This window comes from Eublepharis macularius, chromosome 12 (assembly GCF_028583425.1).
Source record: "Eublepharis macularius isolate TG4126 chromosome 12, MPM_Emac_v1.0, whole genome shotgun sequence".
Taxonomy (NCBI): domain Eukaryota; kingdom Metazoa; phylum Chordata; class Lepidosauria; order Squamata; family Eublepharidae; genus Eublepharis; species Eublepharis macularius.
In genome coordinates this window covers 66,616,163-66,686,645 of record NC_072801.1, presented here as the reverse complement: position 1 = coordinate 66,686,645, position 70,483 = coordinate 66,616,163, and the positions used below count along the sequence as shown (strand labels likewise).

General features: G+C 43.5%; 6 protein-coding genes across 6 annotated transcripts; 2 read left to right on the top strand and 4 right to left on the bottom strand.

Moving 5' to 3' along the window:
• Window positions 1–15,277: 15,277 nt before the first annotated feature.
• Window positions 15,278–18,584, bottom strand: LOC129339020 (angiogenin-like). The gene is made up of 3 exons (XM_054993615.1): window positions 18,529–18,584; window positions 17,800–17,861; window positions 15,278–16,641 (listed from the first exon to the last, which is right to left on the bottom strand). Exon 3 carries the CDS (start codon window positions 16,631–16,633, stop codon window positions 16,187–16,189), a length of 447 nt encoding a protein of 148 aa, XP_054849590.1. The 5' UTR covers window positions 16,634–16,641; window positions 17,800–17,861; window positions 18,529–18,584; the 3' UTR covers window positions 15,278–16,186.
• Window positions 18,585–23,488: 4,904 nt separating this feature from the next.
• On the top strand, window positions 23,489–26,948 carry LOC129340626 (ribonuclease-like). Its single transcript, XM_054995522.1, has 2 exons — window positions 23,489–23,576; window positions 26,204–26,948. The coding sequence occupies exon 2, from the start codon at window positions 26,234–26,236 to the stop codon at window positions 26,660–26,662; it is 429 nt and encodes a 142-aa protein (XP_054851497.1). The 5' UTR covers window positions 23,489–23,576; window positions 26,204–26,233; the 3' UTR covers window positions 26,663–26,948.
• Window positions 26,949–30,417: 3,469 nt separating this feature from the next.
• LOC129339572 (ribonuclease-like) lies at window positions 30,418–30,924 on the top strand. Its single transcript, XM_054994153.1, has one exon. The coding sequence runs from the start codon at window positions 30,418–30,420 to the stop codon at window positions 30,922–30,924; it is 507 nt and encodes a 168-aa protein (XP_054850128.1).
• A 3,047-nt stretch (window positions 30,925–33,971) lies between these two features.
• LOC129339571 (vomeronasal type-2 receptor 26-like) lies at window positions 33,972–36,762 on the bottom strand. The gene is made up of 3 exons (XM_054994152.1): window positions 36,673–36,762; window positions 35,832–35,958; window positions 33,972–34,894 (listed from the first exon to the last, which is right to left on the bottom strand). Exons 1-3 carry the CDS (start codon window positions 36,760–36,762, stop codon window positions 33,972–33,974), a joined length of 1,140 nt encoding a protein of 379 aa, XP_054850127.1.
• Window positions 36,763–48,880: 12,118 nt separating this feature from the next.
• Window positions 48,881–56,069, bottom strand: LOC129339570 (vomeronasal type-2 receptor 26-like). The gene is made up of 4 exons (XM_054994151.1): window positions 55,779–56,069; window positions 52,897–53,124; window positions 50,989–51,115; window positions 48,881–49,803 (listed from the first exon to the last, which is right to left on the bottom strand). The coding sequence occupies exons 1-4, from the start codon at window positions 56,067–56,069 to the stop codon at window positions 48,881–48,883; spliced, it is 1,569 nt and encodes a 522-aa protein (XP_054850126.1).
• A 10,062-nt stretch (window positions 56,070–66,131) lies between these two features.
• Window positions 66,132–67,076, bottom strand: LOC129339569 (olfactory receptor 2G3-like). The gene has a single exon (XM_054994150.1). It carries the CDS (start codon window positions 67,074–67,076, stop codon window positions 66,132–66,134), a length of 945 nt encoding a protein of 314 aa, XP_054850125.1.
• Between the last annotated feature and the right edge of the window lie 3,407 nt (window positions 67,077–70,483).

Genomic DNA, 70,483 nt, shown 5'->3' with positions numbered 1-70,483 from the left:
CCATACTGCAATCTTGACCAAACTTGGGTGGTGGCTGGAGAGGAGCCCGCTGCACATTCTTTGTGAATATGGGCTCTCTAAGTGTTAAGGGGGCCACTCTGGCACCAAAGAACACCGAACACCGAACACTTTCATTAACGGGTAGGGATGTGCGTTTCGGCATTCAGAATGCCGAAAGAATGCCGAAACAAAAGTGTTTCGGCTTCTTTCAGGGAATGCCGAAACGTTTCGGGGAATCCCGAAACGTTTCGGGTAGCCGAAAGAAAAAAGCCGAAACGTTTCGGGATTCTTTCGTCTTTCATTCGGCTTTTCAATGGGAAAATGCCTCCGTCTTCCCGGACGTCTGGGGGAGGCATCTTCCCACCGAATAAGCCCAAAATTGGTGGGGACCTTCCTCTAACCCTTCTCTAACAACCACCCAAGTTTCAGACAGATTGGACTTTGGGGGGCCATGTTATGGCCCCCCAAAGCAGGTCCCCCCATCCTCCCATAAAGGAGCATCTTCTTCATTATTTCCTATGGGGAAAAAATGAAGAAGCAGGCTTCCTTTGCCAGGGGTGGCATTTTGCATGCAAAATGCCCCCTTACCCTCAGGGGCCCTTCTCCCACCCCTCCTCCCACCCCCCACCAAGGCTCAGCCTGCTCCCACTTGGGGGGGCCATTTCATGGCCTCCCCAAGTAGGTGCTCTAATCTCTACCACTGACAGCTGGGGGAGGCTTGTGTTGCCAGGGGTGGCATTTTGCATGCAAAATGCCCCCCAACCCTCTGGGGCCCTTCTCCCACCCCTCCTCCCACCCCCCACCAAGGCTCAGCCTGCTCCCACTTGGGGGGGCCATTTCATGGCCTCCCCAAGTAGGTCCTCTCAGCCCCTAAATTCCACCCCTTACAGCTCCACACAAACCCAATTCCCCCCAGCTGCCACACACAGACCCAAATCCCCACATTAGCCCCTCACAGACCCAAATCCACCCCCACCTGCCCCACACCCATAACCCCAGGAACAGGCTGGCAAAGGCCAGCCCTCTCCCTTTGTTCCCTATGCTGGGAACTTCTAAACTCTCTTTCCCTGGGCAATTCTGCACAGCCCAGGGGTGCCACAATGGTGGGCACACTTCTGAGTGCCAGCTGGTCCCTGTGAAAGAGCACCTGAACCACAGACACCCTCCCTCAAATTCCCCCACCACCTACAGAGATGGCTGGCCAGCCAGCCCCATTGTTCCCTATGATGGGAACCAACTGCACAACAAAGAATAAAACAAGAACAACACAAAATAAAGTTTTTTAAAAATTATTTTCTCCCTTCCAAAGTACAAGTAGGCAAAGCATTATGACACATAACACCAGCAGTCCCCCACACAGAAAAATAACACAACTCACTTAACATCAGAGAATCACAAAGCACGATTCCTGTCAAAAACACTTTATTTCTTGAACAGCTTTAGGCTACACAGCAGGGGGGGAACACCAAAGGGCATGGCAGCAGTATCTTACACAAAAATAACACAACTCACTTAACATCAGAGAATCACAAAAGCACAATTCCTGTCAAAAACACTTTATTTCTTGAACAGCTTTAGGCTACACAGCAGGGGGGGAACACCAAAGGGCATGGAAGCAGTATCTTACACAAAAATAACACAACTCACTTAACATCAGAGAATCACAAAAACACAATTCCTGGCAAAAACACTTTATTTCTTGAACAGCTTTAGGTTACACAGTAGGAGGGCACAAAAGGGCATGATAGCAATGTACTACAAAAAATAATACAACCCACTTCACCGTTTTTGACAGCAATTGTGTTTGTGTGATTCTCTGATGTGAAGTGAGTTGTGTTATTTTTGTGTAGTACACTGCTTTCCTGCTCTGTGGTGCCTTCCTACTGTGTAACCTAAAGCAGTTACAGAAATAAAGTGCTTTTGACAGCAATTTTTTGGGGTGATTCTTTAATGTGAAGTGAGTTGTGTTATTTTTGTGTAAGATACTGCTTCCATGCCCTTTGGTGTCCCCCCCCCTGCTGTGTAGCCTAAAGCTGTTCAAGAAATAAAGTGTTTTTGTCAGGAATTGTGCTTTTGTGATTCTCTGATGTTAAGTGAGTTGTGTTGTTTTTGTGTAAGATACTGCTGCCAAGCCCTTTGGTGTTCCCCCCTGCTGTGTAACCTAAAGCTGTTCAAGAAATAAAGTGTTTTTGACAGGAATCGTGCTTTGTGATTCTCTGATGTTAAGTGAGTTGTGTTATTTTTCTGTGTGGGGGACTGCTGGTGTAATGTGTCATAATGCTTTGCCTACTTGTACTTTGGAAGGGAGAAAATAATTTTTTAAAAACTTTATTTTGTGTTGTTCTTGTTTTATTCTTTGTTGTGCAGTTGGTTCCCATCATAGGGAACAATGGGGCTGGCTGGCCAGCTATCTCTGTAGGTGGTGGGGGAATTTGAGGGAGGGTGTCTGTGGTTCAGGTGTTCTTTCACAGGGACCAGCTGGCACTCAGAAGTGTGCCCACCATTGTGGCACCCCTGGGCTGTGCAGAATTGCCCAGGGAAAGAGAGTTTAGAAGTTCCCAGCATAGGGAACAAAGGGAGAGGGCTGGCCTTTGCCAGCCTGTTCCTGGGGTTATGGGTGTGGGGCAGGTGGGGGTGGATTTGGGTCTGTGAGGGGCTAATGTGGGGATTTGGGTCTGTGTGCGGCAGCTGGGGGGGAATTGGGTTTGTGTGGGGCTGTAAGGGGTGGACTTTAGGGGCTGAGAGGACCTACTTGGGGAGGCCATGAAATGCCCCCCCCAAGTGGGAGCAGTCTGAGCCTTGGTGTGGGGTGGGAGGAAGGGTGGGAGAAGGGCCCCAGAGGGCTGGGGGGCATTTTGCATGCAAAATGCCACCCCTGGCAACACAAGCCTCCCCCAGCTGTCAGTGGTAGAGATTAGAGCACCTACTTGGGGAGGCCATGAAATGGCCCCCCCAAGTGGGAGCAGGCTGAGCCTTGGTGGGGGGTGGGAGGAGGGGTGGGAGAAGGGCCCCAGAGGGTTGGGGGGCATTTTGCATGCAAAATGCCACCCCTGGCAACACAAGCCTCCCCCAGCTGTCAGTGGTAGAGATTAGAGCACCTACTTGGGGAGGCCATGAAATGGCCCCCCCAAGTGGGAGCAGGCTGAGCCTTGGTGGGGGGTGGGAGGAGGGGTGGGAGAAGGGCCCCTGAGGGTAAGGGGGCATTTTGCATGCAAAATGCCACCCCTGGCAAAGGAAGCCTGCTTCTTCATTTTTTCCCCATAGGAAATAATGAAGAAGATGCTCCTTTATGGGAGGATGGGGGGACCTGCTTTGAGGGGCCATAACATGGCCCCCCAAAGTCCAATCTGTCTGAAACTTGGGTGGTTGTTAGAGAAGGGTTAGAGGAAGGTCCCCACCAATTTTGGGCTTATTCGGTGGGAAAATGCCTCCTCCAGGCGTCCTGGAAGACGGAGGCATTTTCCCATAGAAAAAAGCCGAAAGAATGCCGAAATAATGCCGAAAGAATCCCGAATCCCGAATCCCGAAAGAGATTCTTGTTTCGGCTTTCAGCTTTAACGATAGAGAATTTTCTTTCGGCTTTCTACTTTCGGCTATAGCCGAAAATTTTTGGCTTGCACACCCCTATTAACGGGACATGTTCGTTTCTGTTCGTTTGTTCATGTTCGTTGGCAGCAACGAACAACAAACAGTATGTTCATGTTTTTTTTTTCTGTTCGTGCCCATGTCTAGTCACAGCTCACTCCTTCAGATACCCTACCACAAATTTTGTTAGTCTTATAGGTGCTACTGGACTCTTGCTCTTTTTTACTGCTACAGACAGTTTAACACGGTTTCCCATCTTGAGCTATCTCCATGGAAGTGTTTTCCAGGTCTCCAGGTTTCTTCCTATATATTACTGCATCTATACCTTTTTAGCATTATTTAGTTAAAAAGTCTAGTTCTACATTCAGAAACCTTCACATGTTTATAGTGAGCAGCCAACCATCTGAAGTTACCATCCTAAAGCAAGCTGCCACATTTAGTCACCGTGGCCAAAAAAAGATATTCTTTTTCTGGATGGCTTAAGGGTGAACTGGATAGTGAATCTGAACAATGCACCCTGAGAAAGAGAGAATTGAAACGGGGCAGAGGTGGGAGTGGTCAGGGGACCCGAGTTTGGTGCACCACCAGTTTGGGAGGCCCTAGGAGCCACTATTTTTTCTTTATTAAAGCAGAAACGTCTATATTCAGGCAACCGCTTCATACCCATCAAATGGAAACTGCCATATTGCAAATCTTCAAGGGTCTCTTTAAGACATGCATGCATTCAAGAGAACCACAGTAGCATAGTGGTAAGAGAGTCAGTCTAGGATCTGGGAAGCCCAGGTTCGAATCCCTGCTCTTCCATGGAAGTTTGCTGGGTTCCCGTAGACCTCTCAGTCTAACCTACTCACAGGATTGTAGTGAGGATAAAATAGAGGAGAGGAGAATGATGTGAGCAGCTTTGAATCGTCATTGTGGAGAAAGGTGGGCTATAAATAAATACATACATAAATAGATAGATAAATAAATAAATGTTCTGGGCAAGGTGGAGTGCTCATTGGCCCCTTTTCTCCTTGGGTGTCTCTAGATGTGCAAGTTTTTAAGGAGTTGAGTCTGGGTTTCAGCAGTCATACAGCAGTTAATAAGTAAATGGCTGTTCAAAAATAAAGGCGAGTCCAAACAGCCTCAGGAATGCCTCCGTGGGGGAAGGAGGGGCTCCTCCCTCCCCCACAAGCCTGATAGGCTAGCTTTCTTGGAGCCTGAAAGTTTTTTGACTGATAGAACTGTTTTTTTTTTTTTTGAAAAATTTTTTTATTGGGTTAGAACATTTTTATTTTTACATTACAATCAATTTTCCCCTAATTTTTCATTTCTAACCCCCTCCCTTTCCCCCCCTTTTGTTGACTTCCAACAGCTTTCCCACCCTCTGTCCCTTTTCCCTTACTTCTATTAAATTCCTCTGTCTAAAACAGATATACATTCTCCATTATATTAAGCAGTACATCTTTAACTCCCTTACTTATTATACACCCAAACTATACGTCTTTAGATAAACAATTTATCCCATTTTCCAGTTTTGAATATTTCTATATAAACCTATATATCATAAACCATAAAAATTTCCCACATTTAAATCAAACAATTTGATTTGTTCTCTATGTATTACTCATTTCATCTTTTTATGGTAATTCTATATAACTCCTCAGATAGTCAATCAATTTAACTCTTCTATACATTCAGTTTGGTGCATATAAATCTTGTCAAAGAAAGAAAATATTGTTAGTTAGTCAATCCTCATGTTTAAACCTTATCATTAATTATTCTCTATCAGTTAACCTATACATATCTATATATATCTCAATCAATTAATCTAACTGCTTATAAATTCACATTTCTCTTCCTCCCCCGGTAAAGTCACCCCTCTCTTTTATACTTTTATTATACTTCAGTAGTTCTCAAACTGCCACAGTTTTCCTCCCACCTCCCATTTCTTCTCCAGATATTGTTTCAGCTTCTCCCAGTCTGTGTTAAACTGCCCTGAGTCCAGATCTCTCAGTTTTCTTGTCATCTTATCCATTTCAGCCATATACAGCAATTTGTAGATCCAATCTTCAATAGTTGGCACTTCTTGTACTTTCCATTTCTGCGCATACAAAAGTCTAGCTGCTGCAGTCATATAAAAAATCAACGTCCTATGATGGGCTGGAATTCCCTCCATTCCCAAGTTTAGCAGCAGGAGTTCTGGGTTCTTATTTATTTGAAACTGTAAAATTTCACTCATTTCTCTTATTATTTCCCCCCAGAACTGCCTAGCTACCTCACACGACCACCACATATGATAGAGGGAGCCCTCATGTTTCTTACATTTCCAGCATTTATTAGAAGTATTCAAATTCCCTAGCGCAATCTTCTTTGGTGTCATGTACCAACGATAGATCATTTTGAAAATGTTCTCTTTAATATTGATACACGTCGTTGTCTTCATTGTAGTTTTCCACAAGTATTCCCATGCCTCCATTGTTATTTCTTTATTGAAATTTATAGCCCATTTCACCATCTGTGTTTTAACTATCTCATCCTCAGTATACCATTTCAGCAATACTTGGTATACCTTGGATATTCTTTTCTTGTCTTCTTTAAGAAGGGTCTGCTCTAGTTCCGAGTTCTCTGTTCGTATGCCCCCTTTTGCAAAGTCTGAGTTGTATAAGTCTCTAATCTGTCTATACTGAAACCAATCATAGTTAGGTGATAGTTCCTCTTGCGTCTTTATTCTAAGTTTAGATACTTCAATCTTAGTTATTTCTTTGTACGTTAAACATTGTTGTTCATTATCCACAGCTCTCGGATCTATCACCTCATATGGAACCACCCACAAGGGGGTTCCTTCTTGTAGGTAAGTTCTATACTTCTTCCAGATTGTAAATAGACTTCTCCTTACAAAATGATGCAGGAACATCGAGTTGACCTTTACTTTGTCATGCCATAGGTATGCGTGCCATCCAAAAATTTTTTTATATCCCTCTAGGGCTAATAGTTTCTTATTCTTTAATGTCATCCACTCTTTTAACCAAACTAGGCAGATTGCATCATGGTAAAGTCTCAGATTGGGCAGTTGCATTCCGCCTCTCTCCTTTGCATCTTGTAAAACTTTTACTTTCACTCGAGGCTTCTTGCCTGCCCAAACAAAATCTGATATTTTCTCTGCCATTTTTCAAATTGTTTAGAGTCTCTGATGATTGGTATTGTCTGTAACAAAAACATTACTCTTGGTAACACATTCATCTTAACTGCTGCAATCCTGCCCAACCATGACAGGTTCAATCTATTCCATTTGATCAAGTCTCTCTCTATCTGAGTCCATAATTTTTCATAATTATTCTTGAACAAATCTATATTTTTTGCAGTCAGCTCAATTCCCAAGTATTTCACCTTACTAGTTACTTCACAATCCGTTGTTTCCATTAACAATTGTTGTTTCTGCTTAGTCATGTTTTTGCATAATATCTTTGACTTCTTTTTGTTAATGAAGAAACCTGCCAAATCTCCAAACTCCTTGATCTTGTCTATCACTTTTGACATGTTCTCCAGTGGGTCTTCTACAATTAACATTATGTCGTCTGCAAATGCTCTGACCTTATATGAATAGTCCTTTATTTTTATTCCTCGTATTTCCTCATCTTGTCGAATTTGTATCATCAGAATCTCCAATACTAAAATGAACAACAATGGAGATAACGGGCAACCTTGTCTTGTTCCTTTACTAATCGTCAATTTTTTGGTCAATTCATCATTCACTACAATTGCTGCAGTCTGGTCTCTATAGATTTCCTTGATTGCTCTGACGAATCTTTCTCCCAATTGTAGCTTTTCCATAGTGGCAAACATAAAGTCCCAGTTTAAATTGTCAAACGCTTTTTCAGCGTCTACAAAGAAGAAACCAACCTCTTTGTCACAACGCTTGTCGTAGTATTCAATAGCATTGATCACTGTCCTTAAGTTGTCTCTTATTTGTCTGTCTGGCAAAAAGCCTGCTTGTTCCTCCTCTATGACTTCCGAGAGCCACCCCTTCAATCTCTCCGCCAATATCTTCGCAAAAATTTTATAGTCATTATTGAGTAGTGATATAGGCCTATAATTTTTCACGCTAGTCAGATCTTGGCCCTCTTTTGGGATCAATGATATATTCGCTTCGCTCCAAGTGTCTGGAATTCTTTGATCCCTAAAAACTCCGTTCATCACCTCTTTTAGGAATGGTGCCAGTTCATTGGCCATTGTCTTATAAAATTTAGCCGTAAGTCCATCTGGCCCTGGCGCCTTTCCTAAATTTGCGGATTGTATTGCCATATTTATTTCCTCATCAGTTACTTCACTGTTCAGCTTATTTCTCCAAGCTTCCGAAATCTCTGGAAGTTTGGTTTTCTCCAAATATGATGCTATTGATTCTTTGTTTACTTCTTTTTTATTATACAGCTTAGCGTAAAATTTATAAAAAGCTCTACTAATGGTAGTCTGCTCCAAATACGTTTTGTTTTCTTCACAAATTTTATTTATTATTTTCTTTTCCCTTTTCTTCTTTAATTGCCATGCCAAATATTTCCCAGGTTTATTAGCACCCTCAAAAGCTTTTTGATTCAGTCTTTTAAGGTTCCACTCCAATTCTTTGTTACTCATTGCTGTTAATTGTTCTTGAAGAATTTTGATTTCCTGATATATTTTCTTTTTCCCTGGTCTCTTTTTTAACTGTACTTCTTTGGCCTTTATTTTCTCCTCAATCTCTTGTCTTTTCTCCTCTTTCTTTTTCCTTGCTCTACCATTTAAGTCCATTAGTATGCCCCTTACAACCGCCTTGTACGCGTCCCAAACTTTACTGGTTGGTACTTCTTTATTCACGTTGTATTGTATAAAAAACTTAGTCTCTCTTCTCAGTGTTTCCATATTCTCACTTTCCTGTAACAGGTCCTCATTTATTCTCCAGGCTTTCCTTTTTCTCCTTTTTCCAAATTTCCACATAATTGGGTTGTGATCTGAGCCTACCATCGGCATTATTTCTACCTCCTTAGTCCATAGCGCTAAGTCCTTTGAGGCCCAGATCATATCAATTCTTGATAATGTAAGATGCCTTGCAGAATAAAAAGTAAACTGTTTGGTTTTAGGATATTCTCTCCTCCATACGTCTTCGAGAGTCTCTTGTTGAATCAACTCAAAAAAAAGCTTTGGCAATAGTCCTCTTTTCTTTTGTGCTTTTGTAGTCTTTTTGTCTAATTCCAAATCTGTCACTCCATTGAAATCTCCAGCAAGAATTATCTGGTCATATACAAGATCGTCTAGGTGCTTCCTTAAGTCCTCAAAGAAGCTTTCCTTTGCACCGTTAGGTGCATAAAGTCCGACTACCAACACTCTCTTTAAGTTCCAATTACATTCCACTGCTACAAATCTAGCTTCCACATCTCTCATAACAAATTTTGGCTGCAGCTCCTCTTTTATATACAACACCACTCCTCTTTTTTTCTTGTTGGAAGCCGCTACAAATTCTTTGCCCAATTTTCCAGATCTTAAATATTTTACATCCTGTTTTCTAATGTGGGTCTCCTGCAAACAAACAATATCACATTTTTGTTTTAATAGCCAATGAAAAATATTTTTTCTCTTATTCGGTGAGTTTAGTCCATTTACATTCCAAGATAATACTTTACACTCCATATTCATGGTTTTGTTGGTAAGTCTTTTTCATTGTCCTTGATAAATCTCTCCATCTCCCGCTCAGATCTGATGCGTTTTTTTGCCCCTCCAAACTCAAAGGACACTCCTTCCGGTAACTCCCATCTGTATCTGATATTCATGTCCTTCAAAGTCTGAATTAGCACTCTATATTTTTTCCTGTCCAATAACACTGATCTGGGCAGTTCCTTCATTATAATAATCGTCTTGCCATCAATCTCCAATGGATCTTGAAATTGTTTGGTCACAATCCTCTCTTTCATATTTCTAGTTGTAAACTGCACAATCACATCCCTTGGTAGTTTCCTCTGGGTTGCAATTCTCGAGTTCACACGATACGCCACATCTAGGATAGCCACAATTTCCTCCTCCTCCTTCCCCAGGTAATCAGCCAACACCTCAGTCATCTGTTCTTGCGCTGACTTCCCTTCCACTTCTGGCAGACCGCGAAAACGAAGCTGCTTCTCCATGTGTTTAGTTTCTGCAACTGACATCCTCCCCTTCACCAGCCTCATCTCTGTTTGTTGCGTGTCTATTAAATTCTCCATCGCGTCTTCTACTGTTTTAACTCTCTGCTGCGTTCCTTGTAATTCACTGCTAATCGTTTCCACACCTTTTTTCACTTCTGACAGCTCCGACTTTACTGTCTGTGTAACTTCCTTGACCTCTTTAATAAGCTCCAATTTCGTGTCCTTAAGTTCTTTCATCATGTCTATAAGTTTTTTATCCAAGTTTTCTATTGCTGATTGCCACTCTTTTTTCGACATCGTGGGGCTTGCTTTAGCTCGCTCCCACGAATCTGCTCTCTTCCTCAGCTCCGTGGCGTATAATTAAACGTTTTCCTTTTTTTTAAATGTCCCAATCTTTACCAACATTAATTTTTTATATCCAAAATGTCGGGCGTCTTTTCTCTATGGTTTCTCTATGTTATTATAATCCAAGATGGCCTACTTCCTCTTCCGCTGAAGCCACGACCCTTCCACTTTCAAAGACTGATAGAACTGTTTTTGATGGATAGAATTTCCCCATCTCAAAATAGTACGGAAGGGAGGCTTTCTCACTCTGTTTTTTTCTGCTCCACAAGGAGATTTCTGTGCATCACGGAGGCATTCCTGAGGCTGTTTGGGCTCTCCTTTATTTTTTAACAGCCATTTACTTTTTAACTGCTGTATGACTGCAGAAACTTGCACATTTAGAAGGACCCCTAGTCAACTGAAAGGGACCAAAATTCAAGCTCCGTTTGCAGCCGAGTCCCATCGACCTTCACATCGAGCAGGTATCTCTAGCCCCCAAAGGCAATAGAACACCACAGCGGCTCTTCTTGGGAGAGGTGTGTGATTTCTTCCACAGGGTTAGGCTTTGTGTGAATTTGCACGCATTGGTACATGGTATGTAATTAGGGCATTAACGGCTCCTTCTTTTTCCAAACCACAACTTTATCCTAGTGATAAAAACCTCCAATTCCAGCCTCTGCTGTCTACTTTTTGATGGTTTACTCAAAAATTATGAGATGTCCTAATCCCTTCGCCATTGGTGCTTGAGGCAGAATCTGGTTTCCGGTCATTTATCCTTTTTCATTCTAGGGCACTGTGGAGAAATATCTTAGAAACTCACTTTTGCAAAACCAAAAGACTTGGCCCCTTGAAGGTGGAGCAACAGTGCAGGAATTTACTTTCACCATTGGGTTTTTGCAACCTGGACAAGAAAGGAGAGGAAACTCTATCGGTCAAAAAAAAAATTCAGGCTCCAAGAAATCTAGCATATCAGGGAGAAGTCTAAACGAAAAGCCTTGATATGTTGAATTTTCAACTCATCAGGGCACAAACTTCTTCTGGTAACAGTAGGAAAGCACCTCTGAGACGGTGACAGGAATATTTAGGGTTGCCAGGTCCACCGGTGGGAGTGGGGGATCCCCTGCTCCCGACCTCTGCCCCCTGCTGCCACTCCCCTGACCAGTGGGCGGGGGGGGGGGGGGAGGTCCAGGGAATGAGCCCAGGAGGGAAAATTTTCCTGGCCCAGCATGCAGTGGGCACGCTTCTACCAGCCACGATGATATCACTTCCTTAAGTGATGTCATCGTGTCCGGTGGGTGGGACCATGCCTGCTGCCAGGCATGATGACGTCACATCTGGAAGCGCCTGCTGGGAGCATGTGTGCTTTGTGCGCATGAGGAAGTTGCCTCCAGGTAAGTGCCAGTCCCTTCAGTCCCTGCCAGGAGAGTAAGGGGACTTGGCAATCCTTGGCATATTCATATGCGTGAGCAAATTCCTTGAAGGCAGTAGTACCTTGGACTGACTGCTTCATAAGTGCAATGAAGATGCTCTGGTTCAAATTTCACCTTTGATATAAACAAAATATGTGGTTTTAAAGAAGCCAGCCACTAGTTCCTCATTTGCAACATGTGTTGTATTTATTTAGATCATTAAATGCCATACAAACTTGGGCAGCCAATTATCAAATGAGACCTTCCAGGAAGAAGTTAGGGACCTCTACATATTCAGGGAGCTCTCTGGCTACACAGAAAAAGAAGTTTTTCAAAATTTCTCAAAGAGGGGAAAGAACCCTAAATGGCTCTCACGAGGACCGATTGAGCTTCTGGAGATGTAGAATGTTGAGTGCAAGTTCAAAGCGGAGGGGGAGAGGAAAGCAAACTGCTCAAGGCCGAAAGATGTACAGAATACTGGAAGAAAAGATCAGGGTGATAAGAGGTTGGGTTTCCAAATACCTCCCCCCTGCCCCAAGTCCTTGCTCCTTCCAAGAGTAAAGTGCTTGGCCCTTGTGCAAATCATGAGAGCAGCACAATGGGGCCTTCCAAAAAGGATTGAGAGGTTTCTGCCTTCCTGGAAAACTAAGATGTGCAGGGAAAAGTTAGTTTGCGTTGGAGGGTTGGAACTCAGGGTGGTAGAACATTTGGAGAAACTGCCTAATGAGAAGAACAGTCCAGCTCTGGAACCCTTCCTCGTTAGAGGTGTTCAAGTAGAGGCTGGACAGCCATCTCTTAGGAATGTTTTGACTTTGGATTTCCTGCCTTGGACAATGGGATAGGCTAGGTGGCCTATAATACTTTGTCCAGCTCTGTGACTCTTTGTTACACTGACCTACAGGGCTATCCAGAGACTCTGGCAGAGACACGTCTTTCCCAACACCAGCTACCGAAGATACCATCAATGGGAGATGTCAGGAATTAAACCAGGGACCTTCCATATTCTCCCAATCAGCCCTTCCTAAATGCCGCCCCGGGAGGTTGAAATCTACCACAGAGGACATGGCTCGGGTGGCAGGTGTGTGTGTGTTTGATTCTCTGTATCTTTTTCTTCTGTGGGGAAGGGGGAAAAAGCAGCCTGGAAAGTTAATTGTTAAAGGAACTGGTAAGAAAAAAAAACGGAATTAAGAGGCCCCTGGCCCAAGCTTCAGGGCACAGTGTTGTCTCTCAGTCTTTGGCTGTATTTTGTAAAAGATTAAATAACAACAGAGGATAAAATTACCCATAACTGAATGTGCAAATGTGTTGGTCAGGGTCAGTGTGATATCCCACCCTAAATAATCTAAGCCCTGTTCTTTAACCTCGGTCACGATTGGCTCACTGCAGCCACATGAGCTGTCAATCATCTCCCCCCCAGCACTGTTTATATCTTCAACAGCATCATATTACATTTGCTTCAGTGTTCCGCTGGCCTCTGGCCTCTCCGATGGTGTTAGATTCCTCTCTCTTCTGGCAATAAGCTCCGCGCCTGTTCTTCCAGCTAGGCAGAGCATAGAGACATAGGAGAAAACAGCTGAGGAGGAAACTGATGTCAAAAGGAAATTGATGCTTCATAGTTTCCCAGCAGCTGTTGGAATGTGTCAATAACATATTCAAAGTAGAGTATTGATGGAAACCCATTCATTTAAGGTTGAAAGGAATAAAAACATTTATTGCTTTATTCTGTGTTGACGGAATCAGGATGTCTGGCCCATTCTTTCACTTCCTCAGGCAGAACCAAAGCAACTACCACAACAAAAGCCATCCATAACTTTCATGCTCTGAGAAATCTTGCACATTAGAGAGAAGCCTAAACTAAAAGCCTTCTCTTTGACATAGATCAAGATGGGTAGCTGTGTTTGTCTGTAGCAGCAGAAAAGAGCAAGAGTCCACTCGCACCTGTAAGATTAACAAAATTTGTGGTAAGGTATGAGCTTTTGTGAGTCACAGCTCACTCCTTCAGATACCCTACCACAAATTTTGTTAGTCTTATAGGTGTTACTGGATTCTTGCTCTTTTTTACTGCTACAGACAGACTAACATGGCTACCCATCTTGAGCTATCTCCATGGAAGGCATTGCATTTAGCATGTACAGAATAGAAATTAACCTTGTGAAAGGTATCTGAAGAAGTGAGCTGTGACTCAAGAAAGCTCATACCCTACCACAATTTTTTTTAGTCTTATATGTGCTACTGGACTCTTGCTGTTTTCTTCTCTTGGACATGTTAGATTGTCAACTATAAAGCCCTAAACGGACTGGGACCAGCATACCTAAGGGACCGTCTTTCCATGTATGTGCCCCAGTGAGCACTTTGTTCAACTGGAAAACATCTACTGGTGGTCCCTGGCCCCAGGGAGGCTTGGCTGGTCTCCACCAGGGCCAGGGCCTTTTTGGTCCTGGCCCCAACCTGGTGGAACTCTCTGTCTGAGGACACCCGGGCCCGTCAGGATCTTCTATCGTTTCGGCGGGCCTGTAAGACGGAGATGTTCCACCAGACATATGGTGGAGGCTAATTTTAGTCTCCTAAAAGGGATACGGAGAGTCCACTCATGCTGGCTGCCCTGAAAGGAGTACAGTATTTCATCTATTGCTGTTTTTATGATTGATTTTAAGTTGTATTTTAATCAATGTTGTACCTCGCCCTGAGCCTGCTTGCGGGGAGGGCAGGTTAAAAATAAAATAAAATAAAATAAAATAAACTCCAGGAGGGTCTCTGTTAGCATCACATGTTTTTCTTTCTGCACCCAGTTCTATCAGTCCATCTTATCTTCTGGTAGCAGTAGGACAGCCTCCCCAAGATGGTGACAGGCATATTCATACGCCTGAGCAAATTCCTTGAAGATAGTAGTGACCTCTTCATGTGTGATGAACATACTCAGTGCTATCGTGGAAGCAATCTCCACTTGTGCCACAAGAGGGAGCAACCTACAACAAAAAGGACCACGGTGTTGAATGTAAGACTAACAAGAACTACAACCCTGTAGTAAGAAAAATTACAAACAATGAACAGAGCAGGGGTGGCCAAGAGCAGGGGTGGCCAAACTGCGGCTCTTCTAGGTCTATTGTGCGGCTCCCACAGGTCTCTGAGTATCGCCATGGCCATACATTTTATTTTAATTCAGCTTATTTCCCTCCCTTCTTTCTTCCCATGTCTTTCCCTCCCTTTCCTCTTTTTCCTTCCTTCTTTCTTTCCATGACTTTCATATTTCCAATAAAAATGTTGCAAGTGATGTCACTTCCAAGTCAAAGGTCAGGTGATGGCTCTTCCCAAGCTCCACCCCTTCTGATGATGTCACTTTCAGGGCACTCCCCCAAACCCGCCTCTTCATCTGAAGTCACTTCAATGCATCATGTCTTGCGGCTCTCCAACATCTGACGTTTATTCTATGTTGCTCTTACATTAAGCAAGTTTGGCTACCCCTGGCATAGCGTAAGTGTATGTATGTGTCATGCCCTCAAGTCATAGCTGACTTACTAATCATATAAATGCCTAGAAACAATCCTGTGAGTATCTCACAGAAGCATATGTAATCCACTGTTCACACAATCAATGCAGCTGGTTATATGCTTATTGATTATGTGTTGATTATGCGTTATTGTGGATTGGATATAAGAATTTATATTTGATGTGAATTTTGCCAGGAAATTGTATTTATTTTGGATTGCATATGACCAGCTGCATTGATTGTGTGAACAATGAATTATATATACTTCTATGAGACCCTCACAGGATTGTTACTAGGCATTTATATGATGAGTAAGTCAGCTATGACTTGAGGGCATGACACACACACTTACCCTGTGCATTGTTTGTAAATTTTCTTACTACATAGCTGTAGTTCTTATTAGTCTTACAAGAGGGAGCAGAGCTGATTATATTAGTGCTCTGGGGCAGATAATCGGAGGCCAATTGTGTTGCGATTGCATTTCCCACCCCCAGAAATCCGCACCCTGGGAGAGACCTTCAAGTCACCCCTTGCTCATGGCAGCCTGGCAGTTATTGCACCCTGGAACTAGGGGTTGCCAGTTCCTGGTTGGGAAATTCCTGGAGATTTGGGGGGAGGGTGGAACCTGGAGAGAGCGGGATTTGGGGAAGGGAGGGACCTCAGCAGGGTATAATGCCATACAGTCTACCTTCTAAGGCTGCCATTTTCTCCAGGGGAACTTGTCTCTGTCACCTAGAGATCAGTTGTAATTCCAGGAGATCTCCAGCCAACACCTGGAGGCTGGCAACCCTACCTGGAATCCATCACGGCAATCTGTTTATTTATTTAAGTCCTTTCCATATAACACCATTTTATGATGCTCTTGCGCCAGAGTATGATCAAATTTATCAACAATCTTTTTTTTAAAAAGTCAGCAAAACCCCAATTAAAACCAGATTTTTAACAGTCTGCTTTTTAAAGAAGAAAATACTGTTTTTTCCTTTCTATCTGAGGCAACCTAAACACTGTCAAACTGGCATGTAGGATAACACATAAAACTTTGTAAATTTTATGACGTCCAAGATTTATACAGGTTATAAAGCACTTTGCTCATAAGCGAGAAAGACAGCGTGTTCACGATCCAAATTTTGACAGCAAAACAAGACAAGGGTGAAGACTCACAAGGAATACCTGTGAGCAAAACCCTGGGTGAAGCAGAATTACACAGGGAAGCAGGGCCATTGGCTTGAGCCACATGGTTCTTCTCCTTGGTTTCAGATCGTGGTCACGATCTGGCTCTCATCATAGTGTACAGGCCAGCCGCCTTCACAGCCGATGACAATGTACCTGGGCGAGGTGTTCTCTTTGTACTCGCAGGGCGGGCGGGTTGAGCCACCCCTGAGGGTGCAGGTGGTGACCCTGAAGTGCTGCAGGCTGCGTTGCAGCTGCCCATCAGGAACCCCCCCTCGGTCGCACACGGCACGTATCTGCCTCTTGGAACCATGGATAAAGGTGTTGATTTCCTTGCACTGGGGCCTGGTGAGGCCACGGCTGCGCATCAGGGTGTCACAGTACCGGCCGTGGAAGCTGCTCTTGGGGTCATCCCGGTGCTGGTTCAGGAAGTTCTCATAGCGCGGGTTGTTGCCGTCGGAGAATCCGGGCAGCAATTCGGCCACCAGTAACAGGAGCAGAAAATAAGCGGCTCCTTCCAAAGGCCTCATTCTATCCTCTATGAACAAGAAAACACCAAAGAGCATGGAGTTAATTACGTCACCACAAGAGGGGGGACTGCTGATCTGGCACAGAAACAGGTGCTCCACGAAGCTCCCTTAGGGTTAAAACTGATAGGATCCCACGTAAAGGATTAGGTGTCCCCCTGATATATTCACTGTTTCAGAATAGTTGCCATATATAAGAGGTTGCCAACCTTCAGGTGTGGCTTTGAGAGATCTCTCAGAATTACAACTAATTTCTAGATCAGTTTCCCTGGAGAAAATGACTTCTTTGGAGGGTGAACTCTCTGGCATTGTACTCAGCTGAGGCCCCTCCCCTCCCCTTATCTCACTGTTCTCAGGCTCCATCCCCAAATCTCCAGGAACTTCCCAACCCAGAGTTGGCAGCCATAAGGGTATGTGTCAGTGTGATTGTGGAAGCAGCACTAGGGAAAGGGCTGTTTATCCCTTCCCTGATCTAATCCTCCTCCCTCCCCAAATCTGCTATCAGCTCCAATGTACCTTCTTATTCCCCTCTCTGGTTCCAATTAGTGCTGCGAATTTACCCATAAACATTACATGCTGTCTTCTGCTATGCCCCTTTTTCCTACTACATGGCAGATACTAACTCTGTGGCTGGGCATTGCAGTTAATGTAAGGGAAATGCCCACTGCTCAATTCACACCCCCAGTCCAAGCGCAAATGCGCAATCAAGGCCCTGTTTGTCTTTTGGTGTATCAAATTTTGGCACTTGTATTATAGGATGCATTTTATGAATCAGATAAGTTCATGGAAGATCTGTGAACTGAGTGGGTTTCCCCCCCTATTATAGCAGTTGTGTGTGTGTCTGTGTATGGTTTCCCATAGCAGATCAAGGCCACAGCCATTGTTGAGGGCGTGGTGTAATGGTTAGAGCATTAACTGTTAGCTTAACTTTCAGCTAGCAGGTTACTATGCGAAAGGGGGTACCTTTAACATATCTTGAACTGAGCAGATTTTCCCCAAATGAAGAGAGAGCAAGGATACGACACAGGCCTGGACATGAATTTCAGTGAGTTTTATTTTGCATACATTACAGGAACTTAAGAATCATGGTACAGCATGGTCTTAGCAGTACAATAGCTTAATTAGCAATACAATAAGGCACAATAATAAGGCATAATGAATTATCTTACCAATCCTGGAGATGTCCCAGAGATTCACGTTGATGGAGAGAGTGGGAGAGCGCTTCACCAATCTGAAAGGGAAAGGAGAGAGATAGCAAGGAGATATTCCTTCCTTTCTCTCCTCCTAGCTTCTTAGACTTCATGGTTTTTAGTGCTCATTTATATATGATTTCGGTCTGAAATCATGCCCCTGAAAAAAAGCCCTGGTAACAATAATAAAAATGCTGGGCATCTGTTTCCAATGCCTCATCCTTTTTGCCTTCAGGTTCAACGTCGTTCTTGGTGCTGAGAGAAATCGGGGACCTGAAGTGTAGGGGGCTGCAAACCATAGACCAGTCCCGGTTCCTTTATAGCGGTTCCCACGTAACAACAAGGAAATAGTCAATTTCGGCAGGATGCCACAAAAAGTCTCCACCAACTTTCTGCAAACCTTTCTCCAGCTCTACGCTATTGATAATCGGACAAGAGGAGGCATCTGGGTTTTATTTGCGCTCCCTCTTTCTTTTCTGTCTGAAAACTTCCCTGAAAATCTAACGTTTACATAATCTGGCTGTTGATCTAGTAAATCTGGGAAGAAAGTCAACTGGGTGTGTCAGGAGAGAAAGAGAACGGTTTTCTTAGTTTTTGACAAATAACCATGGACAAGAATGGAAGGAAGAAGAACAGCGCTCAAATATAGTCAGGAAAAGCAACAATAACAGAAAGGAAAATGTAGCAAGGTCAAGAAGAGAAACCCACCTTTTCTACAGCTTGGTTGCAATCAGACTCCCAGCTACTAATGTCCAGCTTCCTTTCCTTTTGAGCCAATTAAAAGTTTGCAAAAATATTCCTCACTAGTTGCTGGGCAGAAATCTGTACGGATTGTCCTAGAAAGTATATCTAAAGTATATCTCAAGTATATTCGTGTTTTCCAGTTACCAAGCTGCTTTTTCAAAACACACACATTCTCTCTACACGAGACATCTGATTTGTGAAGAATACGTGTTGGGAGATGCAGTGTTTGCCTGGAAGGGTAGTTTAAAAAGACAGAAACGGCAGCAGGCGCACTGGAGATGTGTGAAGAGGCTGTCAAGCTACAAGTGACGCTTTACATAGGTTGGACATTTGTCAGTTTATCTCAAATTTTGATGGGAAATGTAGGCGTCCTGGTTTTACAGCTTGGCTCTCCATTGCAGCTGCAAGACCAGGATGCCTACATTTCCCATCAAAACCTAAGGGAAGCTGACAAGTGTCCAACCTGTGTAAGGCGTCACTTGTAGCTTGGCTCTGTGAAATGCCTTTGCTATGCTTGAAGCTGTCAACCCTAAGACTCGCTAGACCTTAAAGTGCCACAAGAATCCTCTTTATTTTTGTTTTTTAGATGATGTCTGTGTCCCATACCCTGCTAAAGGGACCGTTCTTTGGATAAATTTCCAGTTGCCAGAAAATTCTGTCATTGAGAACTATGCTCATCTCAGTCTTTCGCTGACTTGTCAGATGAAAGGGGGAGAAATGGCCTTGTTTGTTTATTTTTAATCAAGAAAAGATTGTTATTTCAAAGTTCCCCGTGCCAGTTTCAAACATATTTTCCGAAGAGAGAGGAGGGTCATATTTTTCAGACAGTTGTTTCTAATCTGTGAGTCTCTCTACATGAGATGCCTCGGCACATGTTTGTCAAGTGTAGGGAGACACAATGTTAGCTGGGAAGCGTATTTTAAAAAGACAGAGCTTGCAGAGATCGCTCTGCAAAGGGTTTGTCAATTTCATCTTTACCTCCGGCTCTGTCAATTTCACCTCTCCAATCTAAAATGTGTGGGATCACAAGCACAGGGCAGCAGGAATGAAATGGGCTGGAGATGGAGAAGTTATAATGGGCTGAAGTTTCCCTTCTGCCATTTCACAGCCCCTTTACACAGCTCTGCCACCGGCTCTGTCTTTTTAAACTACCCTTCCTGGCTACCATTGCATCTCCCAATACATGCTCTTCATGTGTCAGATGTCTAGTGTAGAAACATTCTCTTCCACTGTCCATTACTTCTATTCATTTATTTCCTGCCTTTCTTCCCTTGAGGATCTTAAGGCAGATTTCCTTGAGCTCCCAGGAGATTCCCCACCCAGGCACTTACTGGTCCTTCTTAGCTTCAGCTTCATATACATGCCAACCATGCCCTGGGATTGGCTTTATATGCTATCTTTCAGGCCAAAGAGCTTCCAAAGCTGTTCAAACTAGAACAAATTAAAGACATGACTGCATGCCTTTTAAGGGTAAGTTTTTTTTTTAAGTAGGCAAAAAGTCTAATCAAAGTGGAGACACACCTGTTGTAACACCTTTTTTGGGGAACTCTGTGTGTCCCAACCTGAGTCGGTTGGTGGTTTGGATACTCAATAGGAGAAGGTATGCAATAACAGAACAGAGGAAGCCTTGACATTTGCTTAAGAGGAAGATCAGGAAACTGGAAGAATTTGCCCAGAGGGGTTGTGACATGTCCTTTGTGGGAAGCTTCAGGAGAAACCCTCAACCTGCTGAGGTCACGAAGGCCGGCTCACTTGCAAAGAACAGCCTCCTGCATTTAGCAGCCTCAGATTAGTTTAGACTCATTTGCTTCTACTACTATTTTGCCAAACCAAAGACAATCAATTTACCTGTAATCCACCAAAGGAAAGACGGCTCTGATTGTAGGATAACATTCTCCCTCCTGCAAGGTTAAACACAAACATTTTTTTAAAAAAATACTGTACATGTATGCAAATACTTGTATGCAAATTTAAGACGACCTTTTCTTTTTTCTTGACAGCACAAAAAGAACTTCTCATCTTCCTTTCAGGTAAATAGTTACATATTCAGTCAACGTGAGTGTACAAGTACTATCCATGATAGCCATTTAAACATTTTAAATTTAAATGTTCAGTTTAAAAATTCTCGGCATGCAGAAATTCAGCAGGTGCCAGTTTTCCTAGCATGGTTAAGGCAGGGCTCATTTCGAGGGGGAACGCGCAGGAACGCAGTTCCAACAGTTCCCTAAAGAGGTCACATGTCAGGTAGCCCCACCCACCTGACTCTAGGCTATTTTGAGCCTGTTTCAGCCTGGATTGGGGCTGAAACAGCCCGGATCAGGCCTCTGTCAGGTGGTGGATCACTCTCCTGTTCAGCAACGGCCCAATCCTAACTATTTTGGGCCCCTTTTCGGCCATTTTCAGCCCCTTTTTGCTGTTTTGGGCCCAATTTCAGCCCCGAATGGCCAGAATTGGGTCCATAGCAGCCAGGATAAGTGACGTCAGGGGGTGTGGCATATGCAAATCAGTTATGCTAACGACACATTTCTGGTGATGTCAAGGGGCATGGCATATGCTAATGTTATGCTAATATGTTATGCTAATGAGTTCCTCCAGCTCTTTTTCTACAAAATGACCCCTGAGAATATGCACAGACATTTCCTGCAAACATAGGTGCAGAATGAGCTATCTGTTTTAAAAGGGAGCATAGCAAGAACAGAGCCATGGGGCATGTGGGGCAGCTGCCCTGGGCCCCACCCCGAGGGGGGACATTCTGGGACCCCCCATTTCCTGCAGTCAGCTGCCACAGCTGCTGATCCTCTAGGCTGCCTGAGAGTCCGGAGGGGTGTGTGTGTGTGTTTGTGTGTGTGGGATCAACTACGGGGCGGTTGGGGGCTGATTGCCCCCTCCCTGCTCATTGAATGATTCTGTGGCCCTGCCTCGAATTTTGCCCGCTAAGCTAAACTAAGCTTTTTTGCTAAGCAGCTGTGAAATTTTATATAATGCTTATAGAATCATAGAATGATGGAGTTGGAAGGGGCCATCTAGTCCAACCCCCTTCCCAGTGCAGGATCAGCCTAAAGCATCTCTGATAAGTATTCATCCAAACATATTTCAAACATGTTTAATATTTAAAAAGAACTGAATTTAAAAAAAATATTTTTAAAAGGATGTCCACAAACTATGCAGAGATCACAGCAGGTAGTTCCCTCACAAAAACCAGGGAAGGCCAGCTTCGGTATTGGTGGGGGCCCTAGGACAGGAGTCAGGGCACAGGGAGATTTACTGAGATGTATGAATGGATCCTGTGGCAATTGGTTGGGCTCAGGGCTTTTTTTCAGGGGGAATGCAGGGGAACGGAGTTCTGGAACCTCTTGAAAATGGTCACGTGGCTGGTGGCCCCGCCCCCTGATCTCCAGACAGAGGGGAGTTTAGATTGCCCTCCGAGGGCAATCTAAACTCTCCTCTGTCTGGAGATCAGGGGGCGGGGCCACCAGCCATGTAACCATTTTCTCTGAGGGCAACCCACTGAGTTCCACCACCTCTTTTCACAGAAAAAAAGCCCTGGTTGGGCTCCATAACAAACGGAGGGCTCTCTAACAGCTAAGGATTGCTAACTCTGGGTAGGAAAATTCCTGATGATTTGGGGGTGGAGTCTGGGGAGGATGGAGTTTGGGGTTATAGTCCACCTTATATAACAGGAACAGTGGGCTAAAGGAGCCTTTTTCTCCAGCAGAATTGGTCTCTGTTGTCTGGAAATCAGTTGTAATCCCCAGAGATCATTAGGCCTCACCTGGAGGATGGTAATCCTAAACTAAACGTATGTACTAAGGCCCAACAAATTAATATACATCAATGAAAAAAAGAGGAACAAATGAAAATATGGAATCTTTCTATATCTTACCACGAGAAGTCACGGCATTTGTCTTTTTCATTTAATGGAACAGTGGGCAAACGTTCTGCCACACCTTAATTAATAGTAGGGCCACCAAATTATTTCAGGGGTGCAATCCGGCCCCCAAAACCTAGTGGAACGCTCCTAACATAAGTATTTGTGTCTTCCTTCTGCTGAAACATTGGTCTACTTAACCAAATAGTCTACTCCTTATGGTTGCAGTTTTCCAGTGTGCTGGAGTTAGTTGCCAGCTTCCAGGTGGTAGCTGGAGATCTCCCAGAATTACAACTGTTCTCTAGATGACAGAGATCAGTTCCCCTGGAGAAAATGGCTGCTCTGAAGGGTGGACTTTATGGCAAGGTGCCTTGATGATGTCCCTCCCCTCCCCAAACCCCACCCTCCCCACCCCAAATCTCCAATAATTTCCCATCCTGGAGTTGGCAACCCTTCCAGTGCCTGAGCTACAGACCTTCTCAGCTCTGCCTTCTCAGATTCTTATAACTGGGGATAGACAGATTCTAACGGGTAGAATTTTTTGACTGACAATCCATCCAAAAATAGACTGTGTGCTTTTGCTACCTTTGACTAGGAAAACAAGGTTAAAAGTTTCATAAATACCCAGTTTGGCTTAAATATATAACATCTTCTCATCAGATGTTATCCCAGGAAGAAAGAAGATTGTGGTCCTGACAGAGAGCAATTTCAGACAGTCTTTCTGTTTAAAATGTCACCTGATTTTGGTATTTTCAGGTAACAGAAACAGATCCCAGTAGCAGAGAGTGATTGAAGGTTACAGCCCTCTTAAAAACTGGTTCTGGGGGGGTCTCTGCCCAAGTGGATTTTGGCTCAAATTCAATTCAGGCCCTCCTCTTTAGAAACAGGGGGTGCTGCTGAACATTTTTCTTACTTTAGATTTTATTCACCCATCTAGTTGCACATTTTTGCTTGCCAACGCTCTTTCATAAAGTTGCTACATTCAGGGTTACTAAACAGGGCTTCAAAGTTCTTCCTACAACCACAAGTTCACTATCACCACTGAGCGCAGCCCGCCTTATATAACAGGAACCCTGAAAGAGAGCCTGTGCTGACGGAGCGCCTCGGCAGTTCTCTAGAAGGAAGCCAGGAGCACACAAGTTGGGTAAGATTAAAGACATAGTTCACCTTGTCCCATTTCCAAACAGGCTGTGCCAGCAGAGAACTGAGAGGACGATAATGGCTGCGTAGGTACAGCATACATGGAGATTTACTCAGCTTGTGTGTGTTATGTGCCGTCAAGTCGCCTCCGACCTATGGCGACCCTATGAAGGAAAAAACTCCAAAACGTCCTATTACCAGACTTTCTCAGATCTTCTTTTATTGACTCAAGCCATCTCGTTTTAGGTCTTCCTCTTTTCCTACTGCCTTCCACTTTTCCTAGCATTATTGACTTTTCCAGAGAATCTTGTCTTCTCATAATGTGCCCAGAGTACGATAGCTTCAGTTTTGTCATTTTAGCTTCTAGAGATAATTCAGGCTTGATTTGATCTATATCCACTGATTTGTCTTTTTGGCTGTCCATGGTATCTACAGTTCAAATGAATCAACTTTCTTTCTTCCTGTCAGCTTTCTTCACTGTCCAACTTTCACATCCATACATGGAAATGGGGAATACCTTAGTTGGAATTATCTCATATTGGGACTTTGCAAAGAGTCATATGGGATTTTTTGGGAGGGGGGGGGAGTTTAAACATCTAGGAAATTCCTTCCTTCCTTACCTCCATTCATCATAGCCAGCGATCTTAGTAGTCTAGCAGTATTATTTACTCATTTAGTACATTTCCAACCAGTGTAGACAATGCTGCGGTAGTTGGACCAAATGTCTGACTCCGTATGGGGCAGCTGCATAAGTTCATTACTGGGGGAAGCAGCGTTGGTGGGGTAAACTGATGCAAGAGTGGGGCAGAGAAGTAGGGTTGCCAACTCTGGGTAGGGAAATTCCTCGAAATTTGGGGTGGGGAGGGTGGAAATTTGGAGGGTGGGGAGGGTAGAGGATGGGGGGGGGCTTCACAGAGTAATAATGTCAGGGTAATAATGTCATAGAATTCTCCCAGGGAACTGATCTCTGTAGCCTGGAGATCAGTAATTCCAGGAAATCTGCCTCAACTTTTCCTAACAGAAGCCCTGTGCCCAGGGCCATATTAAAACCTGTTGAGGCTCTATACTTTGTCAAGTTTAAGATGTCTCCTGGAATTACCATGAATTGACAATTTAATAATTTTTAGGGGAGATAGTGAAATCGAGGTCCTCCATAATATGAGGTCCCTAAACTGTTGCTTACCTGGCTTGTATATAAATCTGGGTCTGCTTGTGTTTAGGATTGGAAACTCTAGCTTGGGCAATTTGTAGGGATTTGGGGACAGAATTTGCGGAGGGGCGGGAAGAGAGCGTGGCATGAGTATAATGCCGTAGATCTCACTGGGTGAAACTGCCATTTTTTCCAGGGGGACAGATCTCTATAGCCTCTGGAACTTTAATACCTGGAGATCAGTTGTAAATCCAGGCTCCATCTCGAGGTTGGCAACACTGTGCCATGAATAATTGCACAACTGGCAGAAATTTGGCCAATGAAAGCAGGTCTGCTAATAGGGTTGCCAGCTCCAGGCTGAGACATCTCCAGGTGTAGATTTTGGAGGTGCAGCCTGAAGTAGGGTTCCCAGGTGCCCAGGTGGTGGGCAAACTCCTGGGGAGGGGGGTTGATCTATTGTCTACTGATCTGTCAGTGATCGATGGCAAACTCCCTGGAGGTTGCCCTGCACTGGCAGGAACCCTGGGAACACATGCGGTGCATACGCTTCCATGGGGCATGACGACATCACTTCCGAAAGTGACATCACTGCGCCAGCTGTGGGCATGCTCCTGTACTTCACTGGGGCCAATTTTGGCCCCAAATGGGCAGAATTAGCCCTTTGCAAAGTGCTGACACTTGCCCATGGACAGCGCAATGGCATCACCCCCAGAAAATGACACCCTCGTGCCTGCACTGGGAGTGCGTGCACGCCGACACTCACGCTGGAGGCACAAAGTAACTGCCAGGTCTCTCCCTCCCACTGGGAGGGTATAGGGACCTGGAAACCCTATGAGGAGGGCGGGGTTTGTGGAGGGGAGGGACCTCAGCAGGATATAATGCCCTAGAGCCCACCCTCCAAAGCAGCCGTTTTCTCCAGAGGAACTGATCTCTGTGGCCTGGAGAGCAGTTGCAACTCCGGGAGACCTCCAGGCTCTACCTGGTAAGGTGGTTGTGTGATCAGGAAAGCTTCAGCTGCTGAATTCTTCCAAGTGGAGCAATCCTGCCAAAAAACCTCAGAACAGCAACGCTGGAGGTCCACAATCTGGTTCCACACTGTTTCTAACCGGTACTAAACAGCTGCTTCCAGGGAGCCCACAAGCAAGGTGCGAAGGAGTACCCCCCCCCCTTTTATTCAGTTTATCCTCACATCTGCTATCCAGAGGTATACTGCTTCTGGATATGGAGGGTCCATTCAGCTATTGCATCTAATGTCCAATGAAAGGCGCCATGAATTTCCTGATCCTCTTTGCACTGAAGCAATGCTGTCTGCTCTACTTCTGAGTAATTAACTGGTTTAGACCCTTCCTGATCTTGCGTTACGTGATAAATATGTACACATGTAAAGGAAATAGGTTCCAGCTTCTCAAACCATGTGGTACTTCTGGCAGCTGCTCATGGTGTGTCTCTGTCCCTCTGTCTCCCTTATCTTGTCTTTTCAGATATAGACCACAAATCAAAAGGGCATCGTGATGTCTCTGAAGGGTCCCCATCCCGGGATACTTTACCTCCTACTCCTGGGAATGGCTGCCTGTCTGATGGTGCACGGCCAAAGCGCAGGGTTTGAAGGATTCCTGAAGAGGCATGTGGAAAACCCGAAATCTGACTTTGGCAATGACAACAACTACTGCTACCAGATGATGCGCCGCAGAGGCTTAAACTGTCAGCGGAGCAACACGTTCATCCACGCCAACCAGGAGCAGCTGAAATCCATTTGCAGCTCGCGAGGACAGATCCTGCACGGCAACCAGATCAGCAAAACCCTTTTCCCGATCACCATCTGCAAGCTGAAAAGAAGGCTGCGCAGGCTGGTGTGCAGGTATAAGGGGAAGAGCAAAATCAGAAGGATCCGAGTCACCTGCGAGAAAGGCCTTCCCGTCCACTACATCTCATCTGTGTAGTCCAGTGGGAAATGTGGCAGCTTTCCTGGGGTGGTTTTACCTGCTTTGGCTTGGTGCTCAGCGCCCCTGCATCTTTCACCTCCAGAGCCGGTTGTAATGCTGTGCGAAATATTATCCCCTCCTTCTTCAAATGCCAGGCACAACTTAAGTTGCCGGTGATGTCCCCTGGCATCCTTGGTAAAGCGCTTAGCACAATTGTGGTGCCAGGTCAGTGTGAAAGCCACAGTGCTTCTGCAAACCCCAGAATGTGTCCCTCCTATCCCAGCTTCCCTGCTGCTCCCCAGAATAAAATAAAGCCATTTATTATAGTGGATTCTGTGTTTTATTTCTGTGCACTGGAATGCCCTTGGGTGTTCTGAGTGCAATAGGACAAGTCTGTCTCTGCAGTCAGAATAGATTTACAGTTGCATTTTCAGGTGACAGTGGGAGTCCCCAGATTTTATAGCAGTAACAGCAGTTGGAGAGGTCCCAGTATGCCCTCTCCAGGCTATTTCAAGGGGTTAAGAAGTCCAATTCTCCCTTCCCTGTTTTCTCTTTGTCCACCTTAAATTGACTTTGAACTATCTCCAGCATTTTGTGGCTCAGAAGAATGTAAAACATAAAAAGATTCACTTAGGTCCATTTAGTCCAGAGGCCTCCTGAAGCCTACATGGGCATGGCGACCACGGCCTCCAACTACTGCCCCTATGCATCTGGTATTCAAAGGTACACTATCTCTGGACATGGAGGTTCCATTGAGCTGATAGATAAGGGAAGCCCCCTCCCCATGTGGATCGCCAATTCCTTGCATTAGGAAATGAAAACACTGCCAGAAGTGCGCATTTAGCAATTTTAGCTCTTTGTCTTGACATGAAGAATAGTGGTCACTTGGTAAAGGTGTGCTTTTTAGGCAGCTGTTGAAGCTATGCCAGAAATGGGATTGGCAGCATCTCCTAATTCCGGTATCCAGGCAGACGGACAGGGATCCGAATCCCAGAATGTCTCATAAGCATTTATTGCAAGGGTGAAAGGTATCATCTGCTAGTTCAAAATTAACCTTTGGACTCGGAGAAAACAGATTCCAATGGATAAGTATGGAAAAAGAAGTGCTTTTGAATATTATTGTTCCAAGTCAGGGTCAGGTCATATACTGAGTCTTCAAGATTCTTTAATGATTTATATCAAGGTCTAGGGTGGGGCCCAGCATTGCCAATAGGCTTCCCAGTTGCCCGCCAGTGACGGGCAATTTCCTGCAGGTTTGCCCCGTTGCCTGCCAATTGCTGGCAATCGGTGGGAGGTGGAAAACCTCCTAGAGATTGCCTGCCACTGGCAGGCAGCCTGAGGAAGTTCACACTGGGTGTGCTCCAACTTTGGCCCCAAACTGGCAAAAACTAGCCCTGCACAAAGTGCATGATCATACCCATGGCAGGTGTGATGACATCATTTCCCAGAAGTGACATCATCATGCCTCTCTGGGAGTGCACACATATAACATTTGCACACAAGGAGATCACTATAGGTAAGTACTGGGTCCCCCACCTCCTGCTGGAAGGGTGTAGGGACTTGGGAACCCTAGTTGTCAAGTGTGAGTTGTGAAAATGCTGGAGATTTGGAGGTGGGGTCTACAGAGCCACTGCCAGTCAGAGGAGACAATACTGAGGCTGAGGGAAGAGCTGTGTGATTCCATACATGGTTGCTTCATATCTTTGTTATGGAGGGAAGCGACTGAGGTGTGGTAAAGAAAGTGGGACAGAGATTCCAACATGAGGCTAAGTGATATGGCTGCCAGCTCCCTGGCAGGCCTGGGATATTCCCAGAAATAACCTTCTGACCTCTCATCCAGAGAGATCCACAGCCAGGAAATGGCAGGTGTAGATGGTGTACGCTCTAGGCATTCCATTCTATTCTCTGTGCTACAGGGTAAACATTCTAGATAGTCTATGACTCTATGGTACAGGTCACTTTGTTTCTATGGTACCTGTACCATAAAGTCATGGCATGCCTAGAGCATCCACCAACAGCCATACCTCAGGCACGGCTGTGTTGCCTGAATTTCAGGTCAGAGAGGCATCTACACTTTCCTTTCTGCCCTCTGCCTCCCAAGGGATCAAAGTTTTTTCATCAGTAATGGAAAGACAGTGATAGCTGCTGAATTTCAAAGGTAACGAGTGGCCATTTTTATTGGGTTTGTCTGTCCCAGCAGCCCACTGTGGCCTGAAATCCATTGTCACTGTAGTTTGAGATGCATGTTTGCATGAAACAATATGAGTGAGACCAAAACAACAACAAAAATATCAGCCTTGCGATGACTAGCACTTGACTGGCATAAATATGTGTGAGAATTACCACACCCATGGGAGGTGTGGTAATGGCCTCTGGGAAAAGCCAGTTCTGGTGAGCATATGGTCTGGGGTGCTGCCACGCCTGAGCTCTCTGCCCTAGCCCAGCCAACCAGGGATTGAGGAACAGGAGCCGCTGGCCTGGCTCAGCCCAGTGGGAACCACTGTCGATGTAGGAAGGCTGCCAAACTGCCTCTGTTCGAATGATTCAACTTGCACAGTTGATCTTAAGGATGTCAGTTTTTGTCAAGGAAAAATCTCATCTTGGCTGTCATCATTATCACCCATGAAACCATTATATATTGAATCAGAACACTGCCCCATCTAAGTCAATATTTATTTATTTATTATTTATTTTATTGATGTCTTTTATAGTCCGCCTTTCTCACTGAGACTGAGGTGGATTACATAGTGTGAGCTTAGTACAATCAGTAGCAAGGACATTTCCATACAGCGTCAAGGATATTTCCATAAACAATGTCATAGGATAAATAAATACCAGTTTACAAAGACACAGCATTAGCAAGGATCCAATATGGAGTTGAAGAATTGCTGAAACAGAACACAATCAGTTCTAGGACTGCCATTAGACAACATGAAGCACAGTTAGTATATAGAAGTACATATTTATAGTAACAGATAATATGTAAGGCAACATACTGAGGAAATCTATGGTTCCTAACTCATTAGCGAAGCATCTGAGATCCCCTCCCTATAATATTGTCTACTCAAAGTGGCTCTCTAGGGTCTCAGGTGGAGGTCTTTCATATCACCTATTTATTTTTTCAAATGTATACCCCACTTTCCCTACAAATGGGCTCAGGGCAGCTAACAACATATATTATACAATTAAAACATACATATCTAAAAAAACATAAAAACAATATAAACAAACTGGCACCATGATTAATTCAGGCTATAATAAATATCTAAAAAAACCCATGTATGTTGCTGTGGCAGAGCCCAGGGCAGCCGCCTGCGTAGCATGGGATGTGGCAAACAGGAAGGGGATGATTCGTTGGCTCTCAACCAAAGGCCTGGCAGAACATCTCCATTTTGTAAGCCCTGCAGAGCTTTAACAAGTCCCACAGGGTCTGTATCTCAAACAGCAGTGTGTTCCACCAGACCAGAGCCAGGGCTGAAAAGGCCCAAGCCCTGATCAAGGTCCTGTGGGCTGAGGACCACCAGGAGCTGCTTATCCACAGAGCGCAAGGCCCTGCGGGGGACATAGTGGTAGTTCAGAGTAAAGTAGCATAGTTTAGAGGTATACTGCCTCTGAACCTGGAGGTTCCATCCAGCTCCTGTGACTAATGCCCTTTGATAGACTCCATGAATTTGCCTGATCCTCTTTTACAACCAAAACAATGCCGGCTACTCTACTTATGAGTAATTAACTCATTTAGATCCCTCCTAATGTGGTGCCTGTGGCAATTGCTCATGGTGGGGCTCGCTCCCTCTGTCTCCCTTACCGTGCCTTTGCAGACAGAGACCAAGAAGAATCCACACGGCCCAGTGATGTCTCCAAAGAGTTCCCATCACTGGACCTTTTGCCTCCTGCTCCTTGTAACCACAACCTTCCTGCCGCTGATCTGTGAAGGCACGGAGTATGACGAGTTCCTGAGAAGGCACGTGGACTACCCCAAATCCGACTTTGGCAATGACAACGACTACTGCAAGGAGATGATGCACATCAGAGGCATGCTCTGTTGGCGGAGCAACACGTTCCTCCACATCAATGATTATGACCTGCAGACCCTCTGCAGTTCCAGTGGGTACCTTGTGGCAGAAATGAGAAGCAGCCCGATCCCTTTCTCAGTCACCATCTGCTCCAGGAAAGGGAGGAAAGCCCACACTTCATGCACCTACAAGGGGAAGAGCATCGTCAAGAAGATCTGGGTCACCTGTGTGAAAGGCCTCCCCATCCACCTCAACAAATATGGGTAGCCTAGAGGCAATGTGGCAGAACGTGGTGGATCACAGCACTCTCTTTTGGCCTGTTGCCGTTCCCCCACGGTCTCTCTGGCACTCAGAGCTGTTTTTCATGCAGCGTGAAATACGGTGTGTTCCTTCATATATAAGGCACAGTACTTAGCACCAGTTCTGGTGCCAGATCAGTATTAAAGCAACAGGACTTCTGCACACTCCAGAACCATCCCATTCCAGTTTCCCTTCTGTTTCCCATTATACAATAAATCCATTTATTATAGTGAATGCATTGCTGTCTTTAATTCCTTGTCCTTGACCGCCCTCTGTTGTTCCTGTTGCAATATGGCAAACCTCTCTCTCTACTGCCGCATTCAAGGCCAAACTAAACAACACATGCTGTTTTTAATTTATTTTTATTTATGTCAATCCAATCAATCAGATTTATTTACCGTTAATAACCAGTACAGACTTGTACACGAATGACTTATGTCATTCATGTCACTTATAATCTGCCTTTCTCACTGAAACTTATGGTGGAATACACTGTCTGAGATTAGTACAGTCAATATCAAGGACATTTCAATAAACAATACCACAGGATGAATAAATGCGAGGTTACAAAGACATAACATTAGCAAAAAAATGATACAGAGTTGAAGAAATGCTGAAACAGAGCATAAGAAATTCTACAACTGATAGTAGACAACATAGAACTACCCAGTGGCATCATACTTAAAGCAACAGGTGGTACTTAAAGTGGCAGATAGGATATAAGGCAACGTAGCAGCGAAGTCTATGGTCCCTAACTCGTCAGTGAAGCATCTCTGTGATACTACCACCCTAAAATACAGCCCTCCTATCAGAGTAAAAAGCCCCTTTGAATTTTAAAGAGTTGAGTCCATGGGGAGACTTCTGTTCATATGGAGCAGCAAAAATGGAGAAATAAGTGCCCCCCCTTGATGTTTCTGCATGGCTCATTTTGAGGGGGAACGCACAGGAACGCAGTTCTGGCAGTTCCCCAAAGAGGTCACATGACAGCTGGCCCCACCTTTGAAGATCTGGTCTTTTCCTCTTTCTCTTTCAAGGCCTAATAACAGCACAGAGGTTTGTGTGTTGGTTTTATTTGTTTATTTATCTGTTCAATGCATTTCTACTTTTTGTTTCCTCCAAGAAGTTCAGGGCAGCATACATGGCTCTCCCCTCTCCCTTTTAATCCTCACAACAGTCTTGCGAAGTAAGTTCGGCTAAGGGAGAAGGGCTGGCCCAAGAGCATCCTATAAGCTTCATATAAGCCAGTGGGGATCTAAACCCAGGTCTCCCCAGCCCTAGACAAACATTATACCACGTAGTGTGGGGTGGTGGTGTAGAATGGGTTCAAGACTTTCTCTCTCCTTCCCCCAATCTCCTCGACCCTTTAAAATTGCTGAGAAGGGAATCCACCTCTTGTGTCCCTAATAGTAACAATGTAGGGCCAAGCTTGAAGTGACGAATGACACTTGAACGACAAGTGAACAGGCTCACATGGATTCCTCCCTGTTCACTTGCGCTCCACTTGCACTCCACTTGATCATGTAGTGAACAGGGAGGAATCCATGTGAGCCTGTTCACTTGTCGTTCAAGTGTCATTCGTCACTTCTAGCTTGGCCCGTAGATGTTTCAGGGAAACTCTTTAAGAAAAGCATGAGATCAATGGGACATTCAGAACTTTTCACACATTTAATACAAAACGGAGGAGAGGGCTAAAATGGGGGAGTAATTTTCAACATCAACTCCCCTGAACGTTACAAATGTAGCCAAGGACTGGCTTTGTTTGGGGCCAATTCTCAGAGAATCCGGAAGTGATGTCATTATGTAAGTGCTGGGAGTGCATGTGTGCTTTGCGCACGTATGAAAAAAAAACCCAGAAGGCACGAGGTAACTGCCAGAAACTCCCTTCCTGCCAGGAGGGTATAGGGACAAGGCAACCGTAAGGCCAGGCCTTGTCTTGGGGTAGCCTTTGGTGGATCCACTTAGAGTAGGCTACGGAAGTAGGTGGTTGTAAAGCTACATAGGCCAAAGCCATATAGGGCTTTACAGGACAATACCTGTACTTTGAACTGAGCCCAGAAGCAATTCTGGAGCCAGTATATATTGCCCAGAGGCAGCGTCTCTTTTGCTCTAAGGGACATGGAGCCAATTAACACACCAATGGTAAAGGAAAATAGATTTTATTAAGTAGACTATGTAGTCTATAGGAGGAAAACATCTACAGAAGAATCAGTGCAAGAAATAATATGTTTACTCCAGGTGTCAGGAACCCCTCAAGAATGACAATGGGCAGACCAGTCAGACCAGGCTAACTGCATGGCTCTGTTCCCTGGTTTCAGTCTCCTCTGCAGCCCGTATTCAAGTGCCTGGCTTTCTTTTTGGATGGTTGGTTGGGACCTTCCAGAGACAGCAGCAGCTTCCAATGCAAAAAGCAGCAGGTAGGTTGGGAAGCTGGTGGCCAATTTTGAGACTCCTAGCATCATTTTCTGAGAAGGTGTGCATGCCACAGTGGTGGTGGAGAGTGCTAATAATAATAGCATACTTTGTCAACCGCTCTGAGTGGGTGTTAAGTTGTCCTGGAGGGCAGTATATAAATTGAATGTTGTTGTTGTTGTTATTATGGCACCCCCTGGCAGGGTTTTCATGGCAAGAGACTTACAGAGGTGGTTTGCCATTGCCTGGCTCTACAACCCTGGTCTTCATTGGAGGTCTCCCATCTAATTACTAATCAAGGCTGACCCTGCTTAGCTTCTGAGATTTGATGAGATCAGGCTCACCTGAGCTATCCAGGTCAGGGCATATCAGAGATGGATGGGCAAAGGAATATATCTTTGTATTTTAGATAACCTACATGTATTCCAATGGACAATAAAAATGATAAAGCCTAATATGCAGAGAATTACATGAGCACACATATATAAAATATTTTTACTGTACAAAAAAAAAGGAAATTATTGCAAAAAATGGTAGAAAATAGAAAAATGAGAAAGTTTCCTGGGCTCTAGTCATGGGATTGGTTAGATTTAAAGCAAATTCCTCTAGTGGCAAATTTTGGTCTCTTTCCTAGTTTTCCTTATGAGTTGCTCTCTGGTGTTCAGATCAGGTCTCAGAATAATGATGTAGCATTTGGGGAGGAAGATACAACCCAACAAGCCAGCACTGGAGGCCAAGATGGAGAAGATCTCCACGGCCACCATGTATTTCCCTTTGGTGCTAAGATATGTTGGGACAAAGGACACCCAAACAGTGCAGAAGAGCAGCATGCTGAAGGTGATCAGCTTGGCTTCATTGAAACTGTCAGGTAACCTTCTTGCTAGGAAAGCCACAGTGAAACTGATGGTGGCCAGAAAGCCCATGTAGCCCAGGACTAGGTAGAACATGATCTCTGAGCCTTCGTTGCATTTCACTGTGATCTGACCCACCTGGGAATGCATGTCCAGCTCTGGGAAAGGGGGTGAAATTGCCAACCACGCAACACAGATGCCTGTTTGAATGAAAGAACCAACAATAATAACTGACAGTGCCAGCCTCTTCCCAACCCATTTCCTCATCCTGTTTCCTGGTTTGGTGGCCATGAAAGCCACAACCACAGTGATGGTTTTGCCCAGCACAGAAGAAACTGAGACGGAGAAGGTGATGCTAAAGAGAGTTTGGCGAAGAAGGCAGGTCACCTTCCCAGGTTTGCCAATGAACAGGAAGCAGCAGAGAATGCCGAGCAGCAGAGAGGCCAGGAGGGTGCAGGTGATGCTCCGGTTGTTGGCTTTGACGATGGGAGTGGCCCAGTGCAGAAGGAAACTCCCCATCACCATCATTGTCATCACAGAAAGGAAAAGGGCAAAGGAAGCCAGAAGTGCTCCCAGGGGTTCAGTGTAGGATAAGTAGGTGATCACTTTGCCGATGCACCGAATCTGTTTCTTGTTTGGATACTGATCTTCTGGGCACTTTTCACACAGATCTGCATCTAAAATTTATAAACCAAGTGTCAATCTGCACCATATATAAAATATTCTTTAAAATTTACTGGAATCTGTTAAAAGTGCCAACAATTATATAGAATTATGTCCAACAACAAGGAAAGATGATATATCAACACTGAAAAAAAAATTCATACAATTGATTTTCTATGAGCAGGAATTTTGTATTATAATCTTTGATCCATACAGATGATTCCCATGGAACAGATGTATAAATTTTCAGATGCCATCTGTTTTATTTGTTCTCATTGCCTTTTGTTTGATTTTGTCCCACAGCGCAACCCATTACTTCCACATCACACCAGGAATTACCCACCAGGAAGTATCCCCCTGTGTGACTCCCCCACTGCCGCCCATCCCCTGGTTAGCCCCCGAGAGACCTGGTAACCATATCCCTGAGGCCTATGGATAATTTTACTCCCAGAATCCTTTTCAATGGTTGTGCCTCAAAAGTTACCAGATCTGGCCTGATGGGTTTGAACTAAAAAACCAGAGACGATTGCACTTGGAATTCCTTTCTCTAGTGTGTTTAGATTAGAGTCTTTTAAGATATGTATTGAATATATTTCCCTTGTGAAATTTCTTAATCCCTTTTGCCATGGGATAAGTCTGTGATAACCCCTTTATCAGTGTGATGAGATTAGTGAAGCTGACTTCATATAATAAGGGTTCGTGAAATGTAAGAGCATGCAGGTTGTATCAAATATTTTTTTACCCTGCTCCAATTACAAAACTTACAAGCTTTTCCTAAATAAATGCATAGTGGACACCTACAGAAAAAAGGCTCAGCACTGCCAGAATGGCCCAGGCTGGATCTAACCCACAGACAAAACCTTTCCTGCAGGCTAAAGACCACATGCTCTTTCACTGTCTGTACTGAAGTATTTCTGCATGTATTTGGAAACTCTACATTCTTCTTCTTACCCATGTGGACTGAAATCCTCCCTTTGGGGCACTGAACACAATAGTAGCAACAGACATCCTTCCCCTCCTTCGTAATCCTGCTTTGCCCAGGGAGGCAGCTTTCCACACACCTGGAGTAGGGGATACCCTAGTGAGAAGCACAAAGAAAAGGGGCAGATGAGGGAATGAGCCATTCGCTCCTGAAACCTGCCATTTGGGAGAATAGCTGTTATACCTGATGATGGTCAATCCCTCCAGGAGCATGTTGTGGTTGATGGAACAGGTGACTCAGCATGGACCCTGGGAGGTGCTGCATGTCTCTCTGAGTATATGTGTAACTCTCTTGATAGGAAGCTGCTTCTCTTTGTCTAAGGCAGAAATGCCTCCTGACTCCTCCTCTTCTATGTGTCCCTTGGGAGATTTCTTTTTCTTGCTTCATGGCCTTACAAAGGGAAGCATGTATTTCTCAGAGCTTCTTCCATGAAGGCCTCATCCACAGACCCGCTTGCAGTCTTGCTGCCAGACTATCTGGCCATGGCATTTATAGGGAAAGTGACTCTTTAGACTGAGGGCCAAGCTACAAGTGACGAATGACGCTTGAATGGCAAGTGGATCAAGTGGAGCGCAAGTGGAGGGCAAGTGAACAGGGAGAAATACACTTGCCGTTCAAGTGTCATTTGTCACTTGTAGTTTGGCCCTAAGATTCTTTCTTTTTACTCCAAGATATTGCCATGAATGGAATCTACCCCAATGAACTGTTCTGCCTTTTCTACAATTTGATTGCCTGATAGGGATCTCATTTCCCTGGTGCAGGCAGAGGATCCCTTGCTTTCACATTCCACCCCCCGCCGCCATCACTCACCTGACCAGTAGGGGAGAAGGGTGCAGGACGGGCCTCTTGGTCACACTCCCGGGAGCGGTGTGATGATATCACTCCTGGGAGCGATGTCATTGCACCGCACCCATAGTGTGCACACACTTTGCAGCGGGCCAATTTCGGCCCCAAATGGGCTGAATTGGGCAGAATAGGCCCAATTCCAGTGATGCCCAGTGACATCACTGGAAGTGCAACATGCTGGAACCACAAGAAAGGAAAGCACCAGTTCCCCAGCCTCCTGCCAGGACTGTAAGGGGACCTGGCAACTCTTTTGCCTGAGGATTAGTTACTGCATGTTGAGGAAAATGCTTCTAAGTAACTCTGCTACCAAATGAAATAGAACTATTTCTAATAGTGGTTAGTAAGAAGGAATATCTGAGGAAGGTTAATGTTCCATAGTTGTAAAGAAGGGGCATTACATCAGATATGAGAAATCTTTCTAATATAATCAAAAAGAGTCCAGTAGCACCTTTAAGACTAACCAATTTTATTGTAGCATAAGCTTTCGAGAACCACAGTTCTCTTCGTCAGATGCATGGAGGGCAGAAAGAGAAACTGGTCAGATATAGAGGAGGAGAGGGGTGGGTGGGGTAGATGCAAACATCTCCTTCTGATATGCAGATGCAAACAGCTCCTTCTGATATGCAGATGCAAACAGCTCCTTCTGATGTGGAGATCAGTTTGCTTCTGTAAAGGTTCAGAGGACTTAGCCGTGTTAGTCTGTAGTAGCAAAATCAAAAAGAGTCCAGCAGCACCTCCAAGACCAACCAATTCCACTGCAGCACAAGCCTTCGAGAACCACAACTCTCCCCGCCAGATGCATCTGACAAAGAGAACTGTGATCCCCGAAAGCTTATGCTACAATAAAATTGGTAGCATAAGAGATATAACAATCTTTTTTGAGACACACTCTGTGGAATGAGGCTCCTTGGCAGCAAGCTCTGAAGCCCAATGCTAAGAGGGAGCATCAAGGTAAGGTCTTGGCCTTTTTACTCTGTTGGCTGGCTCTCCAGGACAGCTGTGTGAAATCAGATGTTGAACTGGATGGATTGCTGGTATGATCCAGCAGGGCTCTTTGTATGCTTTTATTCAATGGTTAATGACACCTCAAGTGCAAAATTTTTGATCCCATGGGTTTAAAAGATCTGAGATGAAAAAATTAACATTACATGAAACTAAGAAACAGTGTAACTGCAGGACTTCTATAAAGTGTTATCTTGTCATTTACTCGCTTGACTTTTTGGGATTGCAAGGATCCAGACCCTTGTTGCAGTTACAGACATTAACATAACAGAAGAGAATCACCCACATCTCTGCCTGCTTTTTAAAAAGGGGGAGGGGGGGTGGAATCTTCCCTTGGTGCCTATACAGACACATGGGATTTATTGGAATGCAGGAACCCACACTGTGCTCCTGAGGAACTAATGAGAAGTGGAAGAGACAAAGGAATGAAAAAACTAACGTGATATGGTCCCGATAGGTGATTTCCAACAATATTTATGGCTTTTACCAGTAAAAAAAGGAAGCCAAACACTCATTGAAGAGCCACTCTGAAGGGGTCATGCCATCAGTGTCCTCTCTCTAAGGGCCAAAGTATAAGATCTAATTTGATCCTTGGAACTGGACAACTATTTCTTGTTCATCAGGATAGCCTCCCCCTATTTATCTTTTTTTAAAAAATAATTTTTTATTGGATGGGTCAATGTATAGTCAAATTCAAATACAAATACACTCCATTTCAATACCTCTGTATATATTTCCCCTCCCCTCCCCTCCCCCCTTTTCAATAATGACTTCCAACAGCACTCCAACCCCCCTTTGTTAATAATACCTTATTACTATATTAATATTATTCTTTTCTTACTATTAGTAAAGATCTTAGTTATATCTTATCTTACTTAATTTCTTTAAAGCCCCTCGAAAGACCATAATTTATCAAATCATCATCTATGCAAGTCAATTGTGTCTTCTCTTCCAGTGCAATCCTATGAAGACTTACACCAGTCTAAGACCATGAGCTTAGACTGGAGTAACTGCATAAGATTGTTCTGTTCATTTCTCTTTTAAACAGGGCTTTTTTCTGGGAAAAGAGGTGGTGGAACTCAGTGGGTTGCCCTCAGAGAAAATGGTCACATGGCTGGTGGCCCCGCCCCCTGATCTCCAGACAGAGCGGCGCAGAGGGCAATCGAAACTCCCCTCTGTCTGGAGATCAGGGGGTGGGGCCACCAGCCATGTGACCATTTTTAAGAGGTTCCGGAACTCCGTTCCACCACGTTCCAGCTGAAAAAAAGCCCTGCTTTTAAACTTTATTTTTATTTACTTCTTTTATGCACCATCTTTCTTCTCAGTTGGGACTCAAAGCTGCTTACATCATTTTCATCTCTGCCATTTTATTCTTAAAGCAACCCTGTGAGAGTGTGCCACTGGCCCAAGGTCACCCCGTAAGCTTTTGTGGCAGATTCTAATCCAATAATCTGGCTATTACCTTATGCTGACTCTTTGTAAAAAGACATACAACTCATACAATTGCGGTAATCTTGAAACTGATAAATGTAAATCTGTCAATACGTTTTATTCAAGTGTAACCTGATTTGGCTATTCTGGTTGTTGCGTAATTGAGAAATTAGGTGTTTGAGATTCATTGCGGAATCTAGAGATTGAAGATGACCATAAAGAGAAATCACAGGGACACAACCCTCCCTTCTTACTCTGCCATTTTGCAAGATTATTTTAATATACTGTTGTAGGAGAGAAAGAGGATACACTTTCACCTTCTCTGCTACCAGTGCCTGTGTGTATCCTCTCTCTCTCTCTCTCTCTCTCTCTCTCTCTCTGTGTGTGTGTGTGTGTGTGAGAGAGAGAGAGAGACTGACAGCCATCCATGCAGTATTCCAAAGTTGCCACCAAACACTGATATTTGTTGGACTGAGAGTGAATTCAGGCGATTCTCAGTGGACAGAGAGATGATGTACCATTTCCTCACCACTTGTACAGATAAATTAGGAGGAAGCAGCACTCAGACCGGGTCAATCTTTATTTCTTCTGGCAATGTATGACTGGAGCATTTAAGGAACCGAAGAAATATCTCACTTTGAAATTACCAAAACCTGGACAGCATTTCCCTGTTCATAAAAATTCTTTCATACCTGTTTAAACTTTTGATTCCACACAATGGAATGTTCTTTAACAATGAAATCTTTGCCTTCAGGAGCCCAGGGGTCTATTCTTCCAACTTGGATTTTCTGGAAAGATCTATTGGAGAATATGACCAGGTTCATAATATCATACCCAGTAACCAAATCTCCATTTCCATCAAAAAAGATTTCCTCCCCAGCAGTGTTGTTAAAGCAGATATTTCTCAGAAAAGAGTGAAGCTTGAGATAAAATAACAGTGATATGAGAAAGAAGAACTTGTGAGAATGATGACTATTAGATTAATCCATTCCTATGGCCTTAAGATCAACACTGGACTCCCATCTATCTGAATATTTGTCAGCCAGTCTCCCACTTGCCTTTTTCTGAACAAGATACTCGTGTATGGTGGCAACTCAGCCCCAGATCCTATAGATTATCAGGATTATTCAACATTGTTTTTTGGACTGCATGTGTAAAAGAAACTGCCCTGGTCATCAATTTTGATGACCTTTGCTATGCAGTGATTGAACCCTACTATGCAGGCTGGGATGTCCAGCAGTGGCTCCATTCTTTCTGGAAGGTGTCCCTGGGATTCTATTTTGTGTTTGTTGGCTTCCTCAGAGTTCGATCTTTGGTCTGCTATTTAACACTACATGAAACAATCATGGAAGGTCATCCAGAAAGTAGGGCTGCAATACTAACAATATATGGATGACCCTTAACTTTATCTCTCCTTTCCTTTGGACTATTAGCTGCCCTGGGAGTCTTAAGAATCAGAATGATGGCATATAAATTGGTAACATAAAATAACATAAATGGTTCCACAGATCCTTAGGGATGTTTTAGGGAGCAACCTGAATGCTCTCACTGATTTTCAACCTCAACTCACTGTCAACTCTTCCAGGGATCTAGGGAGTAGAGATGGGCACGAACTGGAAAAAACCAAACCATGCGGTTCATGGTTTGTCAAATTTCACGAACCTGCCCCTGGTTCGTGAACCAGTTTGTTTGGTTCATGAAAACAGCACATCCAGGTCAGGAAACCATCACTTCTGGGTCAGCAGAAGGTCACTTCCGGGCCAGAAGAAGGTCACTTCTGGGTCAGCAGAATGTCTGCAGGAAGTCCATCCCCTGTTGCCTAGGAAACTGATAGATTGGAACCAGGCTGTCTGCAGTCATGAACCAAAAAACGAACCAAACGAACCAGCCTAAAGTTTGTGGCGGTTCATCAGAAAAGGGGTCTGACGAACCACGGTTTGTGAACCACGAACTGTCCTAGTTCGTGCTTAATTTTGGTTCATATTTCGGTTCATGCCCATCTCTACTAGAGAGCCACTGTGGTCCCCTGACACAGATTTCCTTTGCACCCTTCCTTTGCCCCTACTATCAAAGAAATTACATGAATCACTGTTCAAATGAATAGGCTAATAATTTATTATGTGTAGAATACATTTTTTCATTTTTTCCCTCACATGTTTACCTGTCCTCCATTCCAAGGTTCTCAGAACAAAGAGTATTGCACACACCCTCACACCTTTGATCTCACAAGTGTCGTGTGATGTAGACTAAGTTGAGAGAGAGTAAAAAGGCTCAGGGGCACATCTGCCTATCTCCTTTCCTTCAAGAAAATAACAACAACATTGGATTTATATACTGTCCTTCAGGACAATTTAACAATGTAACAGCAGTTTACAAAGTATGTTATTATTATCCCCACAACAGTCACCCAGTGAGGTGGGTGGGGCTGAGAGAGCTCTGAAAGAACTGAGACTGACCCATGGTCACCCAGCTGGCTTCAAGCAGATGAGTGGGGAATCAAACCCGTTTCTCCAGATTAGAGTCCCGCTGCTCTTAACCCCTACACCAAACTAGCCAGTGAAGTTATTCCCTTATATAACTATCACCTCTGACTTTTTAAACTCCTTTTTCCTCCACTCAGTTGTCCTGAGTTGGACACATCTCCTGTTGAAATCACCGTTATGACCCTGCCAGTGGTAATCCTAATGAGTATAAATATTGCTTCATAATGCCTGTAATGTACAACCACATTTTCTGATTGTTGAATTGGGTGTCTGTCTTTTTGAATTGGTGCTTTCTTTCTGGTGGGGCTTTTTTCTTGATTCTTGCAAATCTCTCTTGGTATTTTATAGTAATCTGTGCTTGTGATGAGTGATGGCATAGGAGCCATGGCGTTGCTTTTAATGTACTTCAAAAGTTTTCTAAGATTGTTAACGATCTTGATTTATGGAAAGGTAGGGTGTAAATATTAGGGCTGTGCCCTTAAAATTTTTTCATTTTATCCCAACATTTCAGAAAAGGACATGATTATCATTTTCTTGAAAAATATTAATATTATATCCAAAATGCATGGGAAACTATGAAGGTATACCTGGCCTCTATCCATCGAAAATAGGGAAACACAAAAAATTAAAATAACCTGAAATAACCTGAGATAACCTAAATTTCATGCCAATCAACTTGAAAAATCCTGAATTTTTGGAAGTGTTCTGTTTCATTTCAAGTATTTGCAACTTGCAACAAAATAGGAAATTTGGGGCATTGTTTAGGGGTAGAATATCTTAATGCATAACCCTAATAAATATTTTAAAATAAATTTCTTTTGGAAATTAAAAAAAAGTTTCACACCTGATAATAAATACAAAATATAATGTACACAAAATAAAGAGCTTCTTACAATACCAAATATAATTCAAAACAAACCAATATATTAACAAAATGTTTCTGCTTGCAAATAAGCCTTTCAATATAACATAACAGTGGAATCCAATGATTTTTTTTAAAATAAATTGACAAATAATGATGGCCAAACTGGTTGCAGCCAGATTTAGAACTGGTTTGGCAACTAAAGTTACCAATGATACCATGGGAATTGTGACAGGGTCTGAAGATCAGAGCAGGAATTACCCTAGAAGGAGCCACTGTTTGTGAAGTGGAATGTTTCAAGGACGTCATAAATGTCATCATTTATGAAAGGTATGGATATGGATATGATATGAAGGGTATACTATAGATATGGATATGAAAGTTGGACAATGAAGAAAGCGGACAAGAAGAAAGCTGTGCTTTCCGTGGTCATATATCGAGAGGAGTTATCCATGTTAGTCTGTAGTAGCAAAATCAAAAAGATTCCAGTAGCACCTTTAAGAGTAACCAACTTTACTGTAGCATAAGCTTTTGAGAATCACAGTTCTCGCATCTGACGAAGAGAACTGTGATTCTCAAAAGCTTATGCTACAGTAAAGTTGGTTAGTCTTAAAGGTGCTACTGGACTCTTTTCGAAGAAGAAAGTTGATTCATTTGAAATGAGGTGCAGGAGGAGAGTTTTAAGGGTACCATGGATGGCCAAAATGACAAATAAGAGGAATCTAGATCAAATCAAGGCTGAATTTTCCCTAGAAGAAGAAAATGGCAAAACTGAGGCTTTCCTACTTTGGTCACTTCATGAGAAGACAAAACTCTCTGGAAAAGTTAATAATGATAGGAAAAGTTGAAGGCAGTAGGAAAAGAGGAAGACTCAAACAAGATGGCTTGACTCAATAAAAGAAGCCACTTCCTCCAGTTTTGCATTGCTGAGCAAGTCTGTTAATTACAAGACATTTTGGAGCTCTTTCATTTATAGGGTTGCCATGGGTTGGAGGTGCCTTGATGGCACATATAACACACACTTGAAGAATCAGCTGCCTACCTGTTTGCAAAACCAGGACTCAACCTGGGGAGGAACAAATTTCCTGCATGCATTTGGATTTTATCTCCAGACATCATCATGGAATCAAAGACATAATATTCTGCATTGTGGAAAATATTCTACAGAAGCCATGAAAACTGCATTTTCTCAGGCTGGAATGAATATAATATGGGGACTGAATTCAAGGTTCATCTCTTTTAGTCTATAGCTTACAAATGAAGGGCCCCAAATCCATCCAGTTGAAGTATTTGTATCCATAAGACTAACATTTTTAAAAAATTGTGTCGTTATGACTTACTTGCCATGGTTGAATGTTTGGAAAGCTTTGTCTCCTTCTATCCCCTTTTGCTTTTTGTTGACTTCTCGATGAATACAGAGCTTGGAGGGCATGCGCTACAGCATAAGCAGCATTGTAGATAGCATAGCTCTGACCAGCCATTCCCATTTCAAACACAGTTCCAGGCAGGCTCCCCAGTTTCTCCTCCCCTGTGCAGTTTGCTTTGGCTAAAGGGCATGTCGAATGTGTAGGGAAAGAGCACTGAAAAAGCAGGCACCATATACGGATGCGATAATATGTAGATTGGACAGGATTTATGGTCTCAAGAAAGTCATGAAATCCTGGCACCTCTTTTGTGTGGAGCGAGAAGGACAAAGTGCCGTTGAGGGATTTTGCTGGTAATCGACTGTTTAAAATAGCAAATGTGATGTCTGCCTGAGCGGTTGTGATCCAAACGCTCTCAAATGAACGCATATAATTATTTTCCAGATATAAGAGATATAACGGTAACCACCCCATAGATTGAATATCTCCATGGACAACAACCACATTGATTTTGTTCAACTTGAGACTAGAAGACACAATTTGCAGGCCTTTAATGTGCTGTGGTGTTGCGTTGATCCACATTGTTGCAATCATGTATGTCAAAGCAATGCAAATATTGCTCTGAAAGAGCTTTGGTTTCAGGGTTCGAAGGAATGTTTCTCCAGTGTCATTATCTGATAAGAGAAGGCCAATCCAATTCCATCCAAAATGCCTCAGTAGCTGAACAATCCCAATGTACTGATGGTTTTCGTTTGGAATCATCCGGAAGAAATGAGGGAACTGAGATTTGTCACTCAGTACTGGATCAAAGGAGCCATAACTGAGCTGGTGGGGGTGGGGGTGGGGTGAGAAAACATATTTTAAAACTCAGAACCATCCTTCCTTAATCTGAGACCAGAAATCTGCTTCTTTGTGGTCACTGGTTATCTAAGCAATATCCTAGATTTATTATATTGCTTATCAGGTGTCTCATCCTATTTAAGTGCATTGACTCACTCTGTGTAATCTGCCTTGAGTTGCAGCAAGAACAGCTGGCTATAAATAAGGCTGAAAAAATAACATTTTAATAAAACTTTATAATCTGAAATGAGATTGCAAGAAAAGCACACACATCAAATATAGTCAGAGCATCCATATTACTGATGGTGTAACCTAGTATGGGTATTGAACTCTGAATTTGAAGGAAGCACTGTTTGGAAGAGTGAGGATAAGAGAGACCTGTAGCAGCGGGGATCCAAGATAACCCATTGAACATATTAATTACTAAAAGGACCCTGAGAAGAGTCATTAACAGTGTAATCCTAAGAAGTGTTACACATGTTTAAACCCATTTAAATCAATGGGCTTAGAAAGTGTAACTCTGTTTAGGATGGCAGTGTTTGTGTTCCAGATGTTGAGGAACCCACAGGAAAAGAGTTGGAACAGGGCTTACACTAGAAATGAACCTACACAACCATTTTTGAATGTACACAGACATTCATACCTGTGGTAACTTGTAGGCAGATGACATCTTGGCCATTTCAATGGAGTTTGTGGAAGTGAGACCACCAACCATGGCCATTATTTTCCTGTTCCTTCCACAGCTGTAGTTGGGGAGAAACATCTGTCCTGTGGAGAGTAGACTCAGTGTGTTCCAACATGACTTTATTTCATGGAAATTGTTATCGTAGATCTCGAACCCCAGTGTGGTGTTTGGTAAGAGTTTGGCATTCTTGTTGATCTCATTCATGGCAAAAACAAAGGCAAGGATGTGCTGGTAGTTTTTAGTCCACATACTGCAACGAGAGGTTCATGTAGTCATCTATTCTTAGATAAAGCATCTTACAAATGCATTTAATTTGCATACACTGCCGACTGCAGAATTTGCAAATGTAATTCATATAGTGTCAAGGTGAAATCCTTGTACTGCTGCTACATTAATTAATCTAAGAAGCAGATCCTCAGGAAATGCAGGTCCCCATCAGAAGGATGCAGATAAGAAGAGAAAGCTATCAGAGCTGAATGTCTGCTTGGTTTGCAACTGTAAATGGCTTTTGCGTTTTGAGATGATCTGTCTATATAACTTTTTATCCTACCTTTGATCCAAGGAGCTCGTCTGCTGCTCATATACATTGACAACTGCAGAAATTGCAAATGTAATTCATACAGTGTCAAGATGAAATTGTTGTAGTGCTGCTACGTTATTAATCTAATGCAAGCCCCCATCTGAAGGATGCAGTTATGAAGAGAAAGCTATCAGGGCTGAATGTCTGCTTGGTTTACAACCGTGAACGACCTCTGCATTTTGAGATGATTTGCCTATACCGTTTTATCCCACCTTTGATCCAAGGAGCAAGGAGCTCATTAGCTGCTCATGTAGTTATCTCTCCAAAATGCAATCTTCAAAAGTATGCTGTGTTCAACTGAGACAGAGTGACTAGTAAAACGTTACTCGGTGAATTTCATGGTTGGGTGGGGATTTCATTCTTCCAGGTACTGTTCCAAGACTAAGTACTACTTTATATTGTCGAAGGCTTTCACAGCCAGTTAACGATAGTTGTTGTGGATTTTCCGGGCTGTATAGCTGTGGTCTTGGCATTGTAGTTCCTGACGTTTCGCCAGCAGCTGTGACTGGCATCTTCAGAGGTGCAGCACCTCTGAAGGTGTAGCACTGAGAGATCTCTGTCTTTTGGTGCTACACCTCTGAAGATGCCAGTCACAGCTGCTGGTGAAACATCAGGAACTACAATGCCAAGACCACGGCTATACAGCCCGGAAAATCCACAACAACCATAAGTACTACTTTGGCTCTTCCAGTACTTTAACACTGTTAGAAAACTTCATTGGTCAAAAACCTCACCAATTATCAGTTTAGACAATGTGAGAAATTCTTCACAGCAGAAGCTGGAGTGGGAGGCTAGAATGGGGGCCTCACAGAAGACAGAAGGTACAAATGTTCCTTGATGAACCATGGGAAATATTCTAGTTGGTGTGAATTGCATGGCCCCATAAAAGCTTTTCCTGCACTCAGGACTTTAGTAGGGAAGCTAGCAGAAACATTCTAAAGGAACTGTTCTGTGACCTGCTCTGTGTAGAGGAAGCGTGCAGGATTATAATCCAAGACATAGCACAAACTGACAACCCTGAGACTTGTGTTAAAAAAGCGAGTAACTAGAAACCGTGGCTTGCTGTGAAAATGAATGTTGTTGCAGTGTCAAGTAGACTTTTAAACGGTTTACAGATGCAGGAGGGGAGATAACTATTTAGACATGCCATCTCCTGATCCTGTCCTTTGTTTGTTGGACTGACTACAGTGAGTTTAATAATCTAGAACCCTGGAAGAATTAATGCCAAACATCTGAGCATAAATCACCTCTTCTTGTCTTCCATAACTTGACTTCAGAATGCTTTCTGAGTGTTAGATGGATATTTGAACAGACCCCACCTGGAAAGCATTGTGTTTGAAGTGATGTGAAACCCTCCACTTGGGTTTATAGGAGAACAATGCACGGCAGAATAATCAAAATCAGATGAGAGTTATCATGCACCCTTTAAAGAAACAAAGAGCTACTTACATGTACCCCTCGATCGTCTGTGGTTGTCTGGCAAAATTCAATAACTGAATAGTACCAAATGAAATGGATACAAACACACCAGTGATAACGTTGTCTCGGGATGCGGGTATGCTATGGTGAAGTTTGGGTTGCTGTTTGCATGCAGAGTTCACATTCATGCTGCAAGCAGGATGTAACAGGAGGACAAGAAGGAGCAGTAATACAAATTTCTCCAAAGGTTGGCTCCAATCCTTACTGTAAATGTGCATTATAATGTAACAACCAATGGAAGGAGGACGAGCTTTACAGAAAATCACCCACAAAGATAAGCAGCTTTATAATCTATGATAAAGTGGGAGCAGTTAAGATGAATGCTTTTGCTCTGTTCTTTGTAAGTTACCTCTTGCTTGCCCTGAGACTTTCACACAAAAAAACAAATGTTCAATAATAGTGATCTAGATAATTACAGAGCAGAACTTTCCTCCAAATTCCTAAGGCCCTGCATATCCAAAAGAAGCATGATGACACAGCCAGTGTCTGATCTTTTGGGGAACAGCCATGGGAGAAGAATTAATTCTTTGGACAACAGGGTGCATGCTGGGCATAAGGCCAATATTTCTGAACAGAAATCTATTGGGTGATGGATTATGGGGAGATGAAAAGAAAAGCAGGAAGCCAGCTGCCTAAACATTGCAAGGGAGGGAAGGAAGCATGGTATAGCCTGATCTCATCAGATTTTGGAAGCTAAGCAGGGTCAGTTCTTGGATGGGAGGCCACCAAGGAAGACTCTGCAGAGGAAGGCACTTGGGGCAAACCCCCTCTGCTTCTCACTTGCCTTGAAAGCCCCTTGCTGGGGTCTCCATAAACCAGTTGCAACTTGATGGCACATATATATGCAAACATTCCAAACTTTTCAAAAAGTCGATGATTGATTTCAACAGATTTAGGGCTCTATCTATATGTGACCTTTTCTTCCATGACTGTTTATAAAAAGCAGGAGATAAAATGGTTCTGGAGACTCTCTTCCCTTTGAGAAAGCACCTGTTGTAGCTCTACTTCAGCTGTGGGTGAATAACCACAGAGGAAAACCCCTATAACTATCCCAATACGACAAACAACAGCAGCATTGAGCAGATGAACAAGTCTCTTCCCCTACTCTCCTTGGCCAATACTTTCCACTGAAATGCTTCCTTCCATTCATAATAACCTTGGTTTTCCCAAGGACAAGCAACCAAGAGTCTCTCATTGCTTTTTATGTTCAATTTAAACAACTATTTTTATTTTCAGAATACACATACATTCATTTGGACATTAAAAACAATATAGGAGCAAAAGACAAAAACAATTATGTTCAATGTAAAAAGTTAGAGAAAATTTGCCAAATTTTCTACTACAATTTTTGGCAAATTTTGTTGATGAACCTGGAAATGGCCATCCCAGCTTTGCACAGGAATTTGGCTGGAACAAGCCATTTAAAAAAATCAAGGTTGTTCAAGATCAGTTGTGAAACTTTATCTTTTCTGTAGTTTCCCTTACTAACTGTTGCTTGGTATTCAGTTCAGGTCTCAGTATTATAATGTAGCATTTGGGGAAGAAGATACAACCCAACAAGCCAGCACTGGAGGCCAAGATGGAGAAGATCTCCACGGCCACCATGTATTTCCCTTTGGTGCTAAGATATGTTGGGACAAAGGAAACCCAAACAGTGCAGAAGAGCAGCATGCTGAAGGTGATCAGCTTGGCTTCATTGAAACTGTCAGGTAACCTTCTTGCTAGGAAAGCCACAGTGAAACTGATGGTGGCCAGAAAGCCCATGTAGCCCAGGACTAGGTAGAACATGATCTCTGAGCCTTCGTTGCATTTCACTGTGATCTGGCCCACCTGGGAATGCATGTCCAGCTCTGGGAAAGGGGGTGAAATTGCCAACCACGCAACACAGATGCCTGTTTGAATGAAAGAACCAACAATAATAACTGACAGTGCCAGCCTCTTCCCAACCCATTTCCTCATCCTGTTTCCTGGCTTGGTGGCCATGAAAGCCACAACCACAGTGATGGTTTTGCCCAGCACAGAAGAAACTGAGACGGAGAAGGTGATGCTAAAGAGAGTTTGGCGAAGAAGGCAGGTCAGCTTCCCAGGCTGGCCAATGAACAGGAAGCAGCAGAGGAAGCCGAGCAGCAGAGAGGCCAGGAGGGTGCAGGTGATGCTCCTGTTGTTGGCCTTGACGATGGGAGTGTCCCAGTGCAGAACAAAGAGCCCCAACACCATCATTGTTATCACAGAAAGGAAAAGGGCCAAGGAAGCCAGAACTCCTCCCAAGGGTTCAGTGTAGGATAAGTAGGTGATCACTTTGTCGATGCACCGAATCTGTTTCTTGTTTGGATACTGATCTTCTGGGCACTTTTCACACAGATCTGCATCTAAAATTAACAATCCATGTGTTAAGCTGTCTAAAATAAAATTTCCATGGAAAACAATTCATGAGATTTCAGTTCTTTTATTTGTTCTGTGTGATTTTACCTGTATATCTTGTGGTGGAGGTGGAGAGTACCTTCAAGTCTTAGCTGATTTATGGCAACTCCTGGGGGAGTTTTTAAGGCAAGAGAGATGGTTTGCCATTGCCTGCCTTTGCAACCCTGGTCTTCGTTGGAGGTCTCCTATCCAAATACTAACCAAGGTCAACCCTGCTTAGTTTTTGAAATCTGACAAGATCAAGCTTGCCTGTGCTACCAAGGTGAAGGCACATATCCACTAGATTATTTTATTTATCACAACTTTGGTTCATATTGCTTAATCTGGGTACATCATGTGTTCCTGTGTTTCCTTGACTTAAAGATGGAAGAATTTGAAGAGGTGAAAACTGAAATCAGAGTGCAGTTGCACACACTACGATGACACACAAAAGGCTGTGACTCGAGGTCTGACTTAGTGAGTTTGAACTGAAATGACAGAGGGAATTCCACTTGCATTAGTTAATCTCCCTGGTATGTTTAGATCTAAGTTATATGTAGAATAGTGGTAGATAAATACAAAATCCCTAGATATACTACACTAGTTTGGTGTAGTGGTTAAGAGTGCAGGACTCTAAACTAGAGAACTGGGTTTGATTCCCCACTCCTCCACTTGAAGCCAGCTGGGTGTCCTTGGGTCAGTCACAGCTTCTAGCTTTTTCAGCCCCATCCACCTCACAGGGTGTTTTGTTGTGGGGATAATAATGACATACTTTGTAAACCACTCTGAGTGGGTATTAAGTTATCTTGAAGGGCAGTATATAAATCGAATGGTTGTTGTTGTTGTTGTTGTTAAATGGCAGTGCAATAAGATAGAACATAACATAGTCTTTAATAAACACTATATAATGATTCTGGATTACATACTCATTTCTATTCTTACTCAATTTTGCAAAAAGATTTTTTTTTTCATATTTTGTCATGATTAATATTTCAGGGTTCTTATAGAAGTAATTGACGTCAATATACCCCAGCCCAGGAACAATGACCAATATATTTGTCCTAAACTTTTGCTTCCTCTTTTCATGTCTGTATTGAGGATCAGCTGTCCATTTTTGTTGGTTCTCACAAGTCACTATACATTCCTGTACTTACCCTTCTGGACTGCAATGCTCCCTTCAGGGCACTGAACGCAATCGTAGCAACAGACATCTTCCCCCTCCTTCACGATCCTCCTCTGCCCAGGAAGGCAGCTCTCCACACACCTGGATCGGGGGATTTCCTAGTGAGGAACACAAAGAAAAGAGCTGATGAGGGAAGGAGCCACTTGCTCCTGAAACCAGCCGCTTGGCAGAAGAGGTGCTGTACCTGACAAAGGTCATTCCCTCAAGGAGCATCTCATGATTAGAATGAAGAAATATGTGAGCAAATCTAGTTTCCATAGAAGGAATAATACATTTTCAGTGTAAAACTCTGCTAGGTACAAGAAATTTTACAGAAGCAGAAATAAAGACATTAGGGTAAGCAGCACCCAGTGGGGACAGTCATTATCCTTTCTTCCTATATTTGTATGTCCAGAACCAGGGCTCATTTCGAGGGGGAACATGCCGGAACGCAGTTCCGGCAGTTCCCCAAAGAGGTCACATGTCAGGTGGCTCCACCCACCTGACTCTCGGCCATTTTGGGTCCGTTTTGGCCTGGATTGGGGCTGAAACAGCCCGGATTGGGCCTCTTACAGGTGGTGGATCACTCTCCTGCTCAGCAGCAGCCTGATCCTGACCATTTTGAGCCCCTTTTCAGCCATTTTCAGCCCCTTTTTGCCATTTGGAGCCCAATTTCGGCCCTGAATGGCCAGGATTGGGTCCAAAACAGCCAGGATAGGTGATGTCAGGGGGTGTGGCATATACAAATCAGTTGTGCTAATGACACATTTCCTGTGATGTCAAGGGGTGTGGCATATGCTAATGAGTTATGCTCCAGCTCTTTTTCTACGAAATGACCCCTGTCCAGAACCATATATTATTTGGGGATATTCATACAATAGAACAGAATATTGAGAATCGCCAAAATCTGGTCAGTCTGGAAAATAGCATTTCCATTCCATGTTAAAAAAATGATTTCAAGTAAATGTGTGCATGTGTCTTTAAATGCTTGGGGTGAGACAGGTGAAGAGTGGGGGGCGAGAGAGGGATGAGTGAGTGATATGATTGGCTCATGGCTGAGAGTGTGGGCGGAGTGAATGCAGTTTGAGACTGGGAGTGAAGAGCAAAAGTTTCAGTCTGAAGAAAGCAGGCTAGCTGTGTGCTGCCTGAGTATGTTGAAGTATTTATGAGAGAAATATAACCTGTGTGGAACCTGAACTGAGCATGCTTGTGAAAGAACACTAAGAGCTAAGCTACAAGTGATGCCTGGCACAGGTTGGACACTTGTCAGCTTCCCTCGTTTTGATGGGAAATGTAGGCATCCTGGTTTTACAGCTGTAATGGAGAGCTAAGCTGTAAAACCAGGATGCCTACATTTCCCATCAAAACTTGAGGGAAGCTGATAGGAGTCCAACCTGTGTAAGATGTCACTTGTAGCTTGGCTCTCAGTCAGGGAAAGAGAGGCCAGCTGTGTGCTGCCTGAGCAGATTTAATATTTCTGTGAACAGGAGTCTAGAGAAAGCAGGCTGTGCGTGAAGCCTTAGAAGAGATCTGTATGAATGAGTTTAAATGAAGTAACCTTAAGAACCGAGAACTAAGTTTATGAAACCGATATGCTTCTTGACTAAATAAAAGTTTATTTTGTTTTTATTATATCCCAGAGTGGCTGTCATTGCTATATCCCATTCCTATCCTCAGGGCCACATGGAACCACGAAGGAGCCTAACGCTTAGGCACATTACAAAAGGGAAAACTTAAATAAAATATCTTGGAATATAATATTCCTGGTGGCAGCAAACTACCCAGAGGGTGTTAAGGGAAAGATTAAAGGCAAAATCTACCCAAGAGAAAGAAGGGGTCATAACACTGGTCAGTCTGGAAAATAGCATTTCCATGTTAAAAAAACCCCAAACTTTCCTACCTGTTTAAATATAGGATTCCATGAAATGAGACTTCTATCAATAGTAAATGTTTGGCCTGCAAGATCCAGGGAGTCTATTCTTCCAACCTGGGCCCTTTGGAAGGAGTTGTTGAAGAATGTGACCAGGTTCATGATATCGTACCCAGCCACCAGGTCCCCATTTTCATCAAAAAAGATTTCTTCTCCAGTGGTGGTGTTAAAGCGGATGTTTCTCAGAAAAGAGTGAAGCTGAGTTGGGGAAGAAGAAAACAGCATTAGCCAGAAAGAGAGAGAGACTGGTGGGGTTGGTGGGAATGATAATAATTGCACAATAATGAAAGGTACAGGGCCATAGTCCGGACTGCACCAATCTGAATAGTTAATAGCCTGTCTCCAGGGCTTTTTTTCCAGCTGAAACGTGGTGGAACAGAGTTCCGGAACCTCTTGAAAATGGTCACATGGCTGGTGGCCCCGCCCCCTGATCTCCAGACAGAGGGGAGTTTAGATTGCCCTCTGCACTGCTCAGCGGCGTGGAAGGCAATCTAAACTCCCCTCTGTCTGGAGATCAGGGGGCGGGGCCACCAGCCATGTGACCATTTTCTCTGAGGGCAAGCCACTGAGTTCTACCACCTCTTTCCCCAGAAAAAAAGCCCTGCCTGTCTCCAATTTGTATTTTTTGAACAAGATACAACTTCCAGGTTTTACAGCCAAAAGTGTTGTGATAGCAACGAAAATTTTTAAAATTATATTTCTCTTGTCACCACTCTGAGAAGCAACGGGCAATGAATGTACTCAGCAGGAGGTGTCCCACTATAGCAGGAGGCCTGGAAACCCTACGGCCACCTGTCCTGAGCCTAGTACAAGTGAATTCTTATTACTTCACTGGCAAGTGCATTTTGATAGCAATGCTGATTCTGTGAACCTAGCCAGATCATGAGAGGGAAGAGTTATATCAGTGCTTAATTCTCGTGGCCCCTTCTTACATATCCACGGTAATATTGATCACCACTTTGGGGCCAGGAAGCAATTTTCCCAAGGCCAGTTTGGCTAGGGATCTGAATGGTGTTTTGAGCATTGAGCAAGTGTCTCTGGGGGGGGGGTGAAGGAGGAGGAAGCTGGGAATGTCCTGCGTTGAAGGGGGTTGGACTAGATGACCCTGGAGGTACCTTCCAACCTTATGATTCTAAGTTAAAGATCATACTTTCCTATTTAAAGATCATTCAGGCCCACCACTGAATTTTATGGACATTTCAATTGCATTCTGGGGGAGTTGTGTCTTACTTGCCATGGCTGGACATTCTGAAGACTCCATCTGTCTGCACCCCACGGTGCCTTCTTTTGTCTTCTGGATGAATAGATGGCATGGAGAGCATGTGCTGTAGCATACATAGCATTATAAATGCCATAGCTCTGACCAGACATTTCCATTTCAAATACATTCCCAGGGAGGTCTCCCAGTTTCTCCTTTCCTGTACACATTAACTTAGTTACAGAGTATAAGTAATGGGTAGGAAATGAGCACTTAAAAAGGAAGTACCAGATATCATGGATGCGATAAAATGTAGAATGGACAGGACTGATGGTCTCAAGAAAGTCATGAAATCCTGGAACCACCTTTGTGTGGGGTAAGAAAGTCAAGGAGCCATTGAGGGATTTCACAGGTAAAGCGGTATTTAAAACAGTAAATGTGACATCCACCGGCGCGGTTGTGATCCATATTTTCTCAATTGGATGCATAAAATTATTTTCCAGTGTCAACAGAAATATTGGTAACCACCCCATAGACTGAATATCTCCATGAACAATGACCACGTTGACTTTGTTCATCGTGAAACTAGAAGCCACAGTTTTCAGGTCTTTAGTGAGCTGTTCTGGCATGTAAGTCCACAGTGTAAAAATCACATGTGTCACAGCAACGCAAATATTGTTTTGGGAGAGCCTTGGTCTCAGGGTTTGAAGGAATGTTTCTGTACTGTCATCATCCGATACAAGGAGGCCAATCCAATTCCATTCAAAATGCTTCAATAGTTCAACAATCCCTACATACTGAAGATTTTCATTTGGAATCATGCGGAAGAAGTGAGGGAACTTGTCTTTATCACTCAATACTGGGTCAGAGGAACCATAACTGAGCTAATGGGAGACAGGATGGAAAAAAAATATATTTTAAAGCTTAGTAAATGCCCTCCGGAAATTTCAATCTACTGTTCAGTGAATTTGGTACTTAAAACAACTTGTCTGAAGAAGGAAGTTCAGAGCGGAACTACAAGTGACAAAAGGCACAGGTTGGACACTAGTCAGCTTCCCTCAAGTTTTGATGGGAAATGTAGGCGTCCTGGTCTTGCAGCTTGGCTCTCCGACTGCTGTCCAATGGACTTTTCAACTGTCACTTGTCCAACATTCCGCCAAGCTGCCTACATTTCCCATCAAAACTTGAGGGAAGCTGACAAGTGTCCAACCTGTGCCTTTTGTCACTTGTAGTTCCGCTCTGTCAGATTCTCGAAAGCTTACTATGAAAATCTTATTGATCTCTAAGGTGCCACTGGACTCAAGTCCAAGCAGCTTTTAAACCAAAACCAATCATTTGAGATGGGATTTCTGTCAAGGTTCAACCAGGAAATGAATTCTAAGAAGGATAGCGGAGAATCTATATTAAGAATCGTTTAACCAACTGCAATACTGAACTGTGGTTTTGGGAGCTGAAGCACAGCTTGGAAGAACATCTTTGCGGAAGAGATGTGGCAGTGTGAGTAAAAGATAATCCATAGAAATTATGACCTAACAGGATCATTTTGAATTGTTGAGCTTTACAAATGCAACACATATGGGAAAGGTGTTGTAAGGGAATCCAGACAAGAAATGTACCAATGTGAGCACTTTTCCTTCTGTCTGAACGCACGTACCTGTGGGATCTTGTAGGTTGCTGAGATCTTGCACATCTCAATGGAGATTAGGGAAGTGAGACCACCAATCATGGCCATAACCTTCCTCTTCCTGTCACAGCTGTAGTTGGGGAGAGACACCTGCCCTCTGGAGAGAAGGCTTAGAGTGTTCCAGTATGACTTTCTTTCATGGAAATTGTTGTCATAGATCTCGAATCCCAGGGTTGTGTTTGGTAAGAGTTTTGTGTTCTTGTTGATCTCATTAACAGCAAAGCCAAAGGCAAGGATGTGCTGATAGTTTTTAGTCCACATACTGCAATGAGAATTTCATGCAGTCTTACATCCTTATCGAAGCCACCTTTTAAATGCATTAAATTCTCAGACATTGTCAGCTGCAGAAATTGCGTCAACCTAAAATCCTTCTAGTGGACCTCTATTTTTTCCTAAGAAGTAGATCTTTAGTGAACGCAGTTTCCCCTTGAAAGGATGTGGTGGATTGGTTAGATTGCTGGACTAGGATCTGAGGGACCCAGGTTTGAATTCCTGCTCTGCCATGGAAGCATGCTGGGCCAGTCACACCTTGGGCCAGTCGCACCTTAAGTCTAACCTACTTCACTGCCTTGCTGTGAGGATAAAATGGAGGAGAGCAGAATGATGTAAATAACTTTGGTTCCCCATTGGGGAAAATGTCGGATATAAATGAAGTTAGTAGTAGTAGTAGTAGTAGTAGTAGTAGTAGTAGTAGTAGTAGTAGTAGTAGTAGTAGTAAGAGTCCAGTAGCACCTTTAAGACTAACCAACTTTATTGTAGCATAAGCTTTTGAGAACTAGATGATACATCTGACAAAGGGAACTGTGGTTCTCAAAAAAGCTTATGCTACAATAAAGTTGGTTAGTCTTAAAGGTGCTACTGGACTCTTTACTATTATGCAACTACAGAATAACACGGATAACTCCTCTGAATAATAGAAAGATAGCCCTATAGGATTTTTGCCTGATTGGCTTCTGCATTTTGAGACTATGCCAGCAGCAGATGAGTTCCTTGGATTATAGGTGTGATTAAAAGGTAACACACCTATGATCCACGGAACTGATCTGTATCTGACAATTTTATCTTCAAAACTATGCTATATGTTCAACTGAGAGTTTGCCTGGCCCAAGGTCATCCAATGCAATTCATGCCTTCATGGGAGTTTTTTTAAACCCTGGCCTTCCAGGTCCTGTTCCCATGCTCTAAAAATCAATCTTGCTGTCGCAATACTTTCCAACTTGTAGAAAACTGTCCTTGGTCACATTTCTGCCAATATACCAAACTATTTTCAGGAGAAGTGGGAGTAGAGCTAAGAATGGGGGTCTTGGAGAAGTTAGGGCCAGATGCTCCTTGGCGAGCCATAGAAGAGACTGTGCTTGGTGTGAATTGCACGGCTCCATGAAACCATCTTTTGCACTTAGCTCCGTAGACGAGGAGGGTATATGGGCACTGTAAGCGAGCCACTTTGTATATTGCTACCTGGAAGCCCCTTATAGACTTCTTGCAGAAAACAGGGAGAAATGAACTGATGCTTTTTGTGTTTGACGATTAGGAAGTGGAGAGAAATGTTTTTAAAAGGAAGGAGATCATGTAGGATTAATCTGGAGTTAAAGTATAATATTGATGGCAAGGGTAAATTCGGAGTTTGGGTATCATATGTAATATTTTTATATATTTTTTTCCCAGAGAAAATGGATAATTATTCTAAATTTCTTTCTTTCTTTTTTGGTAGATATCTCCCCCCTCCCCGGCTGTCCTTTTATTAAATGGAACGATTATTTAAAAAAAAAATATATATATATAAAGGAGAGCTACTCTGTACCTTGCTGTTTGAAAACGAAGGTTTCAGGATCATAACCCAGGCAATTAGCACAAGCCATATCCACAAGGCCCAGGGAACCACAAGGCTTGCACTCAAAGAAGTGGATAAATATTGCACTTTCAGAGTAACTTTCGCATGCTGTGATAATCGAGACTCTAGCTAGATTTCCTTTCTTCAGATGGAAGGTGAAAAATTAGTTATTGAGACATGCAATTTCCTGGCCCTGTCTTTACTTTGTTGGACTTGCTGCAGTGGGGTTAATAAGGCAGAACTCTAAAGATGTAGTGCCAAATATGTGAATCGAAACAATTGCTTCTTGCCATCCTTCACCTGACTGACAAATATGCACTGTTGGCTGAACATCTGAACAGAGTTCACCCAAACTGCCTTGGAGTTGCAGTGATATGGAAACCCTCGATCTGAATCCACACAAGAATGATGTAAACGAGCATAACCACAATTATATGAGAATTATCATGCAGAGTTTATAACAAACGAAGACCTACTTACAGGTAGCCCTTCATGTTATATGGTTGAGCATTAAAGTTTGGTAGTGGTAGAGGATTATAGCCAAGGGATACAAAAGCACCAATGATAATGTCATCTCTGGATCCTGCAATGTCATGTTGAGATTGTGGCTGCCGATGGCACACTGAGTTCAAATTCTTGCTGAAAGCGAGAAGCAGAAGCAGCAGAATTATCAGTAACATGAATGCTAATAAATTTGGGCTGCAATCCCTTCTGTTCATATGCATTATAAGCTACCCATCATAAGGAAGAGCAAGGTTATGGGGTGGGGGGAGGGGAGAAACCAGCCGCAAATGAATTACTACTGTGGGTAGTCAGGTGAGGAGAGCTATCAAAGTAAAAGGGATGTTTTTTGCTCTGTAGCTTGCCTCTTAAGACTTTCATATGAATGAATGAATAAATTCACAATGGTTTAAGTAATTATAGAGCAGATAGTAACTTTTCCCCCAAACCCCCAAGGCTCGGCACATGTAGTTTGCATGCACAAGTTGTTATGCTCTGTACTGGGTTACTTATAATTAAGAACTTTCAGGTAATTAATGTTATTATGTTTCATCTTGTAAACTACTTTGGGCAAGGTCTGTGGAGAGGTGGCATAACATCCCCCCCCCCTAATAAATAAATAATGACGCAGCCAGTGTGGCTCGGGACAGTTAAAGGGATGGGTATTGATAAACTCTTTGGGGAACAGAGTGCCTGGTGGTTCTAAGGGTTATGTTTCTGAACAGAGATCTAGTGGGTTATGAATTCTGGGAAGAGGAAATGCAAGATGTGGATGAATTTAAATGGGTAGCCAAATGGAACTAAGCTGATTATCCTTCCCTCCACCTCCTGACTAGAGATGGGCATGAACAGCAATATGAACTAAAAAAAAGCCACGAACAGCCCAATCAGCTGTTTGTGAACAAGCTGTTGGTGAAGCCCCATTCTAAACAACTATAGACGGACAGGTGTTAGTTGCAAGCCTCTTTTGTTGCTGTTCTTCAAGCCAGACAGTCTGGCACCTGCAATCAATTCCCTTGGCAACCAGAGGCAGGGACTGCCTGAACTCTGTCTGAACTCCTGCTGTTGCCCTGGAAACCCCAATCTAAGCCCAATTTAGCTTGATTTAGGCCAATTTAGGCAGATCTTCCTTTCAAGTGTGGAGCTCCAAATGTATTACAAGGAAGCAAAGAGCAGGGGGGAGGGGGACTCCCAGCTCTGGTTTTGCAGACAGTGAGGGAGAGGCAGTTGCTGTTTGCATTTTGAGAGAGAGGGAGGGAGGGAGAGAGAGGGAGAGTGAGTTCATTGGAGCTTGAATTTTCTTTGTGTGTGGTGGGATAGGGATCTACCTCTTCAAGTTCCAATGCTGCTGCCAGGCTCTGGGCCAAGCTATTATTTATTACTGGTACCTTTCCTGCTGCCTACTCAGGTCAGGTTTCTGGGAGTGGTGCAGTAGGGATCTACCCCTTCAAATTCCAGGGCTGTTGCCAGGCTCTGGGGTCAATCTATTATTTATTATTGGTATATTTCCTGCTGCCTGCTCAGTTAAGGTTTCTGGGAGTGGTGCAGTAGGGATCTACCCTTTCAGGTTCCAGGTCTGCTGCCAGGCTCTGGGGACAAGCTATTATTTATTACTGGTACATTTCCTGCTGCCTGCTCAGGTAGGGTTTCTGGGAGTGGTGTGGTAGGGATCTTGATGGCTGGAGGAGAGCCTGCTGGCCCCCATGAACAACAAACAATGAACATGTTCGTGAACAGGTCATGTTCGTCAATGTTCGTTGTTAGTGGATGGCAATGAACAACAAACATGTTCGTGTTTTTTTTCCTGTTCCTGCCCATGTCTATTCCTGACATATATGGATGTGATTTCTCCCACCACCCCTCCTCCAGTAGAAGCTCTCCATGCTTCCTCTATCAGGCCTTATGAAATCCATACTCCATGCAGAACTCTGCATCAGGGAAATCCATTCAGAAATCAACTAACAAAAACCTGAACTGGATCCTGTTCTTGTCCAGGCACTGTGGCATTCTGTCCAAAAGTGGAGACTAATATTCTCCTGCGAATCATCCTTCAGAAGTGATGTATCAGTGCAGAGGCTGGCACTGTTTTTTTCTTTATTTTTCATCTGGTGCCACTTTGAGTGGCATCCAGCAATGGACACAATGACAGGATGCCATTTTCCTGACTTGCAATTGTTCCAGGGGTTCACTCTTTATCCTTTCGGGGATGTGCTGAACTGACATTTCACCTCAGGGATCTCTGAAACAATTTTCCACTTTGCTTTATGAATGTGGGGTTTACACTCTGTGAACCGATTAAGCCCAAGCTGACCTTACAGGTAGTCTAGCCTAAAGAAAGAGCCAGCCCTTCCCTTCTCGGTTCCTTCAATACAAGCTGCAGAGTTTGACGGAGAAGCCATTTGTGTGGTAATGAATGCCACCCAAGAGGACAAAAGAGCAAGACCGGCATGGCCTGAAAGCATGCAGCCAATGAGACTTGGACGTTACTAGATTTTCCCCCTTTCTACCTGCTGAATGTCCAATGGGCGGAGTTTTAGAGAATTTGAGGAAGAAGTTCTCTTTGTTGTGACTCCTCCTGGGCCAGAGTCAGGAACAGATTCCTCAAAGGATGATATAGACAAGCCTGGGGGAAGAAGAACAGGAGGCTCAGGGGACACCAGACATCACCAGACCCCCCTCTAGACCCAGAGCCCCTGGATCCGGAGCCCTCAGTCAAAGGACCTGCTCCTGAAGGCTTAGTCCCAATATGGCAGACCCCAGGGAAGCCAGCCCCCTGCCTTATAGTGCAAGATCCAGGACTACCAGTCCCACAAGTTCTTCCCTCAACCAGTGGGAGAAGTAGAGTTAGTGGGCCCACATTTTTTTCACTGCTGACCTACTGAGTGAGGACAAAGTGCCAAACAGGAGACCTTCCTCTGGCAGCCCCCAAACCCTGGCTACCACACATAAAAGTGCATGAAAAAGTTGCTGGGACAGTGATGGTATGATGTCAGTTCCGGTATGACCTCACTTCCAGCATCATCTTGATGCTCTAGGACTCCTTTGAGTATTGCCCTAGTACAATGATGTCACTTCCAGGACCCTGCCAGAAGTGATGTCACACTGTTGCTCTGATGCCAATTTCCCTGTCCATGCTCCATTCCAAGTCTTCCACTTGTTCCTACCACTGGTCTAGCAATCCTACTGGCAGTCCATGTTCCAGCCACTGAGCCGGATCACTGCCAAAGCACATTTAGTGCTTCACAAGATCAGGGCTCAATAAAGTCCTAGCCTGATGAAGCCAAGGAATAGGAGGGGTCTGTTGCTCTGCAGGATACATAAACACAGGGCTAAACAGAGAGCATTGCTGGTTCAACTGGTTTGTCTGGCTAGTATGCATCTCTGCTACTAGTGAGCCTGGATCCAGATATCTAGACTAGAGTTGCCAACATCCAGGTGTTTTTTTCTTCTAATTAGTTACAGAACATTGTGGTCCTTCTTGGTTTGTATAAACTTACAGGTGGTGGCTGGGAATTTCCCAGAATCACAAATGATTCCAGACAGCTTGACTGCTCGAAGCCAGAACTTTATCAGAGCCAGAACTTAAAGAAGGGGACGGTGATTTTTTTGAGGGCAGCCTTTGAAGGAGACACCTGCAGGCACAGGGTCTGAAGAGGGGTGGCCAGGCAATTGGAGGAAGTGTAAAACTGACATGGGCAGATCCTGAACCTGGAACCATTAAGCTATTTCTATCTCTTTATCATCGTAGAGCTAAACTAGCTTTGCCCTGTGTTCAGAATACTTGTCGTCTTTTGCTGTTCATTCATTTATTTTTATTTATTGTAACCAAGTATTGCTTTTATGCTTAAAATACAATCTAAAAAAAAATCAATTTGGTCTTTGTAATTATAGACACCCCCAAACTTGTCTTGCACTCTTATCACAGAACACGTGACACCCGGGGAGAGTCTGCCTAGTTGGTAATGTTAGCTGAGTGCAAACAGAGTAGAGAAGTTATGCTGTGCTGATTAAAGAGGCAAAAAAAGTTTATTTGAGGAAATACGTACTTGATAGTGAAGAAGAGAGAGAGAGATAGGTTCCTTGCTATCTGTCTACATCTTGCAGAGAGAGTGAATAAGGCAGGAGAGAGAAGAAACAGGATGTTGTCCTGTTTAGCCCAATAGGAGACAAGACAAGGAAATGACCCCCAGGAAACAAGAGAGATGCTGCTCTCACTATCCTAACTAAGTGTTCCTTGCTGCCTCCTGCATAGAAGGCACCTCTTCCCTTCTGGCTGCTGCAGGACACCAGACATTGCTGTTTCCAACAGGTAATACCTCTAAGAAGGTTCTCCTATCTCCATGGTAGCTGGAAGGAGGAGTGGATTCTGAACTGGAACTGCAATACTTCTAGTGGGCTGCTGGTGACTTCAGAGATGGAGTGTCTCTACACGAGACCTCTTGCACGTGGATGCTCAAGTGAAGAGAGACGCAATGTTAGCTGGGAAGTTGAGCTTTAAAAGACAGATGGGAAGGCTCTGTCAGTTTCACCTCTCTACAGAAGGGGAGGCAAAGAGGAAACAAACAAGCCCTCTGAGGAGCATCTTTGTAGGCAAGAAAGAATACTTTGGTTACCGCAAAGGGTCTGTGGCGCTTCTTTCCACCTTTTCTGTAACTGGACGAGGGAGCAACTTCTTGCATATGAGTCTGCACAACAGCCAGCTCCTGCGGCAGCCAATTCAAAACAACACACACGCACCATTTCTGAGCAAAATAAACTTTACAAAACCACGACTTTACTTCAATTCCCTTAGCGCCGATGCGCCGCCTGAATAGGTGCCAGCTCTTAGAAAAAATTAGAATTTTGGATTTTTCATAGTTGATTATCAGCCGATTCAATTTACAAATATTGATAGAAGGCTTCTAGATTTCTTATAAGGCCAATTCTAGTGCGGGAAATAATAACAGTGTCATCAGCATACAGCAATATAGGTATTGCTAATTGCTCCAGAAAGGGCGGATGGCCATTTACAACAGACATATGTTGCTTCAGATCGTTCAAAAATAAATTAAAAAGGTGTGGGCCAAGGACACCGCCTTGTTTAACTCCCTTCGTAATTGGGAAGTTAGATGAAAGCTGGCCATCTGGGGATATCTTAACGACACCCGAAGTAGCTTCGTGTAATTTCTTTCCCCCCCTTTTTTTTAATAGAATTTTTATTGGATGAGGTAATATACAATCATTACTTAATACAATATATTTATCCAATTTAACTCTTCTACATGTCTATATACCCCACCCCTCCCCTCCCCCTTTTCTTTGTTGACTTCCAACAACACTTGAACCCCCCGTTTATTCATAGATATTATTATTATTACACTATATTGCTAATACTTATACCATGGTATAGATCTTAATATATTTTCTTTCATTAAGGTCCTTTGTATAAAATTTAAAGTCCCTCAAAAGACCACAATTGCCCTTTAACATCGCATTTCTTTTCCAAATATTTCTTGAACTTCTTCCAATCTTCCAAGAAAATTTCTGGATCTTGCTCTTTCAGATTGCTAGTTAGTTTGTCCATTTCGGCCATGTACAACAGCTTCCTTGTCCATTCTTCAATATTTGGTACTTCTTCTTTTTTCCAGTACTGAGCATATAGAATTCTTGCTGCTACTGTCATATAATATAACAATATCTTATCATTTCTATTGACCTCTTCTAAATGTAACGATAATAATAACATTTCTGGATTTTTAGCAACATTATATTGTAATATCAAAGACATTTCAGCACATATTTTAGACCAGAAGTCCCTAGCCGCTTCGTGTAATTTCTTAATTAAATAAAGTAAGCGGGGTTCCATCCCGTGTTCTGAGTTTCTTCCACAGCAAGTCCCTAGGGATTGAATCAAATGCACCCTTTAAATCAATGAAAGCTGCATACAGTTTCCCTCCTTTAGGCTTCAAATATTTATCTGCCAAAAAGGCTGGTGCAGTGATCGATTGTGGATCTCCCTTTAAGGAATCCAATTTGTTCTGGTCCAATTATTTCCCCTTTGGCTATCTAACACGTCTTTACTTAATTGGCCAGCGGTAAGCCGAGCCGAAACAGACTGTCTTTCAGTCACATGAAAGAGATTCCTCCCCACCTGCTTTGAATGAACATTTCACCAGAGTGGATGATGCTAGTGAATAACACTACCAGGGGAGGGGAGAAGGCACTCTAAAACCAGAGTGAATCCGCCCCCCCCCATACGAGGCTGACATCATGGTGACTTTCCCTGGGAGCTGTTTGGAAGAGATGGGAACAGAGCTTTTGGGAGCCAAAGATGAAATAAACAAACCCTCTGTGGGGAAATTGACAAAACCTTCAGATCTGTCTTTTAAAATCCAACTTCCCAGCTAACCTTGCATTTCTCTTCACTGGAGCGTCCGCATGTAAGAGGTCTCGTGTAGAAAGACTCCAAATCTGATTGGTGAAAAGAAATAGGTGCAATAAATCTGAAGAAATGAACTCCCCAATGAAGTCTAGTAGCTTGAGATGTGAGCCAGCCAAGTAAATCCCTCTTTCTGTCTAATAAAAATAGCTTTCTTGAGCTATAGAAAAGGTGGGATATATCCTAGGAACCCCTTGGGACTGTTTCAGGTTGGGAAAATGGCCTGGGAGGAAGGCTATAGTCAATTCTCCACCATTATTCTGATATGTATTGGGCATTGCATCTGTAGGAACTGAGGTGAACCCCACAATTCACATCTGTGCCTCTGGCACAGCCTGGGGACCACAGAAACCACCTGTATATTTTTCTAGTTACCAGCCATTTCTTAGCTTACAGGCTTAGTTCTCACTGCGGTTATAGACTTGGGCTGGGCTGTGTCACTTGAAATTGCAGAGGGGTGGGTCTTTTGTATAATTGAGTTCTCTGATGTAGAAAAATATACCTGCAGATAGCAAACTAGATATCAGTGAGAAGGTTCAAATTCAGACCTTGCTTTGACAAGATTTCCATATGGGAAGATTCATGTTTGTATGTATGAAGAAAAATTCAGACATGTGCAAGTGGTAGAATGCAGATAACAGGTTGCTTCTAAGAGCCAAGCTACAAGTGATGTCTGACACAGGTTGGACACTTGTCAGCTTCCCTCAAGTTTTGGTGGGAAATGTAGTCATCCTGGTCTTGCAGCTGTAATGGAGAGCCAAGCTGTAAAACCAGGACACCTACATTTCCCATCAAAACTTGAGGTAAGCTGACAAGTGTCCAACCTGTGTCAGACATCACTTGTACCTTGGCTCTAAATCTGCTGTTTGGAAGTCCAGGTCAGAATGGCCTTAGCAGGTGTGAACATCTGATGAAAACACTGCCCATTTCCTTAAAGCATCCTGTTTAGGCTGGACTGATGACAAAACAATCTGGTGTATATTGCTACCCAAAATGGACCCGAATTGAGGCATGCCCATGTGAGAATCCTTACACAAGTACTAGAGGATTATTTAACTTTATGGTATACGCAGGTCGGGCTATAGCTTACTATTCTTCTGGGAATGGGCATAATAAGGGAAGATGTAGATACATAGACAGAAAATAGCTTTATTGTCCTAGTCAAGATACAGGATAGTAAAGAAACATAAAATGATAGCAATATAAGGTAGCAAGGCTGAATGGTCCAACTGCAATAGCACAGTAGCCATTTCCTAGTGGCAGACCAATAAACCATTTGCTGTGCAAAATCCAAAAGATTAATTGTAGTTACTTTGAAGTAGCTAGTGCCTAATTATAGTTTAACCCTAAATAGGTTTCTCCCTGACGGCTGTTGCAAAGAGAAGAGAAAAGTAACAGGGTAGCACCAAAGGAGACACAAAAATACAAAGGGCATTATCCAACGTGTGCGGAATCACTCCCCATCTCACATGTCCAAACTCAGCACTGAGCCCATTATGGCATGGTACACACAGTAGGCATCGGTCCTATTCATACTGCCGTTCAGACAAAACCAGGACCATCAAGCAAAAGATCAGTACTTTGATTCCAATATCTTTCTTCTCAGCATTTTTATCACTGCCCTGTGGATATCCTTATTCCGCAAAGTGTAAATGATAGGGTTGAGAAGAGGGGTGATCACCACATAAATGACAGCAATTTGCTTATCACGATCAGGGGCCGTGTGTGACCGGGGTATCAAGTACATAGAAATGATGGTGCCATAGAACATGGTGACAACTGCCAGGTGGGAGGCACATGTGGAAAAAGCCTTATGGCCTCCTGAAGCAGACCGCATTTGTAACACAGTGGACAGGATGAGTCCATAAGAAGTCAGGATAACAGCCAGGGGGCCCAAGGAGGCCACCGTCGACAAAACAAAAAGGATGATTTCTGTGACACGAGTGTCACCACAAGCAAGTTTCACCAGCATTGGAAGCTCACAGAAGAAGTGGTTGAGATGGTTAGGCCCACAGAAGGACAAACGAAGTGTGCACACCAAATTAATCGAAGCAAAGAGGACGCCAATGGCCCAGGAGGCTGAGGCAAGCTGCAGCTGACGCCACCTGTCCATGACAATGGCGTATGTCAGAGGATGGCAGATGGCCACGTAGCGGTCATAGGCCATGGCGCCCAGAAGAACACATTCTGCACCACCCAGGGACAAGGAAACGTACAGCTGGGCCATGCAACGGGTGAAGGACATGGTTCCGTTTCCAGACAGAAGGTGAGCTAGCATCTGCGGCAAGGTGCTGGTGACGTAACAGATCTCCAGGCCTGAAAGGTGCATCAAAAAGAAATACATGGGGGTTTGGAGGTGGGAATTTGTTCTCACCAGAAGGATGATCAACAGATTCCCCACAACAGTAAGCAAGTACATGAGCAGGATCACAAAGAACAGAGGAATCTGTGTCTTTCGATGGTTCGAGAGTCCCACCAAGATGATTTCTGTCACATATGTGAGGTTCTTAGTTAGCATCCTGGCTTTCTGCCTGCAAAGAAAGGGTAACCGTAAGTGACAGTGGCGTTCTTTGAGGACAGGACCATTTTTAAAGAAGTCGTGTTTTACCACACACCATGAGAACCCCCAAATCATCTCTATCAAACCTGGCACCATCTTCTTCCAGTCATTAGAATAATTGACTAGCTGATTCTTAAAGATTCCTTTACCAGAATAAACCTCTCTCAAAAGGACTTAATGTGGGGAGTCCCTCTATTTGACTCTCATGTCTTAAAATGCTCCTCGTTATCCTTGCAGAAATTCTCATTTCTTGAAGACCTGGTGCCTGTGTTTTTGGAGATGTAAAATTTCCTGGAAATTTCAAAGATATGGAAAATGTATTATGTTTGCAGGAAAAACCAACTATTTGTTAAAAACTAAAACATGTACAGTAATGTATGAAACCAAAATTATGTTTCTGTTTTAGCAATGTAAGTAGCATATAATATTGTACTTTGCCATATTGATGGCATTTAAAATGTGTTAGTGGTGATGGGGGGCTGTCAAATCATAGTTGACTTATAGCTGACATGGTGTAATCTGCCTTAGGTCTCAGTGAGACAGGTGGACTGTAAATAAATGAATGAATGAATAAATAAATAAATAAATATTGACCCTCACTAGGGTTTTCAAGGCAAGAGAGGTGGCATGCTATTCCCTGCCTCTGCATGGTAACCCTGGAGGCCTCCCTTCCAATTACTAACCAAGGCTGACCCTGTTTAGCTTTTGAGATCTGACCAGATCCAGCTTGCCTGGGATACCCAGGTCAAGGCATTTAGCATATAATGGTACTCCTTTTCTACGAGAAAAAAGTGACTATCCCAACTATTTGAAAGAGAGCTGCAAACTGCTGCATACTTTCCGACCAAGGCTCCCATATCTTCGCTTCAAAGGTCACCAGGGGAAGGCAAAGAGCAATCTAGAAGTTAAAAAGGCCCTGTAGGCTCCAGTTATGAAGATGGCAGCATCCTCTAGGTGCAAAAATCCATTCTGGATGTGGGTACTGAAAATGTCTACAGTATATAAAGGAATGATTTCCAAATGCCTCAGATGCTGTAGATAGTCTTACATTAATAACTTCATAGTGAATTCCTTCTGAGTGAATAAACGCTTGTCTTTAATAACATTTGACTCATTAAAAAAAAAAGAAAATGATTCGTACATTAATCCCTAACACTGGAACAATGAAAAATGTCCTCCCCTATGTTTTCCAAGCTTCATTGTGGTCCAGATTGGTTAAATCTGGAACAGGGTGTGGTGTGAGTACACTTTCAGAAGGCAGGCCGCCTTCATTTCTGCACAACCTTTAAGAAGTTAGAAAAGCTAAGAATACTGAAAGGAGTCTTTTGAAAGCAGAAAGAAAACACATTTTAAGTCAGCAACATTTTAGCCTGGAAAATGTCTACAGTGTTAGGTGACTAGGAAAGCTGTGGATAAAACAGTAATGCCAGATCTCAAAATACCAGCTAAAACAACATCATGTGCTATTTTCTCCACCGTCTGTATCCCAAACTATAGAATATAAGCTTACCTTCATGATTCTCCCAAGTGCATCTCAAGAAGCAAGAAGGTTTCCTCCCCTACAGGTGTGTGTTAAGGTGTACAACAGCCAAGAGGGTATCAGTTCAATTTCTAAGGCAAAATTACCAGGGAGGCTGATGGTGTTTCAGAGTCCATGGCAGAATATACAGCGTTCGTTGCAGAAGGGTTACTGGTGAAGAGGTTCTCCGGGCTCTTCTGAAAAAGGTGCCTGTGGTAGATCTCACAAGCCTAATGCCTGATGTCTTGTCCTCTCCTGTATGACAGCAGAATGCATTTAGATGCTCTAGCTATAAAATGGGGGAAATGTTAAAATTATTCACTTTGCACACATGTGTACTTTCCCCCAAAGAGAAGATGGTTCTACTACTGGTTGGGAATATGCTTTTTAGTCTACACATTTATCTTTTCCAAGGAAAGCCATCTGGTGTAGAATTAGGGTCGAAGCTGTTTAGTACAGAGACAGATAAAATGTTTCTTCTAGCGTAATGCTTTCTCTCTTGGCTGGAAGCTTCTCTCCAAGGTCTCAGATGGATGTTCACTGATGCCTTGCTACTTTAGTTCTTCTAATTTGAAATGAGACCTTATACATGCACCCCTACGTTCTGGTTCCTAACCAGCTTTCGCATACTCCTCCACACAGTCTTTAAATTCTGCCAAGCTAATAGCTAACTCCAGAGTTACATTAGAAACTTTTTATGGAGTCAGGAAAATGGTGCTTCTAGAACAGCCCGGTGATTCTCGGTTTGCAGCAGAACCCCAAGGCCTCTGGTGGATGTCCATTGATGCCTGATCGCTTTAACTCTCTGCCTTGAGATCCCAAGACCTTTATGCAGGTCATGCATGTACTCTGCCACTAAACTCTGGACTCTAACCAGCTTTAACATGCTCCTCTAAGCAATTTCTAAAGTCAGTGCAACCTGGTTTGATCAAAGCCCCGCCTGTTCTGATGAATGCAGGAGTGGCACTATCAAACACTTGAAGATTTAATAGGGTAATAGATTGTGGAGCTTCTCCCCCAGGATTGTACCATTTTCTTTGTTGCTTTCATGACATTTTACTACTCAGTTCTCTTTGTGTCCCAGGGGCTTACTCAGTGTAGCAAAATGGAAACATTCTGTGTAGCTCAGTATCCAAAACAAGAGTCAAGTTCAGTCCTAAACAGAGATCTACCCTTCTGAGCCCAGTTACTTCAATGGACTTGGAAGAGTGTAACTTTGCTTAGGATTGACAAATTCACCTGTTTTCTCCAAATAATAGATCAAGATGCATAGCCATGTTAGTCTGTCTGTAGCAGGAGTCCAGTAGCACCTATAAGACAAAAAAATATGTGGTAGGGTATGAGCTTTTGTGAGTCACAGCTCACTTCTTCAGACACCAAATAATGGAAATGATAAATTAAGCCATTGCGTAACTTCCACACTATGTTAGCAGCAAACTTGTGCACCCCACCCCATTGGGGGTGGAGGTGGTTTCATAAATGCTTTTCATTTGTAAAAATTTGATTTTCCCCATCCAAGCAGGATCTGCTTTCCGGCCTGCAAAATCACCTTCGACCTAAACACAGACCTCCTCTGTAGTTGCATTTACACTTCGGAAGGGCCTCCCTTAAAATGTCAGGAAGGAATTTGTAGCATTTTTATCAACCATGTAATAGTTCTTTGGGGGGGGGGCGTCTTTTATTTGATGCTTACTTTATAATGAAATACTGAGTAAGGTTTTTGATCAGCTGTCGGTGTTTGTTGTTGTTGTTTGAAATACTTTTAAATATTGATACAAAATGAAAGGCAAGTAAGTAGGACTTAGAATGGGCCACAGTTATGGCAAAGTTGTCAGCTGCATGATAG

Bases quoted from the DNA above. Each gene is read 5' to 3' on its own strand.
- LOC129340626 (XM_054995522.1), top strand. From the start codon at position 26,234: ATGTCTCTGAAGGGTCCCCATCCCGGGATACTTTACCTCCTACTCCTG.
- LOC129339571 (XM_054994152.1), bottom strand. From the start codon at position 36,762: ATGACATCGCTCCCAGGAGTGATATCATCACACCGCTCCCGGGAGTGT. The intron at 35,959-36,672 runs GTGAGTGATGGC...GCTTCTCACTAG, and splicing joins CCTTCTCCCCTACTGGTCAG to GGTATCCCCTACTCCAGGTG. The intron at 34,895-35,831 runs GTAAGAAGAAGA...TATAAATTTTAG, and splicing joins GAGGATTTCAGTCCACATGG to ATGCAGATCTGTGTGAAAAG.
- LOC129339569 (XM_054994150.1), bottom strand. From the start codon at position 67,076: ATGCTAACTAAGAACCTCACATATGTGACAGAAATCATCTTGGTGGGA.
- LOC129339020 (XM_054993615.1), bottom strand. From the start codon at position 16,633: ATGAGGCCTTTGGAAGGAGCCGCTTATTTTCTGCTCCTGTTACTGGTG.
- LOC129339570 (XM_054994151.1), bottom strand. From the start codon at position 56,069: ATGTGGACTAAAAACTATCAGCACATCCTTGCCTTTGGCTTTGCTGTT. The intron at 53,125-55,778 runs GTACGTGCGTTC...TCCCCAACTCAG, and splicing joins CAACCTACAAGATCCCACAG to CTTCACTCTTTTCTGAGAAA. The intron at 49,804-50,988 runs GTAAGTACAGGA...TGTTAATTTTAG, and splicing joins GAGCATTGCAGTCCAGAAGG to ATGCAGATCTGTGTGAAAAG.
- LOC129339572 (XM_054994153.1), top strand. From the start codon at position 30,418: ATGGTGGGGCTCGCTCCCTCTGTCTCCCTTACCGTGCCTTTGCAGACA.